This window comes from Cygnus olor, chromosome W, assembly GCF_009769625.2.
Source record: "Cygnus olor isolate bCygOlo1 chromosome W, bCygOlo1.pri.v2, whole genome shotgun sequence".
Taxonomy (NCBI): Eukaryota; Metazoa; Chordata; class Aves; order Anseriformes; family Anatidae; genus Cygnus; species Cygnus olor.
In genome coordinates this window covers 3966716-4038804 of record NC_049199.1, presented here as the reverse complement: position 1 = coordinate 4038804, position 72089 = coordinate 3966716, and the positions used below count along the sequence as shown (strand labels likewise).

General features: G+C 44.7%; 1 protein-coding gene and 1 long non-coding RNA gene across 2 annotated transcripts; both read right to left on the bottom strand.

The window, feature by feature from the left end:
* Positions 1 to 32818: 32818 nt before the first annotated feature.
* Positions 32819 to 40721, bottom strand: LOC121062430. Its single transcript, XR_005815548.1, has 2 exons — positions 40454 to 40721; positions 32819 to 32919 (listed from the first exon to the last, which is right to left on the bottom strand). It is a non-coding gene; the product is annotated as an uncharacterized LOC121062430 (long non-coding RNA).
* Positions 40722 to 44398: 3677 nt separating this feature from the next.
* Positions 44399 to 69760, bottom strand: LOC121062424 (zinc finger protein 131-like). Its single transcript, XM_040542421.1, has 7 exons — positions 69236 to 69760; positions 62871 to 63009; positions 61182 to 61283; positions 60752 to 60896; positions 54980 to 55668; positions 50520 to 50650; positions 44399 to 45425 (listed from the first exon to the last, which is right to left on the bottom strand). The coding sequence occupies exons 2-7, from the start codon at positions 62992 to 62994 to the stop codon at positions 44868 to 44870; spliced, it is 1749 nt and encodes a 582-aa protein (XP_040398355.1). The 5' UTR covers positions 62995 to 63009; positions 69236 to 69760; the 3' UTR covers positions 44399 to 44867.
* Positions 69761 to 72089: the final 2329 nt, after the last annotated feature.

The following is a 72089-nucleotide window of genomic DNA, read 5'->3' as shown; positions in this document are numbered from 1 at the left end:
AGGCTCAGACACTCCCTGCACCCAGAGACCTGAACTGCCGCATTGTTGAGCAGGTGGTCAGTCTGGGTGGCCACAGACTTTCTAGAGAGAGCAGTCTGCCTGGCGTAGACCATTGCAGCCTAGTTAGCAGTCGACAGCCGTTAAAGGTGTTGTTCTTATGGGCGGGGGGAAACTCTGCCCTCTCCGCCCTCCCTGCTCGCCCTGCCTGCGCAAACTGCCGCGCCCCGCCCTTCTGACGCGCCACGCCCTGTTTGCCCGTCCTGTTCGCCGCGCTCCTGGTCGCTCGCGCTCCCTAGGGGCTCCTTTTGAACGGCCGGGGAGGGGGCGCTGCTGGCTCCGCCTACGCCTCGTCAGCCGCCTCGTCAGCCTCCCTCACGAGGGCTGCCGGGTCCTGGCGGCTCCCTCGAGCGGCCTCGATGTCGGAAAAAAAGCCCTGCCTGTCCCGATCCCCCGCTCCGCTGCAGAACGCGTCTGCCCCGGAGCCGATCGCCTCGGCAAGTGGAGTGCTCCCCAATGAAGTTTGCTCCCCAAATGAAGTGCTTACCTTTGGCACTTCTCCGAATTCAAACTGCACCAAGAGAAGATGTGGGAGTTTCACCATATGAAATATTATTTGTATTACCGTACCTGGGCAAAGGGAATGTATTAACTGTCAATTCAAAACAAAAGATGCTTTTCTTAAGAACTGTATACTCGAGCTGTCGTCCTCTTTGTCATCTCTCAGGACCCGTGGATTGTAAGCTCAAACCCCACCCTTGGAAGCCCTGATCCATCCATTCCGAGCAGGAGGCTGGGTTCTGATGCGAACATGGAGAGAATCGAGGCTGCAACCTGAGCGGAACGGACTGTTCCAAGTGCTCCTGACTACTGAGATGACAGTAAGAATGGCTGAGAAAGGGCGGACTCATTATGCCCGGGTAAAAGCATCAGTTAACCCTGATACCTGAGAGACTGCATTAACAAAGACTTTTAAGGTTAAAACTGTTAAAACTATCTATTGTAAACCTTTAACTTCTCCTTAGAAGAATTCTTAATGAATTAATGAGTAAAAGGGATTGAATTACACAGAACTGGAGTGTTTCCAGGGAACACTCTCTGGAAGTGGGAGAAAAAGAAGGGGGGGAGGAGTATTGGTATTGTTGTGGTTTAACCCGGCCGGCAGCTAAACACCACACAGCCGTTCGCTCACCCTCCCCCCTCCCTCTCTGGGATGAGGGAGAGAAACGGGAAAGTGAAGCCTGTGAGTTGAGATAAAGACAGTTTATTAAGACAGGAAAATAATAATAACAATAATAATGATAATAGTATTACTAATAATAATGTGTACGAAACAAGTGATGCACAATGCAATTGCTCACCACCCGTTGACCGATGCCCAGCCTATCCCCGAGCAGCCGGCCCCCCCCTCCACCCCGGCTAGCCACCCCTATATATTGTTCAGCATGACGTCAGATGGTATGGAATACCCCTTTGGCCAGTTTGGGTCAGCTGTCCTGGGTCTGTCCCCTCCCAGCTCCTGCTGCATCCCTAGCCTGCTCGCTGGCAGGGCAGAGAGAGGCTGAAAAGTCCTTGGCTTGGTGTAAGCACTGCTCTACAACAATTAAAACATCAGCATGTTATCAGCGCTCTTCTCATCCTAATCCAAAACATAGCACCCTGCCAGCTACTAGGAGGAAAATTAACTCTGTCCTAACTGAAACCAGGACAGGTATTTAATCCCCACCAGAAGAATCCTTATTAGCTATGATTTTTATTGTTTTTCTTAATTATTATTTCTTAATTATTATAGGGGTATATATATAGAGAGAGATGATGTATTTTAAACTTTTCTTAGTAATACCTATTCTCATTGGACTAGTGATAGGATGGAGGGAAAAATCAGCATTTCCAATTAATCCAGAACATCTCTGGAGTTCTATCTCGAAATAATTGTTGGATTTGGTCCCAGATGCCTAGAAACACTGAAAAGGTCTTGTCCCTGATTGCTATGCCTATTTCAGCAGCAACTGTGTCTGGATTCTCTAGGTTTCTAAAAACAATGGGTCATACTCAGTCCCGGGAAGGAATAGATTTTGAAGCTGAGCTCCCTATACATAATCCTGGCTATAATATAACGTGTTATCGAAGGCGCCCTGTAAACAGCATTGATAGAAACTCAGGGGGCAATAGTACTGACCCTGGGTGTGAAAATATTATCCATGAAGTAGGGAATCATCCATGCTCTACCGAATATGGTAGCTACGGGAATGCTAATATACATAATGCACACCAGACACACAAAGTGGAGAAAGTTTCCCCCCCTTTATCTCCTCCCGTCTATTGGCTTCCTGAGGAGAAAAGGTTAAAGGTGTCAATATTAACAGTTTCTGAGATATGGTTTCCGAAGTATGGAAGTGATGGCAATGCTGAGTACAAATACCAGATTAGTCTCATGACCAGTAATTTTATCATATCATAAGCCAGTGTTACACAGTACAGCAAAATAATAACCTTAAACCAGCCCCCAGAAACAATGAACAACATGACAGGGAACACATATAGTAATAACACATATAGTAATAATGTACTATGTAACTCAATTTGGGAAACAAACAATTGAGATTAAAAAAAATCAACATTGTGATTAGCAACTATTAAACTGGTCTATAACAATTTTGTTTTACATAATCTCATCATATCTGTCGTTATCTCAACCCTTCAAGCCCCATGTTGGGCATCAAAAGGACTGTTGTGGTTTAATCCGGCTGGCAGCTAAGCACCACACAGCCATTCATTCACACACAAACACACACACACAGAAGGGGAAGAGAACTGGGGGAAAAAAGCAAGTGAAAGCTCATGAGTTGAGATGAATACAGTTTAATAAGACAGAAAAGGAAGAGAAATAATAATAATAATATGTACAAAGCAATTGATGCACAATGCAATTGATCACCACCTGCTGACCCCCGCTCTACTCTGCGCTGGTGCGGCCTCACCTCGAGTACTGTGTGCAGTTCTGGGTACCACAGTACAAAAAGGATGTGAAACTGTTGGAGAGTGTCCAGAGGAGGGCGACGAAGATGGTGAAGGGCCTAGAGGGGAAGACATATGAGGAGCGGCTGAGGTCACTTGGCCTGTTCAGCCTGGAGAAGAGGAGGCTGAGGGGGGACCTCATCGCAGTCTACAGCTTCCTCACAAGGGGGAGTGGAGGGGCAGGCGCCGACCTATTCTCCTTAATCACCAGTGATAAGACCCGCAGGAATGGTGTCAAGCTGAGGCAGGGGAGGTTTAGGCTAGACATCAGGAAGAAGTTCTTCACCGAGATGGTGGTCGCACACTGGAACAGGCTCCCCAGGGAAGTAGTCACTGCACCAAGCCTGTCTGAATTTAAGAAGCATTTGGACTGTGCACTTAGTCACATGGTCTAAAATTTTGGGTAGACCTGTGTGGTGCCAGGAGTTGGACTCTATGATCCTTGATCTATCACTGATCTATGACAGGCTGCGCACCTGTGTATTTCATGCATGCTAGCTTGCTTTTGCAGACAGTAAATTATCACCAGCAATCCAAAGAACTTGTGTACCTGTTGCCGTAATAAATTGCACTTAACTGCATTGTTTCTAGCCGTGATAGTTCTCATTGAACATGACTAGAGTAAGGGCGTGATACGTTATTGGCAAATCCGTGATCATGATAGTTCAGTGCTCTGAATCCGACCAGACCCATATCGGTTAATGCATTATTGGTGAATCTGTGATTGTGATAGTTGAGTACCCTGAATACGACCAGACCCGTAACGGTTAATCGGCTACACCCCTTAACGCGACAATGACCCAGTCTGTCCCCAAGAAGGAGTTCCTCCCCCCACTCCAGCCAACCACCCCATATTATTGCTCAGCATGACATCAGATGGTATGGAATAGCATCCCTTGGTCCCTTTGACTAAGTTGTGTCAGCTGTCCTGGTTATGTCCCCTCTCAGTTTCTGATGCACCCCCCCCAGCCTGCTCACTGGCAGGACAGTATGAGAAGCTAAAAAGTCGTTGGCTTAGGGTAAGCACTGCTCGGCAACAATTAAAACATCAGTGTGTTATCAGCATTATTCTCATCTTAAATCCAAAACACAGCACCATATCTACTACTAGGAAGAAAATTCTATCCAAGCCTAAACCAGGACACACAGATAAGCACAATCTTCCTGTAGTGTTTTTCTATGGTTACAGAACACTTGTCTCTTTGCTGCCTAGCTATAAGTACTGCCATATTGCGATTGTGGAAGAAGATGCGTAAGGTCAGTGACATATATATAAGGGATTAAAGCCTTTCTATCCAGAAGTGATGACCTTACATGACACACTAAGAGGTTTCTGGAGAGCGTGGAAGATAGCTTCCTGATGCAGCTGGTTAGAGAGCCTACCGGGGAGGTGCCCCGCTAGGCCTTCTGTTCACAGTGATGGACTGGTGGGAGATGTGGTGGTCGGGAGCTGTCTTGGGCAGAGTGACCACAAAATGGTAGAGTTCTCTATTCTTGGCGAAGTCAGGAAGGGGACCAGTAAAACCGCTGTCTTGGACTTCCGGAGGGCTGACTTTGAGCTGTTCAGGACACTGGTTGGCAGAGTCCCTTGGGAGGAGGTTCTGAAGGGCAGAGGAGTCCAGGAAGGCTGGGCACTCTTCAAGAAGGAAATCTTAATGGCTCAGGAGCGGTCTGTCCCCACGTGCCCAAAGACGAGCCGGCGTGGAAGAAGACCGGCCTGGCTGAACAGAGAGTTGTGGCTCGAGCTTAGGAGAAAAAGGAGGGTTTATAATCTTTGGAAAAGAGGGCGGGCTACTCAAGAGGACTATAAGGATGTTGCGAGGCTGTGCAGGGACAAAATTAGAAAGGCCAAAGCTCATCTGGAGCTCAATCTGGCTACTCCTGTTAAAGATAACAAAAAATGTTTTTACAAATACATCAACACAAAAAGGAGGACTAAGGAGAATCTCCATCCTTTACTGGATGCGGGGGGAAACTTAGTTACAAGAGATGAGGAAAAGGCTGAGGTGCTTAATGCCTTCTTTGCCTCAGTCTTTAGCAGCAAGACCAGTTGTTCTCTGGATACCCAGTACCCTGAGCTGGTGGAAGGGGATGGGGAGCAGAATGTGCCCCTCATAATCCACGAGGAAATGGTTGGCGACCTGCTACAGCACGTGGATGTGCGCAAGTCGATGGGGCCGGATGGGATCCACCCGAGGGTACTGAGAGAACTGGCGGAGGAGCTGGCCAAGCCGCTTTCCATCATTTATTGGCAGTCCTGGCTATCAGGAGAGGTCCCAGTCGACTGGCGGCTAGCAAATGTGACGCCCATCTACAAGAAGGGCCGGAGGGTAGACCCGGGGAACTATAGGCCTGTTAGTTTGACCTCAGTGCCAGGGAAGCTCATGGAGCAGATTATCTTGAATGTCGTCACGCAGCACTTGCAGGGCAACCAGGTGATCAGGCCCAGTCAGCATGGGTTTATGAAAGGTAGGTCCTGCTTGACGAACCTGATCTCCTTCTATGACCAAGTGACGCGCCTGGTGGATGAGGGGAAGGCTGTGGATGTGATCTACCTTGACTTCAGTAAGGCTTTTGACACTGTTTCCCACAACATTCTCCTCAAGAAACTGGCTGCTCGCGGCTTGGACTGGCGTACGCTTCGTTGGGTTAAAAACTGGCTGGATGGCCGGGCCCAAAGAGTTGTGGTGAATGGAGTCAAATCCAGTTGGAGGCCGGTTACTAGTAGAGTCCCCCAGGGCTCAGTGCTGGGGCCGGTCCTCTTTAATATCTTTATCGATGACCTGGACGAGGGGATCGAGTGCACCCTCAGTAAGTTTGCAGATGACACCAAGTTAGGTGCGTGTGTCGATCTGCCCGAGGGAAGGAAGGCTCTGCAGGAGGATCTGGATAGGCTGGACCGATGGGCTGAGGTCAACTGTATGAAGTTCAACAAGGCCAAGTGCCGGGTCCTGCACCTGGGGCGCAACAACCCCAAGCAGCGCTACAGGCTGGGACATGAGTGGTTGGAAAGCTGCCTGGCAGAGAAGGACCTGGGAATACTGGTTGATAGGCAGCTGAATATGAGCCAGCAGTGTGCTCAGGTGGCCAAGAAGGCCAACAGCATCCTGGCTTGTATAAGAAGCAGCGTGGCCAGCAGGTCTAGGGAGGTGATTGTCCCCCTGTACTCGGCTCTGGTGAGGCCGCACCTCGAGTACTGTGTTCAGTTTTGGGCCCCTCGCTACAAGAAGGAAATGGAGGTGCTCGAGAGAGTCCAGAGAAGGGCGACGAAGCTGGTGAGGGGTCTGGAGAACAAGTCTTACGAGGAGTGGCTGAGGGAGCTGGGGTTGTTCAGCCTGGAGAAGAGGAGGCTCAGGGGAGACCTCATCGCTCTCTATAGGTACCTTAAAGGAGGCTGTAGAGAGGTGGGGGTTGGTCTATTCTCCCACGTGCCTGGTGGCAGGACGAGGGGGAATGGGCTAAAGTTGCGCCAGGGGAGGTTTAGGTTGGATATTAGGAAGAACTTCTTTACTGAAAGGGTTGTTAGGCATTGGAATGGACTGCCCAGGGAAGTGGTTGAGTCGCCATCCCTGGAGGTCTTTAAAAGACGTTTAGATGTAGTCCTTAGTGATATGGTTTAGTGGAGGTCTTGTTGGTGTTAGGACAGAGGTTGGACTAGATGATCTTGGAGGTCTCTTCCAACCTAGACGATTCTGTGATTCTGTGATTCTGTGATATTAAGACAAATGCTAGGAAAACACTAAAAATGCCTTCTTGTGTTATTTGTGCAGTGGATGTCTTACATAAGATATAAAACAAGAACACTTGGCTTGCCATTCATTTTGATTGCCTCTAATAAGGTTTCACACCTACTTATGATACACCTAAAATAATCCCATTTTTAAGTATTATGTTTGCAGTATTTATTCATATTAAAATGTGTAAACTGGAGAAGAGGTTTATTTAAACCTAATTACTGAAGTGCTCTGCAATAGCCCTACAGTGCTTCACCTCAAGATTTCAAGCAAGAAAACAAGCTCTGTGCTGTTCGCATACCCAGCATGGGCATGCCCTCCTGCACCCAGTCACCCAAGAAACCAGTGCCCAGGGATGCTCTGCTGCACTGCTAAGATAAGCAGTTAATTGGGGATCCTGGTTCCTAATCCTCACTGTTCAAAGAGACCCGCCACAGCTGCCAAGATGAATACCGCCCACTGATGCCAACTCCCATCCCCAGCTGGCAGCATGATGTGCCCCACATGGTGATGGGTCAAGTGGGGGCACCCAGAGTGGCCAGGGAGCACTCCACTCCTTCCCCCCACACCCGGGGGTTCCTGCCGTGCCCTACGCGCTCCCCTACAGGCGGGCTCAAAGCATGCTGAGCAAGGCATGGCAAACATGGCTGCGGGCAACAACAGTGCCCCACATGGGATCGTCCTGTGCTGCTGCAGTTACAGCTGCCATTCCTGACAACCCCAACAGCAACTGCATGGAGGTAAAGGCAATAGCCTGGAGTTCTTTTTGGCAATCCCTCACCAGCTAGCTCATCCTGCAGACATTCACAATAAAATTCTAATAGAATTTATAAGTTTCTCTAATGCCTTTAAGTTGCATTTTTTGCATGCCTAAACCATTGCAGTGATGACAAGCAGTATGATCTCTAGTTTTGACTTAACTGGACTGAAAAGAAAGAAAGAAAGAAAAAAAAAGAAGACAGAATAGCCTGTCTCCAGGAAGCCAACCCCAGTGGGCAGGATTAAGAATTTGTCCTCCTGTATCAAGAAGATTACGTTTGAGAAACAGAAGTCACAGCACACACTGCACCACAGCAAGGAACTGCAGAGGCAGGTTCACATCTGCTCCCATGAGAAGGGCGCAAGGTGATGTGCAGCAGGAGTTGGCTGCTAAGGGCTGCTTCAGTAGAAATCTCCACATACATTTGCAGATCTATGTTACTGTCCAGAAAGAGAAAGACTTATTGGGCTGGACAGCAACTAGCAAGCTGCATGACCACAGTTTACAAGGAGCGCTGGTCTCCAGATCCTGCTCCAAGAGCTGCACAGGCACTGGCAAAGAGAACAAGGGTGAATGAATGCAGATACTATTGACCACAAGCTCCCAAGGTACACAGCTGGGAAAAGCACTTTTAAGTCCAGCACCCTTGTGGCACAAAACACTACCTTCCTCTGGAAGGTGCCAGAGGGGACATACAGACAGCTGCAGGCTAGCTCCAGGCATGCTGTTTGGATGCCATCCCAAGGCCAAGCCTTGCACCCAGAGCAGGGCACGATTCTGCTCCAAGAGCCAGGAGGCTGGAAGTTAGAGGCTGCAGAAATTCACAGATGCTTAGTTTTAGAACAGTTCAGTTGGAAGGGACCTACAGAGATCATCTAGCCCAACTGCCTGACCAATCCTGGGCTAACCAAGAGTTAAAACATATTAAGGGCATTGTCCAAATGGCACTTACAGGCATGGGCCATCAACCACCTTGCTATGAAGCCTGATCCACCTTCATGGTAAAGAAATTTCCTAATATCCAGTCTGAACCACCACCGGCACAGCTTTGTGCCATTCCTACACATCCTATCAGTGGTTACCAGGAAAAGAGATCTTACTTAAAATTAAATTGCATATTAATAGTCAAGACGAAAATAACAGCATGTAATGGACTTGACACGTCACAGCCATAGAACAATGGCTTTTAACCAGGCAGTTATTCTTAGGAAATTCAATATACTAAAAAGGATTTGCATTACTGGTGGGAGTGGAAGAACGCTGTTTCTGTGTTCACCAGTTACAGAACTTAGACATCAGAACTGGCATTTAATTCCATATTACTTGCTGCAGTTCTCTCATCTGAAAGCTTTTTTGCAGAAGACAACTAAAGAGAGGCTATTTCCATTGTATTCTCATTAGCAGCACACCAAATGTAGCATCAGCCAGGGCTATCAAGATATACAACAATGTAAAATGTTGCTTTATATGCTTGCTCTGATTGCTTAAGAAAGTGGGACATATGACATCTTAAGCAAGTTGGTCATTATGGAAAAAAATTGTTTACTTGATGCAAGACAAACAGCCTTTTGTCTTCCTGGTCAAGCTGCAAACAAAATCCCAGTCATTGATGTTTATTGAAAGTGAAAGAGTACCCAAAAATATTATTTCTTTTAAAAACTGAGAACCCCAAATGCTTTAATACAAAGAAATAAGAAACTTGCTTTGTTTTGCGTCCCCTTAAGATTCTGTAGGGCATGAATGAGTAGCATAGAACAGCCACAACTTTCTGCTAGCATTGCCAGATACAGAAATACATTTTTCCACAACAATTGGTGGCTTTCATTGTCTCATTAATAATATTCTGTCAATAGCTTGACAAGTCTCCTTTCTATAAGCAATATACTTAGCAATTTCCTTTTAACTTTTATCTCTGGAGTACTGGTAGAATAGACTTTGCTCATGAAAGCAAAGCCCCTTCAGGACATTTTTCCCCCACAAATAAAGCAGTGATGATCTGGTAGCTTCAGCTGCACATCATTTGATCACATTTAGTTCCTCCATGCAGCTGAAGTGTACTCCATGTTGGTGAATATGCAAAACACTTATCACACCGCAAAAGGTCATTACTTTTACCCCAGTGGCTGCTCCCCAGTTCTAGGCATTCACTGGTACAGCATGGACCATGCATCAGCACAGCATGGGCATCCAAGGCTAGGTGGTTGTTAACACCACGGGGAGAGTTGGTAGGAAACTTACCCCTGCGCAGCTTGACAGATACAACGTTGGAAGGCAGGGGGCGATTCTTGCCCCAGCACCAGCTTTTGCCCAGTGACAGAAGGTGCCACCGGCGCGGGCGACTGGGGCATGCCGCATTTCTGGCTACAGCCCAGGTGGGCACCACCACTGCGCCGGGATGTGGCTGAGGACACGTCTAAGGTGCGCTCGCTGCCGGCCAGCCACCAGGACACCGCGTAGCCTGGCAGGAACTCCAGGAACCCGCTGAGGAAATCCCTGCCAAGCCGCAGAGCTTCGCGATCGCCCAGCACACAGAGCAACTGAGTAGGAGCATCCACCAGGTAGGGACACGTGAAGCAACCCTGCAGGCTGAGGTGGTGTCGGGGCTGTCGCGGCAGTGCCACGCAGCCGAGACGCTGCGCAGGCTACCTGCAATGAATGCACTACCACAGGCAGAAACCACGTCGGTGGCTGATGGCATCAAAAGATACCCAGAGCCAGGTGGGCTCTACTTCAAATGCACTGAAAGCCGGTGGACAACACCTCTCCCTGATATGCCAACCCCCTGGAACTCCCGTGGAGCAGCGCCGAGAAGAAAGCAGCCCCTACCCAACCCCGGTCTCTCTGCCAAGCTCCGCACCGCCGCGCTCACCGAGCAGCCCAGCTGAGTGGAGAAACGGAGGCCAGTGCTGAGGTGACAGTACACGCCACCTTGCCGAATGGCCCCCTCACCTGTGCAAAATAAGGCTCCTGCTGTCACTCGCCACTTAGCGCCCTCACTCGCACACACACCTTTAAACTACCCCTCGACCTGGACTCCTGCCCACATTCTGAGCAGCAGCCCTCTGGACCGCAACTGTCGGAGAAGGCGAGGGGAATGTGGCGTGGCCAGAGGGCAGCGCGCCAATGAGGACATGGCAGAGGCAGTAGGCACTCAATGGGAGCCAAGCGCAGCGTGGCGACAGCCAATGGAAGCGCGTTGCTGACTGCAGGTGAGAGTAGGAGGTTTACCAGTTCCTGGAGAGGCGAGGAGGTGGTTGCCTGGCAATGGGAGGTGAGACCCGCCTGGCCTGGCACGAGCCAAGTGTCCTCTTGTGTCGTGTTGACTTGGCTCCAGCCTCGAACCCGGCCTCGTGGGGGTGCCGAGGCCATGAGGCGCAGGCCAGAGCGGACAGGCATCTATGAAGGCAGTCAGGGTGCCACCCCCATGGTTGGCATGGAAGAGGCACTTGGGGCTTGCACAGGGATCCTGCCTGTGACACTGATTCACAGAGGGTGTGATGTTCAGTCCTATTTGCCCAGAATCCTGCTGTAACAGTCTCTTCCCAGCTTGTTAAGTACAGAGTATGTCAAGCCATATCTCATGGCATTAGTTGGCGAATACACAATTAGCTAATGTATGGGTTTCAGATGCCAGCCTCTGTAGCCTTTAGGCTTTGTGATGGTTTATATCCAGCTGATTTTTTGCTGTACAGGTTCCAGAGCATCCCCACAAGATTCCTTTCTGACAGTACCACAAGTACGAGCCTTCGTTGCAAACGGGAAACTGCTCAATAAAAATCACATATTGACTTGCGGAAAACAGACTCCACAATCAGTAAGATTGTAAAGTAGGTATGCTTATTCAGCACTGAGCAGCACAGGGGGTAGTCCCACCAAAGTCATGCGCATGCGACGCAGCAACTTGCCATGGTTATATGCAGTAAAGAGTTACATATGCATGAAGTTTCCCAATGCACCTATACATATTCATAACGTGTCCCCACTTCATATTAAAATTAGTTCCAAGAAGTCATTTCCATAAGCTCCTCCCATCTGCGCTTGTGCAGTGTCTCCTGGTAGTGGTCACTGGGGGTCGTGGGGGTGAAGGCTGATAACTCTTCCTCATCACCGCTAGTTGACCTCTTGTCTTCGCGCAGACTCAGTTGCTCCGTGGCTCTTGTCCATCCGCAGGACCAGTTTCTGCCAGTTTCTTAAGATAGGCTCTCACTCTTATTAAGAGACTGACCTTCATAAGGGGCCCAAGGCTTCTTGCTTTAGTTAATTTGCACAATGCACAATAGGTAGAAAAGACATTAAGCAGCGTCCACTAGTTTAATACTGTCAGTGCTCTATCTCTATTTGCTAAGATTCTCCTAACTTCCCTCTCTCAATATAAATTTTAAAGCCTGGATAAACTGGTTGTAAAACAGCACTTAAGCCAAAGAAATACACTCCCTTAGCAGCTGATGTCAGCTTCTGTGGCATCTGATTGCTACAGCTAGCAGAAGACAACGCCTTGCTCACCTCACACAGTATCAGGGCATCACAAACAGGTTATTTCCACCATCTCAGGGGCAGGTAAAATAATGCAAAAGGAAGGGAAAAACTCTCATTGAAAGCCTTAACTTCTATCTTGTTTGTTCAACCTGTTTTGAACGTGTTACCATTCTGCAAAAATCACAGATTTGTCATATAACTCTTCATAGTGCAAGAATTGAGAAATACTGCTGAGAAATTCAGAGAAGCTTTGTTTGCACTTGTTACTTTGCAGTCTTCTGATAAGCTTACATCAGTCTGTGTACAAGCAAGTTCCATTTGTAAATCTGAAAAAAACATGGTGACAAAATGCAAACTCAATAGGCCATGGCATAGCTACATCATATAGACATACCGTATCTTCCATGCCCACAGACCAAACAGTCTTCTCATTAGAAAGATTAACTTTTTCTGCTCTGTTGGAGAAGTTGAATGTCTATGGGTATCTAAAACTTCTATTCCTCCTTCTTTTCCCTTCCTACTAGAAAAACAAAACAAAACAAACAAAAAAAAACACAAAATAAAACAAAAACAAACAAAAACAAAAAAAAAGAAAAAAAACCACAACTTTCCTTGTTCCAGACTTCAAAATGGGTTCCTAATGCCAGCCTCTCATTATATACTTCAGTGGCATATTTCTTCACATTGTGGTACTTTGACTGTTCTGGCTTTAAAGAAAAGCAGCCATTCAGGAAGAGATTAAACAAGCCATCTCATTGAATTTGCGGGATCTAATGTCAGGGCTGCAAGCACACCGTGTGTCTTTGCAACCCTTTCCCCACGCCCTGGAGGCTTAGCTGTCTCTGTGCAAGGCCAACTCTAATACAGTGTGCTCTTGTAACCCGGGATTGGACTGCAGTGAGAAGAGCTGTGTGACTTGGAGTTGTTAGAAGCCTCCTCAGTGTCCTCTTCCCCTTAACTCAGAGCTGCATTCAAACTCGGGCTGTTGTCCTGAGGGACAATGCAGATGTGTGTGTCTAGCTGCCCCTGACCCACTGACTTGACTTCCCAGCTTCACTTCAGACCTGCCTCATCGCTGCAGACTCATCTAGAAATCTGGACTCTTGGCTGACCCCAGCTGCTATCACTGGACCTTCTCTGCTTTTTTGTTTGGGCACTGTGAGTGTGCTCTTGTCAGCAAGGTCACTGCCCTGCATGCCTTTTCATATTCAGCTTCTGGCTTGCCTTCCCTTGCAGAGCAGCCTGCCCTTGCTGCTCCCTGACAGCTTAACTGTGCTTGCCTGCAAGCCTGTAGTTACATGAGACTTTTTTTATATATATATAAAAGTCATATCTGCTTTCAAAATAGTAAAAGCAGAACTGTGTTTTTTGTTTATTTGTTTGTTTTGTTTTTGGTGTGTAGTCAGCAATATATGCAGATGTAAATAGCAGTCTTCTGTTTTTTATAATAGTTTCACATAACTGATCAAGAAAAGGTAGCAAAATGACTAAGATTAGCTTGGGGAGATTTAAAAGAATAAAGCAGAATACTGCTTTATTTTCTGTGGTACAGCATTATGAATGACTTTCCACACTATCACATTAACTTTCCGTGTTGTAGAAGAGAGTATGACATAGACATGCACGAAATCGTTGCTATTAATCTAAAATAATGTATTTGCAGGAAAAAAAATAACCACCTATAGCCAATAGAATTATAACCATGTTCTCCTACTGTGCCTGTACCAAAGCATATTTAAAAATTACACCCTGCAAATGATGAATGAAAGCTAAAAGGTAAAATGTAATAGCCAGTTGCTGGATTTTCAGAATTTTAAAACCGAGTCTAAAAACGCAATGCAGTCATACTTTCTTAAAAATTATTTGAAGTTAAATTCAGGGACCAGGTATCTAATCTATGCTGGTAAAAGCAAAGTATCTGCCTCCTAAGGATGTTTCTGGATCCAGGTGCTAATTTAAATCTACATCAAGTTCAAATGACCTCCTCTTGCAGACTGGTTCAATGACTAATTTAGTGGCCTTTAGTAGCCTAAGATTTACTTCTTCTAATTAATCAGTACAATTTCTTTTGAATTTGTTGTCAATAGCATTATTCTTTTTATTCAGCTTACCACACAATAACTCCCCCCAGTTTTATTGTTCAGCACGATGTCATATGTTATGGAATATCCCTTTGTCCAGTTTGGGTGTTGTGGTTTAACCCAGCAGGCAGCTAAATGCCACACAGCTGCTCTCTCACTCTCCCCAGTGGGATGGGGAAAAGAATCAGAAAGGTAATTGCAAGAAATCATGGTCTGATATAAAGACAGTTTACTAGGTAAAGGAAAAGCTACGCGTACAAGCAAAGCAAAGCAAAGCAAGGAATTCATTCACAACTTCCCATCAGCAGGCAGGTGTTCAGCCACTTCCAGGAAAGCAGGGCTCATCACGCGTAATGGTTTCTTTGGAAGACAAATGCCATCACTCTGAATGTCCCCCCCTTCCTCTTTCTTTACCCCAGCTTTTATTGCTGAGCATGATGTTATATGGCATGGAATATCTCTTTGGTCAGTCTGGGTCAGCTGTCCTGCTTACGTCCCCTCAGAGACTCTGGTGCACCTCCAGCCTCCTCACTGGGCAGCCTAAGACAAACAGAAAAGTCCATGGCTCTGTGTAAGCACTGTAAGCACTGCTCTGCAACAACTAAAAACATTGTTGTGTTATCACCACTATTTTCATCCTAAATCCAAAACACAGTTTCATATGAGCCTCTATGAAGAAAATTAACTCCAACAGCCAAAAACATGAGACTGAGTCAGCTGTTCTGGTTCTGTCCCCTCCCAGCTTCTTGCGCACCCTCAGCCTCCTCACTAGCAGGGCAGTATGAGAAGCTGTAAGGTCCTTGACTCATCCTAAATCCAAAACAGCACCATATCAGCTACTAGGAGGAAAATTAACTCTATCCCAGCCAAAGCCAAGACAATTGATTTCTCAGAAAGATTGCAATAATAACATTTAATAACATAAATGATAATAAATAAACACTGCAATAATAACATTTAATAACATCAACAAGCTGCTGGGCAAGGTCACCATCGTGCAGGTCTCCCCAACATCCAGGCTGTGCTGCTGCCCAAGAAGACCGACAACCACAAGGCTTAAAGCAAATAAAAACCTGGGGACTGTTCCCACCTCAAAAGTAAATTTTGCAGGGAGATCTGGACAGATTGGAGAGCTGGGCGATCACCAACCACATGAAGTTTAACAAAAGCAAGTGCCGGGTCCTGCGCCTGGGACAGGGCAACCCTGGCTATTCGTACAGACTGGGAGATGAGACGCTGGAGAGCAGCCCCGCAGAGAGGGATCTGGGGGTTGTGGCTGATAGCAAGCTGAATATGAGCCAGCAGTGTGCCCTGGCAGCCAGGAGGGCCAACCGTATCCTGGGGTGCATCAAGCACGGCATTGCTAGCCAGTCAAGGGAAGTGATTGTCCCGCTCTACTCTGCACTGCTGCGGCCTCACCTCGAGTACTGTGTGCAGTTCTGGGCACCACAGTACAAAAAGGATGTGAAACTGTTGGAGAGTGTCCAGAGGAGGGCGACGAAGATGGTGAAGGGCCTAGAGGGGAAGACATATGAGGAGCGGCTGAGGTCACTTGGCCTGTTCAGCCTGGAAAAGAGGAGGCTGAGGGGGGACCTCATCGCAGTCTACAGCTTCCTCACAAGGGGGAGTGGAGGGGCAGGCGCCGATCTCCTCTCTTTAGCGACCAGTGATAGGACCCGAGGGAATGGAGTCATGCTGTGACGGGGGGGGTTCAGGTTGGATATCATGAAAAGGTTCTTCACTGAGGGGGTGGTCATGCACTGGAACAGGCTCCCCAGGGACACAGTCATGGCACCGAGTCTGTCAGAGTTAAAGAAGCATTTGGACTATGCTCTTAGTCATATGCTCTGAATTCTGATTTTTGGGTAGACCTGTGTGGAGCCAGGAGCTGGACTTGATGATCCTTGTGGGTCCCTTCCAACTCGGGAAAAGCAGGGGAGGTTCAGGCTGGACATCAGGAAGAAATTCTTCACCGAGAGGGTAGTCGCACACTGGAACAGGTTCCCCAGGGAAGTATTCACGGCACCAAGCCTGTCGGAGTTTAAGGAGCGTTTGGACTGTGCACTTAGTCATATGGTCTGAATTTTTGGGTAGACCTGTGTGGTGCCAGGAGCTGGACTCGATGATCGTTATGGGTTCCTTCCAACTCAGGATATTCTATGATTCTATGATTCTATGATGCATTGAAGTTGTTGGTGCTTGTTCCAGATCTCTTAGGTAAGTAATTATAATCCTCCAACCAAATTATGCTCCAGATTTGTGATTGCCACAATTTACACCCCAGTCTGTGAGAATGCAGGTCATTCTCCTTTCATGGCTGAAGAACAATCTGCCCAGTGATATTTTCAATAGAGATTGTAATAGAGACTACATTTGGTATATCTAGACTAACGTGCCAAAATGAATGCTGCACCTTGGTAAACACAGAACTGGAAACCTGAGAAAGGAGAGGTTCATTTACTAAAGATGCTATTATCAAAGAAACCCAGAATAACTCAGAATAACCTTGTAGCAACAACATGTTTGGATGTTGATAGTGGGAGGACAAACACTTCCTTTTCCTCCCTTAAAACCCATTCGTCATTTAAGTCCATTTTGGCAGGAGTTTGAAGTCTTTCTTAACATTTTTCACTTATGTAAAAGTGGGTGGAATCTCCTAAAACAGTAGTGTTTTGAAAGAAAAATGTTTGCTGTCTGATGACTCTCCTTTACTTCTGGTTTTAAGTCACCGTATCAAATTTAGGGCACTGGTTTTGTCTCAATAGACGTGAGAGATTCTTTGCTTCTGTTTGGTAATTCTTAGGCAATCCTATCTGTGAAAATTTTTTCCTAAAGTCTCCTAGAGAGATAGAGGCTATCATGTTAGGGGGGTGTTGGTCGATGCTTGCCTGAACATGAGCCAGCAGTGTACCCAGGTGTCCAAGATGGCCAATGGCATAATGGCTTGTATCAGGAATAGTGTAGCCAGCAGGACCACGAAGGTGATTGTCCCCCTGTACTCGGCTCTGGTGAGGCTGCACCTCGAGTACTGTGTTCAGTTTTGGGCCCCTCGCTACAAGAAGGACATGGAGGTGCTCAAGAGAGTCCAGAGAAGGGCGACGAAGCTGGTGAGGGGTCTGGAGAACAAGTCTTCTGAGGAGGGGCTGAGGGAGCTGGGGTTGTTTAGCCTGGAGAAGAGGAGGCTCAGGGGAGACCTCATCGCTCTCTATAGGTACCTTAAAGGAGGCTGTAGAGAGGTGGGGGTTGGTCTATTCTCCCACGTGCCTGGTGGCAGGACGAGGGGGAATGGGCTAAAGTTGCGCCAGGGGAGGTTTAGGTTGGATATTAGGAAGAACTTCTTTACTGAAAGGGTTGTTAGGCATTGGAATGGGCTGCCCAGGGAAGCGGTTGAGTCGCCATCCCTGGAGGTCTTTAAGAGACGTTTAGATGTTGAGCTTAGTAATATGGTTTAGTGGAGGACTTGTTAGTGTTAGGTCAGAGGTTGGACTAGGTGATCTTGGAGGTCTCTTCCAACCTAGATGATTCTGTGATTCTGTAAACACTCCCTGGAAGTGGGAGAAGGGGGAGCATTTAATACCCACCAGAAGAATCCTTATTAGTTTGTGATTTTTATTGATTTTTCTTAATTATTATTTCTTAATAATGGCATGGGGTGGTACTGGCTGTTTGGCCATAAAGCCAGGAAGGTGTTGCCCCTAGGATGGAAGGGAGCTTGCACCCTGCAGGCAATAATTCCAAATGTGACTATTATTGAAGATCCACAAAGCCCACTTGAGACCACACGCAAAATTAAGTGGACTCCAAATAAACCTCTAGTAAAATTCTCTAGCATTTCACAGTCTTGCAAGGTGGTTTTTACCTTGGTCAGGGGTGATTGAATTAGAAAAAGCTATTGTAAATATCGCAGCTATAATTGAAGAACTAGAAAATAACAGTCTAGATGCAAGAAAAAGGAGATAAGTTTGCAAAAATAGTACTCTAGAGTCGAATGCTATTAAATTTATTAATAACCTCATAAGGGGAGCTTGCACTGTAATTAATACTAGTTGCTGTATATATGTAGATCAAATGGGACAAATTTGACTCATCTCAAAAATATTTTGGGGAAAAAAAAAACAAGAAAAAAAAACAAGATCCTACATAGTATAACTCAAGATGACACTTCTTGGGGATTTAGAATCATTTGGTAGTGTTGTGGTGTTGTGGTTTAACCCGGCCAGCAGCTAAACACCACACAGCCGTTCGCTCACCCTCCCCCCTCCCTCTCCGGGATGGGGGAGAGAAACGGGAAAGTGAAGCCTGTGAGTTGAGATAAAGACAGTTTATTAAGACAGGAAAATAATAATAACAATAATAATAATAATAATAATAGTATTAATAATAATAATGTGTACGAAACAAGTGATGCACAATGCAATTGCTCACCACCCGTTGACCGATGCCCAGCCTATCCCCGAGCAGCCGGCCCCCCCACCCCGGCTAGCCACCCCTATATTAATTGTTTAGCATGACATCGGATGGTATGGAATACCCCTTTGGCCAGTTTGGGTCAGCTGTCCTGGGTCTGTCCCCTCCCAGCTCCTGCTGCATCCCTAGCCTGCTCGCTAGCAGGACAGAGTGAGAAGCTGAAAAGTCCTTGGCTTGGTGTAAGCACTGCTCTACAACAATTAAAACATCAGCATGTTATCAGCGCTCTTCTCATCCTAATCCAAAACATAGCACCCTGCCAGCTACTAGGAGGAAAATTAACTCTGTCCTACCTGAAACCACGACAGATATCCACCCCTTATTCCATACCATTTATGTCATGCTCAGGTTACACTCTTTCCAATACCTTCTAATTAATCACCATTTTCATCTATGATATATAGCAACCATGGTAGTGATGACATACAGTGTTATATGATAATTAACATACTACAATTCAACTCATGGGCTATTCTCACCCAATATTAGGTCCCCTTGAGGTACACACCGGACCTCCCCATTCTTTTGCATTACCCACCAAGTGCATCCAGGTCCCTGAGCAAAAGCAATCCCACGAATGGGTTTGCCTTTTCCTGAGGCAGGAGTAGCCCAGACTGTCTTCCCCAGCATGTTTCTTACGTGCACTACAGGAACTTTATCCCCTTCTACAGTGCGTAACAGGTTTGATTGGGCAGGTCCAGCTCGGTTGGCAGATCCTCTAGTATTGACTAACCAGGTGGCCTTTGCCAAATGTGTATCCCAATTTTTGAATGTCCCAGCACCCATTGCTTTCAGTGTAGTCTTTAACAGTCCATTGTATCGTTCAACTTTCCCGGAGGCTGGTGCATGATAGGGGATATTGATACACCCACTCAATACCATGTTCTTTGGCCCAAGTGTCTATAAGGTTGTTTCGGAAATGAGTCCCATTGTCTGACTCAGTTCTTTCTGGGGTGCCATGTCGCCATAGGACTTGCTTTTCAAGGCCCAGGATAGTGTTCCGGGCGGTGGCATGGGGCACAGGCTATGTTTCCAGCCATCCGGTGGTTGCTTCCACCATTGTAAGTACGTGGCGCTTGCCGTTGCGGGTTTGAGGGAGTGTGATGTAATCAATCTGCCAGGCCTCTCCATATTTGTATTTCAGCCATCGTCCTCCATACCAGAGAGGCTTTGACTGTTTGGCTTGCTTGATTGCAGCACATGTTTCACAATCATGAATAACCTGTGCTATAGTGTCCATGGTCAGGTCCACCCCTCGGTCACGAGCCCATCTGTATGTTGCATCTCTACCTTGATGGCCTGAGGTGTCATGGGCCCATCGGGCTATAAATAATTCACCTTTATGTTGCCAGTCCAGGTCCACCTGAGCCACTTCAATCTTAGCAGCCTGATCCACCTGCTGGTTGTCTTGATGTTCTTCAGTAGCCCGATTCTTGGGCACATGAGCATCTACATGACGTACCTTTACAACCAGGTTCTCTACCCGGGCAGCAATATCTTGCCACAATGCAGCAGCCCAGATGGGTTTGCCCCTGCGCTGCCAGTTGTTCTGCTTCCATTGCTGTAACCACCCCCACAGGGCATTTGCTACCATCCATGAATCAGTATAGAGATAGAGAACTGGCCACTTTTCTCGTTCAGCAATATCCAAGGCCAGCTGAATGGCTTTCACTTCTGGAAACTGACTCGATTCACCTTCTCCCTCAGCAGCTTCTGCAACTCGTCGTGTAGGATTCCATACAGCAGCTTTCCATCTCCGATGCTTTCCCACAATATGACAGGACCCATCAGTGAACAGGGCATATTTCTTCTCATTTTCTGGTAGCTTGTTGTACAGTGGGGCTTCTTCAGCACGGACCACCTCCTCCTCTGATGATATCCCAAAGTACTTGCCTTCTGGCCAGTCCATAATCACTTCCAAGATTCCTGGGCGACTGGGGTTTCCTATTCGAGCCCGCTGAGTAATCAGTGCAACCCACTTGCTCCATGTAGCATCAGTTGCATGATGTGTAGAGGGGACCCTTCCTTTGAACATCCAGCCCAGTACTGGCAGTCGGGGTGCCAGGAGGAGCTGCGCTTCAGTACCGACCACTTCCAAAGCAGATCGAACTCCTTCATATGCTGCCAATATCTCCTTTTCGGTTGGAGTATAGCGGGCCTCAGATCCTCTGTATCCCCGACTCCAATACCCTAGGGGTCGACCTCGAGTTTCCCCAGGTTCTTTCTGCCAGAGGCTCCAGGTGGGACCATTCTCCCCGGCTGCGGTGTAGAGCACATTCTTTACATCTGGTCCTGTTCGGACTGGCCCAAGGGCTACTGCATGAACTATTTCCTGCTTAATTTGTTCAAAGGCTTGTCGTTGCTCAGGGCCCCATTCAAAAGCATTCTTCTTACGGGTTACTTGGTAGAGCGGGTTTACAATCAGACTGTAATTTGGAATATGCATTCTCCAAAACCCCACGACACCTAGGAAAGCTTGTGTTTCCTTTTTGCTAGTTGGTGGAGACATAGCTGTTATTTTGTTGATCACATCCATTGGGATTTGACGACGTCCATCTTGCCATTTTATTCCTAAAAACTGGATCTCTCGTGCAGGTCCTTTAACTTTATTTTGTTTTATGGCAAAACCGGCCTTCAGAGGGATTTGGACTATTTTCTTCCCTTTCTCAAAAACTTCCTCTGCAGTGTCACCCCACACAATGATGTCATCGATGTACTGCAGGTGTTCAGGAGCCTCCCCCTCCTCCAGCGCAGACTGGATCAGTCCATGGCAAATGGTAGGGCTATGTTTCCACCCCTGGGGCAGCCGATTCCAAGTATATTGGACTCCCCTCCAAGTGAAAGCAAACTGTGGCCTGCACTCTGCTGCTAGAGGGATGGAGAAAAATATTGCATTAGCAATATCAATTGTGGCATACCACTTGGCTGCCTTTGATTCCAGTTCATACTGGAGTTCTAGCATGTCCGGCACTGCAGCACTCAGTGGTGGCGTGACTTCGTTCAGGCCACGATAGTCCACTGTTAGTCTCCACTCACCATTAGACTTTCGCACTGGCCATATGGGACTATTAAAAGGTGAATGAGTCTTGCTGATCGCTCCTTGGCTCTCCAGTTGACGAATTAGCTCGTGGATGGGAATCAGGGAGTCTCGGTTGGTGCGATATTGCACTGTTGTGGTAGCGATTGGCACTTGCTGTTCTTCAACCCTCAGCAACCCCACAACAGAAGGGTCCTCCGATAGATCGGGCAAGGTAGACAACTCTTTAATGTCCTCCATCTCCAAGGCAGCTATGCCAAAAGCCCAGCGGAACTCTTTTGGGTCCTTGAAATATCCTCTTCTAAGATAGTCTATGCCAAGGATGCACAGAGCATCCGGGCCAGTCACAATACGGTGCTTTTGCCACTCATTTCCGGTTAGACTCACTTCAGCCTCCAATACAGTTAACTGCTGGGATCCCCCTGTCACACCATGAATACAGATGGGCTCTGGCCCTTTATAGCTTGATGGCATTAGAGTACATTGTGCACCGGTGTCTACTAAAGCCTTATACTTCTGTGCGTCAGACGTGCCAGGCCATCGAATCCACACAGTCCAATAAACTCGATTGTCCCTTTCCTCCCCCTGGCTGGAGGCAGGGCCCCTCTAGTCCTGGTCAGAATCTTCGTTTCTGTGTTTAAAGGACTGCCTGCTGGAAGTTGGAGCAGCAAACTTTTCAGAGAACCCCTTTCTCCCGATTGTTTTCTTTTGCAACTCACGTACCCGTGCCTCTAGGGTCGCGGTAGATTTTCCATCCCATTTTCTCATGTCCTCTCCATGGTCACGAAGGTGAAACCACAGGGTGGCGCGGGGTGTGTACCCACCATATTGTCTTCTTTGCACGGATGCACGTTTACCCCTAATAGCCGAGACACTGGTTTGTACAGGTGGGGAAGAAAATAAACTCTCTTTAAGTTGGTGGAACTCTTCAGAGAGTTTCTCCACAGCCGAGACGCAGGCCTGTAGGGAAGAGGAGAGACTTTCTTCATACTGCCGGAGTTGTTTAGCCGCTTCATCCACTGTGGGTTCGTCACCATCTTTCCAGGTTATTATTGCCAATGAGCTGGCCCATGATGATGGTGCAGTCCATATAAACTTCCGCCACATGGGTCGAGTACACTGGACTTCATCTGGATCTGTGGATATTTGTGCGTCGTCTAGGTCCTTATAAATTACTTCCCGTACGGCTAATTCCCTCAGGTACTGAATTCCCTTCTCCATGGTGGTCCACTTGCCTGGTAGACATACAAGTTCTTCCTTGAAGGGATACCTTTCCTTCACAGCTGACAGGAGACGCCTCCAGAGGCTGTGAGATCGTGCTCCATCTCCAATTGCTTTGTCAATGTCTGCGTCTCTAGCAAGGGATCCCAGCCGCCTGGCTTCCCTGCCCTCTAATTCCACACAATTGGCTCCAGTGTCCCAGCACCAGAGCAGCCAGGTGACAAGCTGCTCACCTATACAGCGACCAAAATCTTTTCGCACATCTCGTAGCTCACGCTGGTATAGGGTTCGGATAGTTACTGTTGATTTTTCGACATCCTCATCTTCATCCTCCTGCACATTTGATGGCCCAGCCCCGTCTTCTCTATACCTAGACCTAGCAGAAGACTGTCTGCGTTCTAAACGACCTGAGTCTCTATACCATTTTTTCACCTTGTCTACAGGGGCAACTTGCACTGCTACAGCTCGTTTCTCTGACCCAGCCACAGGGCCTGCCACAGGGGTTGGAATACCCTCTGCAGGGACAACTTGCACTGCTACAGTTTGTTTCTCTGACCCAGCCACAGGAGTGGGAGCGGCTGCAGGGGCTGGAGTGGCTGCGGGAGCTGGAACTGGAACGGCTGCGGGAGCTGGAGCTGGAACGGCTGCAGGAGCTGGAATGGCTGCAGGGTCTGTCAGTAGGTTGATAGTAGCATCAATTGCAGCTCGATAGGCACAAGCCAGACCCCAGCATGCCACAGTGATTTGTGTCACTTTGGAACTGCCAGAGTCATGACACCTTTTTTCAAGCATTCTACCAGTTTTTTAGGATTTTGCAGTTGTTCAGGGGTGAATGTCCAAAACACTGGAGGTGCCCACTGCTCTAGAAACCTGCCCATATCCTCCTACACTCCATGCCACTCGCAACTATCCCGCCTCAAGACAGATCTCCGGATGAGATTCCTAAGTAGTCGTTTAACCTTAAACAAAACCTGAAGCGCATTCAGGAGACATAACAACAAGAACATGCTGGTCTGAGTATCCCAAGGATATTCAACATCTTGGAGAACTATCCTAACTAGCTCGGGGGATAAGAGGGTGGTGAAGGAGGAAGGGAGAGTGAACAGGTAGGAAAAAATATCTTCCCCTGTCCCCTCCACAGATTGACTCCCTGATGAAAAAAGGCAATAGGTGTAATTGCTAATAGTTTCTGAGATATGGTTTCCAAAGTATATTGTCGACGACAGTGCTGAGTACAAATACCAGGTTAGAGTCATGACCAGAAATCTCATCATTTCATAAGCCATCGTTACACCACACAGTACCATAACAATCTTAAATCAGGGCCCGGAAAGGATAAACAGCGCGACAGGGAGCACATTCAGAAAGTAACATGCTATAAAACTCAATTTGGGAAACAGGCACAGCAGACTTGAGATTAAGGCAATCAACATTGTGACTAGCAACTATTAAGCAGGTCGAATACTTATACCAATTTTAGTTTAACACACTCTGGTCAAATCTGTCGATATCTCAACCCTTCGGGCCCCACGTTGGGCGCCAAATGGACTGTTGTGGTTTAGCCCGGCTGGCAGTCAAACACCACACAGCCGTTCGCTCACCCTCCCCCCTCCCTCTCCGGGATGGGGGAGAGAAACGGGAAAGTGAAGCCTGTGAGTTGAGATAAAGACAGTTTATTAAGACAGGGAAAATAATAACAACAATAATAATAATAATAGTATTAATTATAATAATGTGTACGAAACAAGTGATGCACAATGCAATTGCTCACCACCCGTTGACTGATGCCCAGCCTATCCCCGAGCAGCCGGCACCCCCCACCCCGGCTAGCCACCCCTATATATTGTTCAGCATGACGTCAGATGGTATGGAGTACCCCTTTGGCCAGTTTGGGTCAGCTGTCCTGGGTCTGTCCCCTCCCAGCTCCTGCTGCACCCCTAGCCTGCTCGCTGGCAGGACAGAGTGAGAAGCTGAAAAGTCCTTGGCTTGGTGTAAGCACTGATCTGCAACAATTAAAACATCAGCATGTTATCAGCACTCTTCTCATCCTAATCCAAAACATAGCACCCTACCAGCTACTAGGAGGAAAATTAACTCTGTCCTAGCTGAAACCGGGACAGATATAAACTAACTTTGTGGTTATCTGAATAGAATTGGCTCAAACAACTATTTGTTGATATTGTAATAATAATGGCATTGTATATCTGTCATCCCCCGTGACATCCGAAGAAGAATATTGCGCCTTAATGTTGGAAAAACTCAAGAGTGCGGTATGTGAAGAGGTGCAAAAACAACAATAGGAGGAAGAAAAGAAGAGGGGGGGAATTGTGAGAAACTAAGTTGTGTTTTTGCAGTAGAAAACTAACCTTCTGTATTCAAAGGTAGTTGTGTAGTCACAATAAGGAGAAATGCCAAGTAGATAAGTGGACAGTAGAAGGCCTCACGGTTCCAAACTAAGGTAGAAGCTTGAGAAAAACAGGATGAGCAGTGTGAGAACAGTAAAACAAAGATCACAAGTTCTCAAAACATAAGAAAGGAAAAAAAATAAACTAAAGAGGAGAAATTAAAGGGTTGATCAAAAAACAATGTACATATATGGTATAGAGGAGCATCGAGTAGCTTGTGAACCTGTAGTACTCAGCCAATGAGGAAACAGGGGAGGTGATCAATGTTATAAATTACTCTCAGTCAGAAAAAATTGAATTAAGTCAATCAATTTATTGAGTAAGCGATCAGCAAGCAAAACAGCGCTGGGCGGCCGGGGGAACTCGTGCTCCTCCAAGCGGCGCGCAACTTCCCCCCCTTGCAGTCCCCTTTTATCATCAAGCTCTTCCGGGTTCTGTGGCAGCTGCGTCAGTTGTTGCTAGGGGGTCGTCTCGTCCCTGTCGTCTCTGTCCCTCTGGTGGTCGCACGGATGAAGACAGCCATCCTTCTCTCTTCCTTATTCGGTTATATTAGTCCTTGAGACAGGGGAGTACGTTACCGATTTAGCAACCCACTATTTACACAATGTTCTCTCAGCCATGGACCTGAGATATCCTGTCTCTGGGGGATGTCTCAGCATTCCAGCCACTGTTTGAACAACTCCCTTTGTTCCCTTAATGTAGCAAAATAATGAACAAACATTCTTGTCGTCTATCACAATCCCTCCTTTTTCTTTTAGTTACTTATTTTGTTCATTAATTCTATGTATGCCTGGTGGCTAAGCATTAAAGCTTCCGCGTCCTCATCTGTATTTACAAGCTCATATTTAGTACGTATAAGCATCAAATGCGCTGACTCTAAACGGCTTTTTACAAGTGCGATTACCTTATTAAAAATACATGGTCCAAAGGTTAACCCTAGCACTAACATCAGTAGAGGTCCTGCTATTGTTGATAGTAAGGTTGTAAGCCAAGGTGAATAATTAAACCAAGACTCATACCAATTCTGTCCAGCTTCATTTTCTCGTTTTCTCTTTTCCAGTCCTTCCCTAAGTTTTGCCATTGTATCTCGTACTGCCCCAGTGTGATCTGCATATACACAACACTCTTCTTTTAAGGCTGCACACAGCCCACCTTGTTGTAAAAATACCAGATCTATCCCTCTGCGATTTTGTAAAACAACCTCCGATAATGACCTTACAGATTTTTCTAAGGCAGTAATGGATCGTTCAATCCGAGTTAAATCCTCATCTACAGCCACACGTAGGGAGGTAAACTCTTGGCTTTGTTTAACTAAAGAGGCAACTCCAGTACCTACCCCGGTACCTCCTAAAATTATCAACATAGCCAGGGTTACAGCCGTAATTGGTTCTCTTTTTTTTTTTTTTAAGTGGTAATCCGTTACCTTATGTTGTATATATACATATTCCTCAGAATGGTACAGAATTCTTGGTACAATTATTACCTATACACAGAAATTTTTAGATATATTAAAAAGCTTAAGTGATAAGCAAGGAGTAACACCCATCGACGAACAGACCCATCTAGTGTTATTCGCTGGTATTAACCATTCCCCTTTGTCTAATTGTGTAACATCGATCGATTAGAACACATGCTTGTCCCGTCATGGCCCCACGTCACCAGATCACATAGTGAGACATTGAAGCTAGGGCCTCCAGTAGTGGTTATCTGCTGAATAACGTGGTGATCTTCCCATCTAATCAGGCTCCATTTAAAGGGTTTGTGAGGGTGCGCAGACCCAGAGACAGTGGAGACTATCGCACCCATTACTATGTATCGCAAAAAGTGGCTAGGGCCCATCTTTCGGAGTTCTTTACCTGACCACGTAATTCCCCACCGTTTCACTCTCTGCCCTGCTTGTCAGTTCGGTTGCAGCGAACTACAAGGTGCAGGTTCTTCTCGGCAGCAGTAGTGTTCTTCAGGGGATTTTTCCCTGTAACCGCAACCTTTCTCCGATCAAGGTCCCCACTCCCTCTTTTTACGATACATAGACAGTCAAATTATACTTATTGGGTTCGTTTCAACGTGAGCTTTAAGTCATCAGGGCCTGCGACCACTTTCCATTCGCTTTTCCGGATCGGTCCTTTCACACGACTGGCACGCGTCCACCCCCTCTCAGCTGTCCGGATAGCCATCTCTGTAGTAAGTAAAACAACATAGGGGCCTTCCCATTGTGGCGTTAAAGACGTTTCCTTCCATGTTTTAATTGGAACCCTGTCATAATCTTGCAGAATTCGTTCTAACGTTTGTCCAAATAAATTGGGGGATTCGGTAAACCCCTGGGGAAGTACTGTCCACCGCAATTGTTGTTTTCGGTGGGTATCCGGATCTTCCCATTCGAAAGCAAAATAGTCTCTGCTCATTTCTTCCAAGGGACACGCCCAAAACGCATCCTTCAAATCTATCACACTATACCATTGATCATCTGGATGTAAATAACTTAACAGGGTATGGGGATTAGCTACCACCGGAAATCTAGTTACTGTTCTCTTATTAATTTCTCTTAAATCATGAACCAATCGATATTTACCATCTTTTTTCTTCACTGGCAAAATCGGAGTATTAAAGGGGGACATACAGGGTTCTAACAACCCCTGCTGTAGCAATCTTTCGATCTCAGGTTTTTAACCCTCGTCTGCCTTCCTCAGACAGGAGGTATTGTTTAATTCGTATTGGCACACCTGGATTGGTTATAGTTACCTTGAAAGGTGTAATATCTAATCTCCCTACACTTTCTGAGGTATACCAAACTTCCAGATTTATATCTTGCTCATCCTCTACTCTCAGAGGGCACAATTTAACCTTCAATTCCTTATCTACTACTTCCAGACTTGTACCTAATTCTATTATCAAGTCCTGTTCTGGTTTCAGTTAGGACAGAGTTAATTTTCCTCCTAGTAGCTGGTAGGGTGCTATGTTTTGGATTAGGATGAGAAGAGCGCTGATAACACGCTGATGTTTTAATTGTTGTAGAGCAGTGCTTACACCAAGCCAAGGACTTTTCAGATTCTCACTCTGTCCTGCCAGCGAGCAGGCTAGGGGTGCAGCAGGAGCTGGGAGGGGACAGACCCAGGACAGCTGACCCAAACTGGCCAAAGGGGTATTCCATACCATCTGACGGGGGGGGCCGGCTGGGCATCAGTCAACGGGTGGTGAGCAATTGCATTGTACATCACTTATTTCGTACACATTATTATTATTAATACTACTACTATTATTATTATTATTGTTATTATTTTTCCTGTCTTAATAAACTGTCTTTATCTCAACTCACAGGCTTCACTTTCCCGTTTCTCTCCCCCCATCCCAGAGAGGGAGGGGGGAGGGTGAGCGAACGGCTGTGTGGTGTTTGGCTGCCAGCCGGGCTAAACCACAACAAGTCCCTACCTAGCAAATTATAATCTGCCTCAGGTACTAAAAGTAAAGACCCTATTCCCAGTTTCGAATGTGATTCAATTAGCACTTCTTTTATAACGGGGACCCCGAACGGTTCCCCTTTTGCTCCAATTACCTGTACCTTCTCTTTCAATATTTTACAACCCCGAGGCAGAACTTGTACCGTAGATCTTTCAGCGCCTGTATCTATAAGAAATTCCACCTCCTCTCGCTGGGGACCTACTTTCAATTTTATCAAGGGCTCACTCTTTTTCTGGGTCCCCAGCAAATAGAGCCCCTGACACCCCTAATCTTCCTTAAACATCCTTTCGTCTTCCAGCCTCTGTCGGCATTCCCTTTTCATGTGACCTTTCTTATTACAATAAAAACAGGTCATATCCCTCAGTCTCCGGTCAGTCGGTCTGTCTTCTCCCACCAGCCTCCGATTACTGCCTCCTGACCCCGATCCTGCCAACCTTCTATCTTCTCTAATTTCTTCCCAATATCCATCCAGGATTTCCACCCCTGAATATAGCTGCAGGCTTTTACGCAGCCTCTCTAGCTATTCCGTTGGGGTTTCATCCTTTTTCTGTTGTTCGCTAAAAGCTTTGTTGATGTTCTGACCTCTCGGGACTGATTCCCTAATTCCTTGTATAATGATAGTTCTTAAATCTTGCATGTGACCACGGTGTACGAGGTCCTGATTATTCCAATTAGGTCTCTGCAGCTGGACCTTGTTGGTGCTGTTGATCCCAGATTCACATCCCTGCTCTCCTAATCATTCCCCTCTCTTCCAAGGTAAATAAAATCCCCAATATGGATTGCACCTCCTCCCAAGTATACACGTTGGGCCCCAGGAATTGATCTACTCGTTCTGCCACCCCAAGGGGTCTTCCAATAAATTCCCCATTTCTTTTTTTAAAATCGCGGACATCCCCGGAATTAATGGGGACCGCCACATATCCCATTTCAGGTTGCGGGCCTCCCATAGATATTTCTCTCAACGGATAAAGCCCCCCCCACACTCTCAGATTTTTGTCTTCTCGTTCGGCTTCTAGTTACTGGTCCCTGAATAACTGGATCAGCCTCACTGTCCGATTCCCCTGAGGACTGTGAGCTAGAGGGCCCTGGAGGGGCTGTGGGCAAAATATAAGGAGGTGGTGATGTCGGTACCTCCAATTCCCGGTTCTTTTCCTTATGTTTTTCCTCCCCTCCTTTTTCTTTTAAAGGATACAGATTAACTCTATCTCCGGAGCCAATCCAAAAGCTCGCATATTCGCTCTCCTCCTGACAGAAAGGTTCCTTTGTGTTTACATAAATGTTTAAGGCTTGGCAAACCCAGTCTTCAAATGATCCAAATATGGGCCAATAAAGGTTGTCACCTCCAGACTTCAACACAGTAATGAATCATTTTTACTTTATTCTTTCCCCGCCTAGAAGGGGAATCGCTCCAATTCTTAACCATTAACCCCAGCGGGCTTTCCAGGGGAATAGGGGGCAATCTAACACTAAGCATTCCCCCACCCATGGGACCAGAAGGCTTACTCTTCTTCTGTCCCATCTTCCGGAACACCTTCACACACACACACAACCGCTTCCCCCTGGTCGTGGCCCAGTCCCTCGCGGGATGTGGGAACCGCACTACTGAGGGGTCCGCACTCGCTTCGTCCGCAATTGGACGTCTCACACAGGCGCACTCCGGGATCACCAACCCCAACCGAACGGATCACTGGCCTATACTTACCCACCCCGTGGGTCTTCGTTCAGCCTTCGTGCACAAAGATTACCTAGGGGTTTTGCCGGCTTTATTTGCTTGCTGCCCAAATTTAGGGATCGCTGGTAAAGGTTTTGAATGGGAATAATCCCGGCGAAGGCCACCGAAATCAGCGGGGCGCCCCCTTCAACGAGTCCTCCCAGTCAAATTGCCTTTATCCGAGTCACGGCACCAAATTGTTATAAATTACAAGTGTGGGTTGATCGAAAGTAAGGGGAAGGATTTGGTCTACGAAGAACTTGTAAAGCAAGTCCTAGATAATTTATTATTACCTACTGGAATTGCAATGGTGCATATAAAAGGGCACCAGAAACGGAATTCACTCACTGCCCAAGGGAAGTATGTGGCAGATGAAAAAGCCCGAGAGGCGGCCTTGCAATCAGAAATCACCATAAATTATCTTATACCTCAAGTACCCTCCCCACCGGAAAAGCAGATATTTAGTGAAAAAGAGAAAGAGGTTTTTAAGGAATTAGAAGTCACGAAGTCCAAAGGAAAACAGATACTCCCTGAGGGGAGAGAAATGCTGAATAAAGTGCTAATGAGGCAAATATTAACTGTTTTACATCAAGAGTGTCATTGGGGAATTCAAGCAATGTGTGACGCTGTGCTGTGGAAATATGTATGTGTAGGAATACATATACTTTGGCTAAACAAGTATGCAGGAGTTGTGTAGTATGTTGAAAGGTAAATAGGAAAATTATCTGCAGCCAGCACAAAGGGGGGAGAACGCCAGGAATTCAACCCTTCCAAAGCGTACAGGCAGATTTTACAGAACTCCTTAGAGTAGGTAGATTTAAATACTTATTAGTCTTGGTCAATCACTTGTCAGGGTGGGTGGAAGCTTTCCCTTCAGTACCTGCTACCACAAACATAGTAATTAAAGTAATTCTAGAACAAATAACTCCCAGGTATGGAATTGTTGAAAATATTGACTCTGATCAGGGAAGTCACTTTATGTCAGAAATATTGCAAGGGCTAATGTGGACTCTAGGAATCAAGTGGAAATTTCACACTCCTTGGCATCCTTCCTCTTCTGGAAGGGTGAAGCGGATGAATCAGTCAGTAAAGAAGCAGTTGACTAAGTTAGGTCTGGAAACTCAGCTCCCCTGGACGAAGTGCTTACCTTTGGCACTTCTCTGAATTCAAATGACAGATAATTTCCAGGTATGGAATTGTTGAAAATATTGACTCTGATCAACGAAGTCACTTTACATTACAAATATTGGCACTTCTCTGACTTCAAACAGTGCCAAGAAAAGATGTGGGAGTTTCACCATATGAAATATTATTTGGATTGCTGTACATGGACAAAGGGAATGAATTACCTCTCAATTCAAGAAAAAAAATGCTTTTTTTGAAAACTATATACTTGGGCTGTCGTCCTCTTTGTCATATCTCAGGACCTGTGGACTGTTAGCCCAGACCCCACCCTTGGAAGTCCTGATCCATCCATTCTGAGTAGGAGACTGGGTTCTGATATGAACATGGAGGGAATCGAAGCTACAACCTGAGTGGGACTGACCGTTCCAAGTACTCCTGACTACTGAGATGACAGTAAGAACAGCTGAGAAATGGTGGACTCATTACACCTGGGTGAAGGCATCAGTTGACTCTGAGACCTGAGAGACTGAACCTATAAGAGAACCTTTAAAATTAAAAATTAGGAGGAGGTGTGAATCATAGCTGTAAAATAACCTTTAACTTCTCCTGAGGAAAAAATAATGAATAGCACATGTAATTGGGGAAAAGGGTTGGATTACACAGAATTAGAGTGTCCCCAGGGGATTCTGGTTTTTATACTAGTATGTATATCATTCTTCATACTGATGGAAATTCAGGGGGTAATAATACTGACCCGGTGTGTGGAAATAGTACCTGTGAGGTAGGGAATTATCCATAACCTACCAAATATGATAATTATGGGAGTGCTAATTTATATAATGCACACCAAACACGGCTCGGGAAGCATTCGGTAACCAGATGGCTGGTCCCGTATGGCAAAAGGTGGTATTAGCTATGTGGCAATAGGGCCAGGAAACGTTGCCCCTAGGATGGAAGTGAGCTTGCACCTTGGGGGCAATCATTCCAAACATAACTGTGAGAAACAATTCTCCCCAGAAGGCGACTGGATCCCGGACGAGCCCCCAGTTTGTGGGAAACAATCTGTAGCCAATAACAAAGGCTCAGGCAAGGATCTCAGTGAAGTAACATTTTTATTCCCGATTGCAATGGCGGGTGTCCTGCAAGCAGGAGTGCACAGCAAAAGTATATCATAACCTTATATCCTCTATTACCTGACGCTTGATTTCTCCCCTGCTTCCTCATTGGCTGAGTACTACAGGTTCACAACCTATTCGATGCTTATTACTGTACCATATATGTACAATTTTATTTGACCAACCTTTAATTTCTCCTTTTCCTTTTTTCCCTTCTTCTCTCATGACTAGAGAGCCCGTGATTTTTGTTTTTACTGATTTGGCACTGCTCATCCTGTTTTTCTTAGCTATCCTCCTTATTTTGGGACAGTGGGACCTTCCCCTTATACGCTTAACACACTCCCCACTGTTATGCCTACAGAATTACTTTTGAATAAGCAAGGTCAGTGAAATTTTCCATTGTAAAAACACAAGTTTGTTTCTCACAATTCCCCCCTCTTCTATTCTTACTCCTATTGTTGTTTTTGCACCTCTTCACACCCTCCACTCTTGAGATTTTTCCAACATTAGGGCACAGTATTTTTCTTCAGATATCATGGGGGATGACAGATATACAATGCCATTAATACTAGAATACTAACAAATAGTTGCTTGAGCCAATCCCATCCAGGCAACCACGAGGTCAATTTTTCCCAAATGACTCTAAATCCCCTGGAAGTGTCGTCTTGGGCCACCTCATGTAAGATCTTGTTTTTTTCCCAAATATTTTTGACATCAGTCTCAATTCACCCCGTTTGGCCTACATACATACAGCAACTGGCATTAATTATAGTGCAAACCCCTCCTTGCAAGGCCAGTAATAAATCCAGTACCATTAGATTCTGGAATACTATCTTTGACAGACTTGTCACCTTTTCTTGCAGTGCCCAGATCACATCTAGAGTGTTATTTTCTAATTCTTCAATTATGGCTAAGATAGCTTTTCAGAATAGCTTTTTCTAATTCACTCACCTCTAACGAAGGGATAAACCACCTTGCAAAACTGAAACACCATTCCTCTCTCCACTAGAGGATTAATTCAAGTCCTCTTGATTCTGCGTAGGTAGGTCCCAAGGAGGCCTGTGCTTTGGATTTACATATCCTCAGTAATGGTTATGTTCAGAATTATTGCCCCCAAGGTGCAAGCTCACTTTCATCCTGGGGGCAACGTTTCCTGGCCCTATTGCCACATAGCTAATACCACCTTTTGCCATTTGGGACTGGCCATCCGGTTACTGAATGCTTCCCGAGCCGTGTTTGGTGTGCATTATATAAATTAGCACTCCCATAATTATCATATTCGGTAGGTTTAGGCTTTTCCCCAATTACACGTGGTATTCATTAATTTTTCTGTCAGCTTTCCTTACTGACAGGATAGGAGTGTTAAACAGAGACATGCATGGCTCCAATAACCCATTTTTAATCAGCCCGTTTATCACTGGTTTAAGACTAATTTGTCCTTCAATTGAGATAGGGTATTGCTTCTGCTTTATTGCCTCATATCCTTCCCACGTACCTGTCTTCAGGGGAGTGATATTAAACCCTCCTCCATTTTCCTTCCCTGACTCATACCATGGGGTCTCTCTCTTTTTCATCAACCTCTCTCAATAACTTAATTGACACCATTATTTCAGTCTAACAACTTACTATTCAAATGCCTAATTTCATCATCAAATCCCTTCCCAACAAGTTAGTCCCTGCCTCGGGTACATACAATAATTGCCCCGTGATCATTTTATCCCCTGGTCTCAGCTCGGTGCCCCCAAAAGTGGCACTCTTATCCCAGTCCCTTCTATCCCCATTACCTTTATGGTTTCATTAGTTAATTTAAGCCCTGATACTTTATGGGCCAGCATTGACCTAGCCATCAGAGTGTACTGGGTTTACGTAGCAAGGTTCTGGCAGCAGGGGGGCTGCAGGAGTGGCCTCTGTGAGAAGAAACCAGCAGCTGCCCCATGTTAGATAAGGGCCAGTTTCAGCCGGCTCCAAAGGGACCCACTGTTGCCCAGAGCTGAGCCATAAGTGACGCTGTTTGTGCCTCTGTGAGAGCAAATCCAAGAAACGGAAAACAAACAAACAAACAAAAACAACAACAAAAAATGCTGCACAACAGCAGCTGGGAGAGTGAGGAGTGAGAAACAGCCCTGCAGACACCAAGGTCAGTGAAGAAGGATGGGGAGGAGGTGCTCCAGGTGCCGGAGCTGAAGTTCCCCTGCAGCCTGTGGAGAGGCCCATGGTGGAGCAGGCTGTCCCCCTGCAGCCCATGGGCTCCATGGAAGAGCAGATCTCCATGCTGCAGCCCATGGAGGAGTCCACGGTAGAGCAGGTAGATGTGTCCTGAAAGAGGCCGCAGCCCATGGAGAGAAACCACAGGAGAAGACTCAGGGCCAGAACTGCAGACCACTGAGAGGAGCCCACACAGGAGCAGGTGATCTGGAGGGATTTGTCACCTGTGGGGGACCCAAGCCAGAGCAGCCCGCTCCCAATGGATGGACCCCACGACACGAACCCAAACCTGGAGCAGCTCCCAAAGAGACACCACCCGTGGAGAAGCCCATGCAGGACCAGCCCAGGAAGGATGGAACCCCACAGGAGGGACCTCATGCCAAAACAGGGGATAAGAGTGACCATGAAGAAGCAGAGGAAACGAAGCACCGTGGACCCACTCAGCCCCCACTCCCTGTCCCCCCACGCCGCTCGGAGTGGGGAGGAGGTGGAAGAGAGTGGATGGGGGAAGGTGCCCCCAGCTTGTTTCTTTGTTTCTCACTGCTCCAGACCGTCAGCCATCAGTAATAAATTTTATTAATCTCCCTATGCTAAGTCGGTTATGCCTGTGATGATAATTATAGTGATCTGTCCTTATCTCAGCCCTTGCGCTCTTTTCATCATATTTTCTTCCCCTTTCCCTTTGAAGAGGGGGAGTGAGAGAGAGGCTGTGGTGGAGCTCAGCTGCCCAGCTGGGTAAAACCATCATACCCAGTATCTACTAGAAATACAACTTCTTCATTAGGTCCCACCACTATATTTATCAAAGGCTCTCAGTGAGACTAGCATTCTGAGAAGCACTGACTCCACTATTCTGATTTAATAACAGCAATCTCCCCTCCTTCTTCCACTTCGGACACTCCTGTTTGAAGTGGCTGTCCCGGCCACACTTAAAACATCTTCTCAAAGCCTGTCCTTGCTAGGATTTAGGCTGCAACATAGGTAGCTTCCCTTGCCTGCCCCTCCTTCATCTCTCTTCCTCTCCCTTCCATCCATGGCCCAACTTCCCCTGAAAGTTTTCCTCCTCTATCTCCAACCCTCTGCCTCACTACATGGTCCACTGTGAATACCATTAGTTTCGCTCTCTGCTTTTCCTTCTCAACTCCCCTCCTGACATACACCTTCTGGGCCTCCTGCAGGAGGGTCTCCAGTGACTGTTCACCCCATCCTCCCACCTTCTGGATCTTCTTCCATGTATCTGGCCAGGCTTTAGTCACAAAATGAACTTTCAAGAGCCCTTGCATTACTAGGTCCTCAGGAATCATCAACAAGTACTTTCTCAGTCTGACCTCAAGTCTCTCATATGATTTCTATGTTGTGGGCTGTTATTATCCCAGTTGGGGTCGGCAAGTGGATATTTCTGCTCTATAGGAATTACTCCCGGTCCCTGGGGGGGGGATTGGTTCTTTCCCATTCCTGCATAGCTGCCCGCCTAATCATTCCCCACTCTTCTCCAGTGAATAACATACTCAAGATTGATATCATTTCCCCCCCCCCCCAGGAATATCAATTAGGCCCTAGAAACTGATCTGACTGTTCTCCTAGTCCTATAGGTTCCTCAATTAAAGAGTTCCATTTCTTTCTGAAAACTCCTAACTTCCCCACCGGTAGGGGGGGGCAGTCCACATAACATATTTGTTCTTGTCCCACTGGGACCTCCCTAAGAGGATACACAGTTAGTGTTAGTACTGTTAGTATCAGGGAAGGCAAAATTCTCAGTATCTCTTCTACCTTGTTCTAACTCTTGCCAGAGCCTAGAGTGCGCTCCTTCTCTACGGACAGTGTTAATTGCAGTCCCTGTCTCCCTTCCTGGAGCAGTTGCTGCTGCCACCGGTGCAGTATTGGGATTACAGGGAGGGGGTAAATTACCCAAGGGTTCCCATCGACCTGTCCTTCCCTCTGACTCCTCTTTCTCCTGGTCCTGACCCTTTTTCAATAAAAACTGACTTACCCCCTGCACCCAGCAAGCAGCACAAATTAACTCCTCCTCCAAAAAAGGAGTCTTATTGTTTACGTATAAATTTAAAGCCTGAATTTCCATCAGACATGCATTTTAGCCAAAATGCTGTTGTTCCCTTAATTGGTTCCTTTGTCCAGATTAAAACACAGTATTTAATCATTTTCTTTTTATCATTTCCTCTAATTTTGGGATTATTTTTCCAATTTCTTATCATTCTCCCTAAAGGACTGTTGGTAGACACTGCCCCAGGTATAGAATCATAGAATTTCCCGAGTTGGAAGGGACCCACAAGGATCATCAAGTCCAGCTCCTGGCTCCACACAGGTCTACCCAAAAATCAGAATTCAGAGCATATGACTAAGAGCATAGTCCAAATGCTTCTTTAACTCTGACAGACTCGGTGCCATGACTGTGTCCCTGGGGAGCCTGTTCCAGTGCATGACCACCCCCTCAGCGAAGAACCTTTTCATGATATCCAACCTGAACCCCCCCCCGTCACAGCATGACTCCATTCCCTCGGGTCCTATCACTGGTCGCTAAAGAGAGGAGATCGGCGCCTGCCCCTCCACTCCCCCTTGTGAGGAAGCTGTAGACTGCGACGAGGTCCCCCCTCAGCCTCCTCTTTTCCAGGCTGAACAGGCCAAGTGACCTCAGCCGCTCCTCATATGTCTTCCCCCTCTAGGCCCTTCACCATCTTCGTCGCCCTCCTCTGGACACTCTCCAACAGTTTCACATCCTTTTTGTACTGTGGTGCCCAGAACTGCACACAGTACTCGAGGTGAGGCCGCAGCAGTGCAGAGTAGAGCGGGACAATCACTTCCCTTGACTGGCTAGCAATGCCGTGCTTGATGCACCCCAGGATACGGTTGGCCCTCCTGGCTGCCAGGGCACACTGCTGGCTCATATTCAGCTTGCTGTCAACCACAACCCCCAGATCCCTCTCTGCGGGGCTGCTCTCCAGCGTCTCATCTCCCAGTCTGTATGTATAGCAAGGGTTGCCCCGTCCCAGGTGCAGGACCCGGCACTTGCTTTTGTTAAACTTCATGTGGTTGGTGATCGCCCAGCTCTCCAATCTGTCCAGATCTCTCTACAAGGCCTTTCCACCCTCGACAGAGTCAACAGCTCCTCCCAGTTTAGTATCATCAGCAAATTTGCTCAAAACACCTTCTAGTCCTACATCCAAATCATTTATGAGAACACTGGCCCTAAATGGAGAAGAACTGGCCCTAAAATGGAGCCCTGGGGGACCCCACTGGTGACTGGCTGCCAGCCTGATGTAAACCTATTTACCATAACCCTTTGAGCCCTACCCATCAGCCAATTGTTCACCCATCAGATGATGTTTTTATCTAGCTGTATGCTGGACATTTTGTCCACTAGGATCCTATGAGAAACCATATCAAAAGCTTTACTGGAATCCAAAAAGATTACATCAACTGGCTATCCTTGATCGACTACATGGCACTGCCCCAGGGATCTCCCCCTTTCCCCTGGAACCCTTTTTTCCCATTTTTCCTAGCCCTTGTCAGTGTGCTGCTACAGAAATTTTTCCTCCTGCAGGGTATCACACACTAACGTTCCAGTTCTAGAAAATGGGGGTGTACTGCCGAGCACTTTACCATATACCGGGTACCGTACACCTATGGGTTAACAAGATTCCCTGGCATACTGCCAAGCACTTCACCATGCAAGGGGGTACCATACACCAGATTTTCCCAAGACTCTTCCTTTCTCCCTTCTACCTATTGCTTTGTTTGTCTCTGGCCATGCCCCTCACGGAGCTACTCAACTGTGGATTGGGACTCCACAGTCGCTTCGCACGAAAGTATGTCTCAATCACACATTACACAGGTCTTACCCAAACCCCAAGGCTATTCTTAATATTTCTTACCTTAGTCTATGCACAGTTACCAGGTCAATTCTCAAAATTGTAGTTCCTACCTTCCTTTCTTCTCTAATTCTTTACCAATCCAGCCTTCTTAACCAGTCTCGGTTCCTTCATCAGCTCTCTGCAGAACCACCGTCACCAAGGCACAGGACCGCTGAAATCAGTGGGGCATGCCTTCCGGCTGCAGGGATAACAGGGCTCCCCAGAAGGTGACTGGAACCCGGACGAGCTCCCAGTTTGTGAGAAACAATCTGTAGCCAATAACACAGGCTAAGGCAAGGATCTCAGTGAAGTATCACACAGAATCACAGAATGTTAGGGATTGGAAGGGACCCTGAAAGATCATCTAGTCCAATCCTCCTGCCGGAGCAGGAACACCTAAATCACATCACACAGGAACGCGTCTAGGTACGTTTTGAATGTCTCCAGAGAAGGAGACTCCACAACCCCTCTGGGAAGCCTGTTCCAGTGTTCTGTCACCCCCACCGTAAAAAAGTTTTGTCTCGTATTTAAGCGGAACTTCCTATGTTCCAGCTTGCACCCATTGCCCCTTGTCCTATCATTAGATGTCACTGAGAAGAGCCTGGCTCCATCCTCCTGACACTCACCCTTTACATATTTATAAACATTAATAAGGTCACCCCTCAGTCTCCTCTGCTCCAAGCTAAAGAGACCCAGCTCCCTCAGCCTTTCCTCATAAGGGAGATGCGCCACTCCCTTAATCGTCCTTGTGGCTCTGCACTGGACTCTCTCAAGCAGTTCCCTGTCCTTCTTGAACTGAGGGGCCCAGAACTGGACGCAATATTCCAGATGCGGTCTCACCAGGGCAGAGTAGAGGGGGAGAACCTCTCTCGACCTACTAACCACACCCCTTCTAGTACACCCCAGGATGCCATTGGCCTTCTTGGCCACAAGGGCACACTGTTGGCTCATGGTCATCCTGCTGTCCACCAGGACCCCCAGGTTCCTTTCCCCTTCACTGCTCTCCAGCAGGGCAGTCCCCAACTTATATTAGTGTCTGGGGTTGTTCTTGCCCAGATGCAGGACTCTACACTTGCCCTTGTTATATTTCATTAAGTTTCTCCCCGCCCAATTCTCCAACCTGTCGAGGTCCCGCTGGATGGCAGCACAGCCTTCTGGCGTATCAGCCACTCCTCCCAGTTTAGTGTCATCAGCAAACTTGCTGATGGTGCACTCCATTCCCTCATCCAAGTCATTGATGAATATATTGAACAACACTGGTCCCAGTACCGACCCTTGAGGGACTCCACTAGATACAGGACTCCAACTGCACTCCATCCCATTAACCACAACCCTCTGGCTTCTTCCCTTCAGCCAGTTTACAGTCCACCTCACTACCCAATCGTCCAGACTGCACTTCCTCAGTTTAGCTGCAAGGATGCTGTGGGAGACGGTGTCAAAGGCTTTAAAGTAGCATTTTTATTTGCAATTGCAATGGTGGGCATCCTGCAAGCAGAAGCACAGAGCAAAAGTGTATCATAACCTTATATCCCCTATTACCAATACTTGATTCCTCCCATTTCCTCATTGGAGGAGTACTACAGGATCACAACCTATTCGATGCTTATTACTATACCGTATATGTACAATTTTATTTGACCAACTGTTAATTTCTCCTTTTCATTTTTTTTCCTTCTTCTCTCATGACTAGAGGGCCCTTGATTTTTTGTTTTTACTGATTTGGCATTGCTTGTCTTGTTTTTCTTAGCTATCCTCCTTATTTTGGGACAGTGGGACCTTCCTCTTATGTGCTTAACATACTCCCCACTGTTATGCCACTGTTATGCCTGCACAATCACTTTTGAATATGCAAGGTTACTGGAGTTTTCCACTGCAAAAACACAACGTAATTCTCACAATTTGAGCTGGTGAATCAGAAAAAGGTTCCATCGTCTGTGAGAACTGCCTGAGCTGGCAACTGGTTGACAAAAACAATTGCTACAAAAAAAGTGTAGCTCCAAAGTTACAAAATATTTGTACGTATAGCAGCAAACACAAGTCTAAGAACAAAGCTGTTAGAAACAGCAACAACAAAAATCCAACTGCATATTACATTTTCATATGATAGTCCCTGTTGAGGAGATGCTTCAATCCTTAAAAATAAACAGCCAAATTAAACATCTATTATAAATGTAATATAAAAAATCATTTAACATAATAATCAGTTACAGAATCTCTGTAACAGTACCATATCCCCCACCATTAGCTAAGTAAAAGTTCTACTGCAGATTCACAAACAAAAGCAGAGGCTGCAAGATCCTCTTCTAGTGACTGTTTTGCACAAGAATGACATCTGATTTCATCCTCATAAGTCTGCAGATTAAGCTTTCTTTGGTTCAAGAAAACTGTTTTCCAAAAAAGCAACCAATCCTTTCTTATATTGTCTGAATAATTCAGCAGCTCTCAAACTGTTGATCAGCTCCCTTTCCCTTCCTTGCCCTACTTTCAGAAATAGTTTTTGGCTTTTCATGAGTATCACATATAAATCCTGAAGTCTACCCGTAACCTCAGTCTGAATTTAATGCTCACATTTTATAACAAAACACACCTCTGCCTCATTAAAAAGGGACTTTTCAGAGTCCAGTGCTTGCCTGTTCCAAAGCCCTGCCAAGGACTTTCACTGAGACAGTTTCACAAAGTTGAACATATTTAATAAGGTGACATATAACAGATTTGGAATTGCTGTTGATAAACACACTTGCTGCAATAGCGCTAATATATGGTAATAGTGCTAGCAGAATGCTATCCCAGGTATTTCTCACCAAATGGTGAAGGCACAGAGCTTACCAAGACATCCCTGTTTTGGTGGAGAAAGGGCACAGCCTCTTTTAGTTTTCCAATTTCTTCTTTCTCCCCCCCCCCAGCTCTTTTTTTTTTCCTCACTAAATTCATCTTCTTCTCTTTCTACTTTTTTTTTCCTTTCTTCTTCCCCTATTTTTAACACTGACTCCTAATAGTCTTTTATATCCTAACAACTAACAAGTCACACTAACAGGTCTATTCTCCACAACCTCACGTGTTTCTGTTCATTCCGTCTTTTCCATTTCTCACTGCCTGAACCCCATTGCTTTATCTGATTAGTTTCATTCTGCATAAATTCAACTATTGACTCTATATGCCAAGACATACTGCAGACTGCAAGCATCAAGTGCTGCTGTATGCTGCCCCATTGCAAGCTATAGAACAATATAGGTCTCTGAGGATCAACAGTATATACGTATTTAGAGGGAAGAACACCTATGGTGCTAGGTAGTTCAGAGAGGTCTGTGTCTATACAGACATTTGGGGTAGAAAGACCATAGCAAAGAGACCACTAGAGAGAGCAGCCACTTCTGATTCTCAGAAACTCCCCCCCCAGTATCAGTTGCAGCATGGAGACATAGGGGCCTCCACTGGACTGACTCATGAGGTAGGATCAATTTGGGCTTCAGACATTTGGGAATGAAATTATAGGTAGGGAATTGGGGTTTGCAAAGGGAAAAACTTTCCAGTGGAGTTATTACTTGAAGAAAGCCTTTCACCCTGTCCCTAAGGCCTTCCCCCACATTGAACCCAAACCCTTAACCCAGCATAGCCTCCACTCACACAGACAGGCACTGAAAGGCAACCTCTGCCTTGCTCAACACCTGGGAAAGGAACTCTATGGGTACAAATCCCAGTTAGAGTCTGAGATTGCTTTCATCCTGTGCAGAGGAGGAGCAAAACAGTCAGCATCCTTCTCCTTCCTCCACTGAAGGTAGAGATAATATGTCCCCTGCATGTTATCAAAAACTGGGCTTCTTATCAAAAGCCAAGTATAAATACAATTACCAACTTTCACTTGCATGATTAACATTGGGCCACATTCTTCCCTTAGCACAGAATTTCATCACATACTACTTGAATCTCAGGAAACACAACACATCATTAAAAAAGAATGCAAGTTACATTAATCACATTGTTAAAATTTTTAATTGAGATCCATGTTTGTTTTGCAACAATTTCTCAAAGGGTAAGATGAAACACAAGAATCATTTTGAATGAGACTAAATAGAAGCACAGATTTGAGGAAATATTTCTACCTTAGGAGAAGACTGAATAGAAAAGCTTGATTTTAACTAAGATCTACAGGATTACTAAGTGCATTAGGGAACTTCCTTGCAAGAATTCCTCCCTTCAGTTAAGGCTTTGAAAAGAAAGTTTTTCATAAGAATGGAATGACTCTAATCTCAAGGTAATAATTGAGAATTAGAAGTTCTTAGCATGGCTGAACACAGAGCCAGACCAATATTTTCTAAACAAACTTCATACTAACGAACTATTTATCTTATTAAAATGAGATTGACTCTTAACACTGGGATCTGGCACTGTAATTGCCAGTCACTCAATTGTTCCTAGTTTATTGGATGAAGCAAATAATGAACATTTCATGGTTGGTATTGACTTACTGTCTAATATCGATTAAAATATTTACTCCTACTTTTAATCCACAGTTTAGCACTCATACCTATGGCTTTTACTTCTATTTTTAGCATGTCATCTTTGTGTCAAGTGTCAGAACTTAATTTCAAAAAAACAGGAACCTGATACCAGAGAGATGAGTCTTCTCAATTTGTTTAAACGTATTCATTTTCAAAAATGAAGATTTATAAAAGAGTATGCTGATAGCTTTCTTCCAGCTCATGTTTAGCACAGATTCTACTGAGCTTTTCCTATTTTAATGTGTTCCTTTTATAATGTCCCATTGCCTCCATATGGAATGTTTCCTCCTTCAACCTGCCCCATTCTAAATTTAATGCAAAAAAAAAAATCAGTAGTTGACAACTAATTTTAAGCAAAAATATAAAGCATTATAACATTACTTACATTGCCTTTTACTGAACTAGGTTCTTGAACACACTAGGACCTTTGTGGAAATTTAACACGTCAGTGTTGAAAAGGCACAGGATTTTTGTGCTCCGAGACCTCCAGCAAAAATGGTTTTCTCCCACCCTGAAAGTTCAGAAGTTCCAGCTTGATATAAAGCTTCTCAGATTAAAGAAATGCAGGGACTGCTGTTAGATACAACACTGCAGTTGGATGGCAAACAGTCTGCCCAGAAAACTCACAGGTACCCCATTGGTCATTTTGTCCTGGTTTCAGTTAGGACAGAGTTAATTTTCCTCCTAGTAGCTGGCAGGGTGCTATGTTTTGGATTAGAATGAGAAGAGCGCTGATAACATGCTGATGTTTTAATTGTTGCAGATCAGTGCTTACACCAAGCCAAGGACTTTTCAGCTTCTCACTCTGCCCTGCCAGCGAGCAGGCTAGGGATGCAGCAGGAGCTGGGAGGGGACAGACCCAGGACAGCTGACCCAAACTGGCCAAAGGGGTATTCCATACCATCTGACGTCATGCTGAACAATATATAGGGGTGGCTAGCCGGGGTGGAGGGGGGGCCGGCTGCTCGGGGATAGGCTGGGCATCGGTCAACGGGTGGTGAGCAATTGCATCGTGCATCACTTGTTTCGTACACATTATTACTATTAATACTATTATTATTATTATTATTGTTGTTATTCTTTTCCCTGTCTTAATAAACTGTCTTAACTCACAGACTTCACTTTCCCGTTTCTCTCCCCCATCCCGGAGAGGGAGGGGGGAGGGTGAGCGAACAGCTGTGTGGTGTTTGGCTGCCAGCCGGGCTAAACCACAACACATTTATATTATAACCCACCAGATTTTACTAATTCTTCTGCCACAGACACTCTGCAAATCTATAACAAGAGTTTGCTTCTATGGCAAGAAGAAAAGAGGTTACTCTTACATATACCCAAGAATGATATAACAGTGATTTGTGAGGATTATCAAAATCCTCACAAAGCTGTCCATCTCTATGGTAGTTTGCTCTGTGTTATTACATGAATGAATTATTTTTCACATGAGAGAAATTTAGTTGTACACAAAGAAAACTAACTTTGGTCCACTTGTCCGGATTTCTAAGGAAATAATATTGGAAAGATGACCACTGATGGTTCAAAAGCCAATATAAAAGTTCACAAATATAATTTGGCATTTCATTTGTAAACCTGCACAGCGTGGTTAATTGTCCTAGTCATCCACTTTTTCATTCAGTGTCCACTAATTGTCTTCAGCTTGTTCATGATCTTCCTTATCTACATCATCTATGTGACTAGGTTTCTTTTTTTTCTGCTTCTCCTTGATCAACACTTTCATATTCTGCTTGTTCAAGGTTTGTTCCATCTATAAGTTCTGCCCGTACTTCTTCCATCTGTATTTGATTTACATGCTCAACATGCAACTGCTCCGCATGAACTTGTTCAGTCTGAATGTGCTCGACTTCCAAGTAACTAATTTGCACCTGTTCTTGCAGTTCATCCATCTGCATGCCTTTCACTTGATTGTCCTGTATGAGATCCTGGTGCATCTGTTCCACAGTTACCTGCGCAGGATCCACTTGTACCTGGATTACTGGTAGGACGTGGACTTGCTCCACCTGTTCTATTATAGTCATTGATGTTACTGGTTCAATGTCCACAGCTTCCACTGGAAGAACCTCTTCTGTCACTAGTCGTTCTGAAATATCGTGCATGTCTTTGAGATGTCTTCTCAGTTCACTGCCTTGCATAAACCATAAATCACATAAGGTACAGTGGTTGGGTTTGTCACCAGTGTGTATTACCAAGTGATCTTTAAATTGATCCCAGCTGTTAAACACGCTGTTACAAACCTAAAACAAAAGATACAGTATGTTAAACAGTGCCAATAGAAATATGACAAAGCATAGTGTCTATTTAAGACCATGGCTTCACATAGTGTAGCTTCTTGCTACTTAAATTAAAAACAAAAACAAACAAGCAAACAAAACCAACAACAACAAAACAAACATGTTAGAGGTAAAAGTTCAGATGTCAGTGCAGTGTCCTGCACTTGGGTTGGGGCAATCCTAAACACGAATACAGGCTAGGTGATGAGTGGATAGAGAGCAGCCCTGTGGGAACTTGGGGGTGTTGATGGATGAAAAACTCAACATGAGCTGGCAATGTGTGCTTGCAGCCCAGAAAGTCAACCATATCCTGCGTTGCATCAAAACCTCTAGCGAGAACACACCTTAAATACTGTGTTCAGTTTTGGGCCCCTCACTACAAGGACATTGAGGTGCTACAGTGCATCCAAAGAAGGGCAATGAAACTGGTGAAGGGTCTAGAGAACAAGTTTTATGAAGAGCAGCCAAGGAAGCCGGGGTTATTTAGTCTAGAGAAAAAGATGCTCAGGGAGACCTCTCTACAACTACCTCAAAGGAGGTTATAGCAGGGTGGGGGTTGGTCTCTTCTCCTAAGCAAGAAGCGACAGGACAAGAGCAAATGGCCTTAAGTTGTGCCAGGGGAGGTTTAGGTTGGATATTAGGAAAAATTTCTTCACCGAAAGGGTTGTGAGGCATTGAAACAATCTGTACAGGGAAGTTGAGTCACTATCCCTGGAGGTATTTAAAAGACATGTAGATGTGGTGCTTAGGGACATGGTTTAGTGGTAGACTTGGCAGTACTACGTTAATGGTTGGACTTGATGATCTTGGAAGTTTTTTTTCCAACCTAAGTGATTCTATGAAAAGATGCGTGACCAGCAGGTTGAGAGAGGTTATTCTCCACCTCTGAGGTGCTAAGTCACTGTCCATCATATTTGAGAAGTCATGGCAGTCCAGTGAAGCTCCCACTGACTGGAAGAGGGGAAACATAACCCGCATTTTTAAAAAGGGAAAAAAAGGAAGACCCAGGGAACTACAGGCCAGTCAGTCTCACCTCTGTGCCTAGCAAGATTATGGAGCAGATACTCCTGGGAACTATGCTAAAGCATGGAAAATAAGGTGACGATCAGTGACGGCTAACATAACTTCAGTAAGGGCAGATCACACCTGACAAATCTGGTGTCTTTCTACAATGGGGTTACAGCATTGGTGTATAGGGGAAGAGCAACTGACATCACCTACCTGGACCTATGCAAAGCATTTGACACCGTCCCACTTGATATCCTTGTCTCTAAATTGGAGAGACATGGATTTGATGTGAATAGGCCACTCAGTGGACAAGGAATCGGCTGAACGGTCACGCTCCAAGAGCTGTGATCAACTGCTCGACATCCAAGTGGAGATCAGTAAAGAGCGGTGTTCCTTAGGGGTCGATATTGGGGCCAGTGCTCTTTAACATCTTTGACGCTGACACGGACAGTGGGATTGAGCGCACCCTCAGCAAGTTGGTTGATGACACCAAGCTCTATGGTGTCATGTGCAGTAGACATGTTGGAAGGAAGGGATGCCATGCAGAGGGACCTAGACAGGCTTGAGAGGAGGGCCTGTGCAAACCTCACAAAGTTCAAAAAGGCCAAGTACAAGGTCCTGCATCTGGGTTGGGGCAATCCCCCAAGCACAAATACAGGCTGGGTGGAAAATGGACTGAGAGCAGCTCCGAGGAGAAGGACTTGGGGGTGTTAATTAACGAGAAGCTCAACATGAATCAGCAACGTGAGCTTGCAGCCCAGAAAGCGAACTGCATCCTGGGCTGCATCAAAAGAACCATGACCAGCAGGTTGAGGGAGGTGATTCCCTCTACTCTGCTCTCATGAGACCCGACCCCACCTGGAGTACTACATTCAACTCTGGGGCCCCACAACATAAGGTTGATCAGAGGTCTGGAACATTTCTCCTGTGAAGACAGGCTGAGGGAGTTGGGGTTGTTCAGCCTGGAGAAGAGAAGGCTCCAGGGAGACCTTAGAGCAACCTTCCAGTACCTAAAGGGAGCCTACAAGAAAGCTGGGGAGGGTCTCTTTAAAAGGCAGTATAGCAATAGGACAAGGGTTAATGGTTTTAAACTAAAAGAGGGTAGATTTAGATCAGACATTAGGAGGAAATTCTTTACTATGAGGTTGGTGAGGCACTGGAACTGGTTGCTGGTTGCCCAGAGAAGTTGTGGATGAACTCTTCCAGGGATGAGGCAAGACCAGGTCGGATGGGGCTTTGAGCAACCTGGTCTAGTGGGAGGTGTCCCTGCCCATGGAATTAGATGATCTTTAAGGTCCCTTCCAACCCAAACCATTCTATGATTCAGATGAACAGAGCGTCTGTTATTACTATTTAAGAAACCGTGCCATTTCATAGAATCATTAAGGTTGGACCAGATGATCTTGAAGGTCTCTTCCAACCATCACCCTACTACAAATGTCACCCACTAAACTATGTCCCTAAGCACCAGGTCCAACCTTTCCTTGAACACACCAGGGACAGTGATGCCAACACCTCCCTGGGCAAACCGTTCCGATGCCTGACCACTCTTTCTGAGAAGAAATGTCTCAGAATTTTCAACCTAAATCTCACCTGGCGCAACTTGAGACCATTGCCTCTAGTTCTATCACTAGTTACCTGTGAGAAGAGACCAACCCCCAGCTCCCCACAACTGCCTTTCAGATAGTTGTAGAGAGCAATAAGGTCTCCCCTGAGCCTCCTCTTCTCCAGACTAAACAACCCCCATTCCCTCAGCCACTCCTCATAGGACGTGTGTTCCAAGCCCTTCACCAGCTTTGTAGCCCTTCTATTTATACATAAACAGGATACTTACTGAATTTATGAGTCAGTACAGATTTTGAAATTTTTCTTATTTCAACCTTATGTGAAATTCACATACAGAAGCATGCCCCAATAAAGATCTGGTACTAGAATTTTGAGCAGAAAACTATATTTGTGCAATAATATTGCATGATGAAAGTGTGATACAAATTGTCCTGTTACTGAAGTTCTAGATGCAGTACTACTAGCCCCCTTTTCCTCATTATCTTTATTTTGTTCACAGCAATGTGAGGTTTAACCAGCTAGAGTAAACTCTCCCATTTTGCTATTAAAAAAAAAAATCTCAGTAGATAAAAATATCTTAAAAACTCCATCCCTTTAAGTCTTCTCCACCTAGAAGTACTGCCTAGACTGCAGAGGCACTATTTTCACAAAGCACTTGAGCACACTTTCATTTCTTCCCTTCAGCTGACACTGACTGAGGTGAGTAGCCTGAAAATAATACACAGAAACACTGCAGAAACGAATAAGGTGCCAGAGAGAGAAGAGTGGGGTAGAGTCGCACTTGGAGTAAAGAAACAGGCTCAGGAGTCTTTTTCCATAGAACTGTTCTCAGTTGCAGAAAGAAGCAAAGAACATGTTTCAACACTCCTTCACTGTCAGCAAGCATTTTTGAAACAGTGTTCTATCTCCTCTTAATTTTTGACAACAGCACAGAAGGATGATGGAGTAACTGACAGGAATTAACTCAAGGAACAGGTATTGTAATGGGTCTGAATATCCCCATTTTACTGTTGAAGTCTGTTAAAAACAGGTTTATGATACTAGTGCCAGGCTTTCTTCCGCCCAAACTCATGCTTTAGAAAGATGTTGTACAAGCGTTTAAAATATTAACCTTATAAATAAACACACAAAATTACTTAGTCATATATAAAGGTAATAACTATTAGTAATGCCCAAGCACATAATTACCGCTCTTGCCACATGTAGCCTAATTCAGTCCTCAAGACATACACTGAAAAGCAACAGAAGTGCTCATCGAGCAAGTACAATTTTGTTTTCTCCTCGTTCTGCAGTGAGCCAAGATTTTATTTATTGAATACTATTCAAATTTAGTTCTAAAGACAAAAAAAATCAAGAAAAAAATATCCAGGAATTACTGCTGTTGCTGTGGGCTGAAGTAACACTAATCCACATTCACAACAGCTGTAAGAGAACATGGTATCAATTTAGAAAGAGAAAGCTATGACACAATGCAATTAAACCAAAGGGTTGCAAAGACAAAACAGTATATTGAGTCTGATGCTACTAGATACAACTTTGTTAACAGCAGTTCTCATGCTCAAAACAAACATCTTTAAAACATAGCTATGCCCACAGAAATTAACTTCAGACTAGCATAAAAACTAAATGATGCAACAGCATCAGTGAAACTTCCAATTAAAGTGCGATTAGCAACACACAGAATTCATTCATTCATCTCCTGCAGTATTTGCTGCTTTCTGTAAGTAAAAAATGTTCTCTTTTGGAACAAACAAAACCCATGTCCAGCAGTTTTCTTCACTACACAAGCCAAATTAACTTCAAACCACAGCCTATCTATCAACTGAATAGGATGAGAGCCTTGGGGGGTGGGGGGTGGAGAGAGAAGTGTATTTGAGACTGTTGCAGAACTGAAGCAGCAAAATGGCAAATAAAAAAAAATGCTACAGCCAACCTTAGTTCTCATATTATTTAGCTTTTAAAAGCTGATTCTTAAAAGTTAAGTAACTTTCTTCTGAACAGCTTTTTGAACCTCAGTTACATATAGTGACCAAGTACCTTATATGTCTATCTACAGCATTTTTATTTGCTTAAAAGATATGGATTGTCATCATAAGATAGAAAGACTTTATAGATCAAGTCAATATATTGGGTATCAAACAGAAGAAAAACAAAATAGGAAAATAAAATAGTACTTTGTAATTTGGACTTTAGTGAACCATGCTCACAAGAGGGAAAGGCCTAGGTCAGTGCATCATGAAAAGGAAGCAGAAAGATTAATGAAGTATTATGAAGATCCATATCAGTAATTCCATGTTTTAAATGGAACTACTTGGACAAAATAATTTATCTGCATGTTGCGGTTGAATGTGATCCTTATATTTGTTTTACTAAAAGTAGTTCTTGGAGATATGAGCCCACTCTTGTTGTCTTTCCTGCTTAGTATTCATTCCCTCAACACAGGAAGGAGGTGTCTAACCTCAGACTGCAACTTCCATTACCCACCTGACATTCATATAGCTTCTTTCTTCCCTTTTTAGCTCCAACTCCAGACTGACAGGCTGTCAAGTGACACTTCAGTGTGCTATTCCTAGCAAAACGTTCGCGGCAGTTTGGACATTCAAATGGTTTTTCACCTATTAAGACAAACACAGGGATTTAAGTGTATAAAAAATGGTTTTCTGTCAGCTCTTCCTTTGTCCTCTCTCCATTTTGCATAGATTGATAGATATACTGTAAAAACTTGGCTAACTGGATTATTCTACAGAAGAGAAAGACATTGCATGCGAACTTCATTTATGTAAATAGATTATGTAAATTTAAATTATGTAAATTTAGGAAATGACAACCTAATATAATTGCTAGTGCTGTTTAAAGTACATTTATTTTTCTATGGAAGTTAGATTGCTATCCTGTCAAAATATCTTAATGAAATAGCAGCTATATAGTCTTTTCACCTGATAATATTTATAGTTAAAGACTCAACATTAGAAATTATACAAAGTCACACATTAAAGAAAGTATTAAAAAAATACAAAGTTTTATTTTCAAGAACAAGAACAGCTTATGCTCAAGAGCTGAAATTGAGCTCCAGACAAAGAAGCTGGCACAGAATGACCTGACCATGAAGTAACAATGCATCAGCATTTAAAAAAAATGCGAAGAGAAAGCACGGAGGGACATAGATGGGCACAAGCAAGATGATAATTCTTTCTATTTAGTCACTTTCTTTCAAACCTGGTACCAAAAAGAAGAACATTTTCCACTGGGAAGCCAGCTAAGGACAACAGCAGGGAAGACTGAAAATAGGTCCTGTTTTCTTTTTTCATCCAGAGTAGCATATTGTTATTACTGCCATCAAGTAGTAGCCAAGTACAACTGGTGTCTGTTTACTAATTTAATCACGTACAAACACAATGAAATTCAAGGAAATTAAAGTACAAAAACCAGTATGTTTCTTCTAAAAGTCTGATAATTAATCTGTGAAGGTACTGGCATCAGTGTAACTACTGAAACAAACTGCTTAATGAATTCCAAAAGAGGATGAATTCCAAATGAGGATTATTTCAGTGAATAATGTAAGAATATATTCTAGCTAGATAAAGTTTAAAAGCCTACATTTTTAGGAAGATGGTAGTTACCAACTGGGATGGAAAGCCAATAAATCTATATTTTCAGAAATACCCAACTAGCTTTTCAACAGAAATCCACAAGTAGCCTATAATTCTGGCTTACACACCTAAAGGCTACCAAAAAAAGTTAAATGGTATGAATATTCCCCTTAATGATTACAGAAGGCTATGTTTTCAGAGACTGTTGTAAGGTAATACAGAGGATAGTGAACTGCCACCGGTCTCTAATGTCAAAAATTACAGACTTTGCATGAGCAACCACATACAATGGCAAGCCAAGAAGATAAAGCAGCACAAAACTCACACCACAGACCTTCACCTGCCCTGTGATTTGGCCACATTTAAATAGTTACTTGAAGTAAGCCACCACACAGTAAGGGACAGATTTATTCTGTTCTTACTGAAATTCTTCAGTAATCTTCACCATATTCTGACAAAAGTAACTGAAAGTGACAATTCAATGATAATGCTAGCAATATCCAAGGGCCAAAAGAAGTCACGCGACTTCTTGCACAGCACAAATCAGCACTGTGACCCAAGTTGTACAGCTCACAAGGGGGATGGAAAGCATGCACGGCATGCCAGGCCGCCGTTACCTTGAGAGAGGCATTGGCAATGTGAGCAGGGGGCTGAACGCCTCTACTAAAGATGACAGCCTGTTTCTCTTCTCCTGCGTATGATTCAGCTGCAAGTTTAGCCTCATCTAACTGAGATTTTCTAAAGAGGGAGGTTTTTGACTGGATCTAGTGTTGATCTTTTTTTCACTGTATGAAAAAGAATGAGATTTCCCTCACCAATCGTGAGTAACTCACAGGACAGAAATTCTGACAGAAGACAGTCTGATATTGTGCTGGTCCCTTTGTAATCCTATAGCCACAGGAAGGAGATGGTCCAAAATAAATATTGTTAACCCAAATAAATGTCTAACACTGTGATTTTTATTTGCCTAATGTGTAAGAAATACAAAGGAATACATCCCTAACTATAAAGCTACCACATCATTATTTAAGTTGTGTTTAGAAAGAAAGAATAAACCCAGCTTTTTATTGTTTTTCCCCCCACAAGTACCCCAAAGGCAGGCATTTATCAAACGAACTCTTTGCAATTATTTATTCAAGGTATTCAGAGTCCACTTATTCACAACTATGGAAGATGTTATTTAAAGTACACTTCCTGTAAAATCATATTTTAGATTTACCACACAATGGAAAAGCCCTTGATTATTTTTTTTCCTAACAAGTTCGTATAATCTGTATACAAATTACTTCACTTACAGAGTTTTCAGACGTTTAGCTGCTTGGAGCACATCAAAACTCCCTCACTTCCATCTTCACTCATGTGAGCAAACTCACACTCCGTAAAAGTTAAAATAAATAAATAAATTTGAGAAATATTTAGCAGTCAAAAATCCCAGTAAAATCAGAGGAAATCAAAGCTGTTCAGTGTCTCTTTCTGCTAGGGGATATAAGCTTTGCAAAATACCAGGATTAGACAAGCATATTGAGAGCAATAGCTTCCTTCTAAGATTGACTTCTGTATGAGGAAGTTGCTCTTCTTGTGCAAGACAAATTAGAACTACTGACTTCAAAGGATATACATTAAGCCTGGCAGAATTTCTGTCCTGTGAGTTACCTACAATTGGCAAGCAAATTTGCATTGATTCTCATGCAGTAAAAAAAGAATCATTACATCATGCAAAAACACTCCGTTTATAAATTCTGGAGATGACTTTGTTAGTATGTTCACGGGCACATGACATGCAAGACAATTTTGAGTTTTTTTGTTTTTTTTTTTTAGTTTCTTAATAGATTCAGAGGATTCTTAAGGCACTGTATAAGTGTGCGAGAAAGAAGCTCCAAGGTTACCCTTCCTAATTTCTTTTCTTGAAACAAGAGAACAGCTTTTGCTGATATCAAATTCCTACATCAAAAAGAATTACCAAAATTAATAAGGTGTCTATTTCTTCTGCACTTGCTACTTGAATGTTATTGCTGGTGTTGTGATTAAACAGCAACAGGATGAGATAGTTTGTAGGAAGTTTTCTTCTTGGACTCTTCATTTTAGTATTCAACTAATGCTATACAGAAATCAGAGTTTAGAAAGCCTTTGGGCTCAATGGGAGTTTTTCCACTGATCTTAGGAGACCACAGTGAAATGGTAGTATCAGGTCTGACTTAAGCTTAAGGCTTTCAAAATGCTAAACCAAAAGTAATTACATTCCATGTGTTATACTTGTATCAATAAATATTGATAAAGTACTACGCATCGTCTGTGATATGCTAAGTTGCTTGGTCCCCAAAGTTCTTTGTCACAACAAACCACCACCACCATATGGTGATATTTGGGTTAATCTGCCATAAACTTTTCTCTGAAAACACTTTCATTACATAGCTCATAGTTGGCTTAGCTATATTGAAGAAACACTTCCTACTTTATAGGGAATAAGGATTTGCCATAGACTTTTTACAAATGCAACTTTTAAGGGGCTACTGGGATTAGACTGGATACAGTGTCATATATCAATAATCAGGAGTCCCATACACAGATGCAAAGAAGTTCAAATAAAAGACTTTAACAACAAGCTGAGAAAGAAGAGGGCTACTACCCTCCATTAAATTCTTACTGATGACTCATGACTGACATATTAAACAAAAACATATAGAAGGATCAGGACCATATATTTTACATTCAAAGAGTTAGCTATATAACACTCAGTATCTGTACAGACAGTAAAGACTTTTCAATGAGATGAAGTAGCATGTTAACCTTCCATATTATATGGGATAATTTTGTACTCAGAAGATGCTATTGTAAAATCTGCCTTTATGAAAACTGGATAACAAGAGTCTACTATAGTCAATAGAAATACTTTGCTGTGTCAGTTAACAAACAAAATCAAATCATGAGATGAGATGTCAAGAGCAAGGATAGGGGTAGTATTTCACCCTGACAAAATCACAGTTGTGAAAATAAAAGTAGCTACTCAGTTTGGCACTTTTGAAGAAGTAAACGTGCCTTACAAAGTATTTTTTAGAAAACAGTTTAACACACTTGAGAGAAGCTTCATTAGGATTTTCTGGTTTTAGGTGCCTGTTTTTAACCACTTAAAAAAAAAAAAACCTCGATTCCTCACAGTTTATATCAATGGGAAAAAAAAATCAGCATAGAATCAACAAGATTCTATGATTTTAGTTGTAACTGGAAGCCAAGTATTTCTAGCACTTGGGACTTGTGTGCTCTCTTTAGCATATTCTCTACTTCCCCAAAACATGCAGAAATCCAAAGTGCTAGAGTCAAAGCGCCACATGTACGTGCCTATAGTAGTACTCTTACCTGTGTGCTTCCGGAGGTGCTCTTTAAAATGTCCAAAGTGGTCAAACTGTTTTTCACAGTACTGGCATATATGTATTTTTTTGCCAGGTCTTTGCTTCTTGCTGGCACCACCTTCATCAACGTGGTAACAGGTGAGGTGCTGTTTCAAAGCACTCTCTCGTAGGTACCTTTTATTGCATATGTCACACTTGTAACTCTCAGTAGAGTGTATTTTCATGTGTTCCTTAAAATGGTAAAACAATTTAAATGAACGGTTACATTTCTCACAATAGAATAAATTGTTCATGTGTGATAGCTGAAGTTCCACAATTTCAATACCTTCTACCTGTTTGCATAAGGGATCAGTTGCACTGTCACCTTCTTCTTGGATCTGGCATTTTCGTTCTCCCTGACGATACTTGCTGGTAATATCTGCCAAAAGAGCCAAAGCAGATTCATCTGATGTACCCGTTGTCTGTACATACTTTATGGATTGCTCTGCAGAAGCTACTTCTTCAAGTGTCTCGACGCTATCATCTTCCATTTCAATTGTCCCTTCAGCAATCTCAACCTCAATTTCAATAGGCTCCGATTCTGCAGATGGCAGTGTTTCTGTTATAACATTAGAGGTTTCAGCTATCTTCCTCTTTTTCAGTTTATCTTTACCTTGTATTTGATTTGATTCTAAGGGTGATGAATTTTCTTTGTTCCTGTAAAGCATTTGCATAAATATGGTTAAGATCCACAAGCACTTACATAATAATTCCTGCCTGATACTGAGCTTCTGCATTAAACATTTTCTAGGTATTTCTCAAAGAAACTGAATAATGAATGACCACATAACCTGTGTGCATTTCAGAAGCTAATCTGTCCTTAATTGATACTCCTTAGAGCTGTAAAATAGTAAGGTTAAAGCTGTAGAGCCTTTTACATAAGGTTACTGAAGTGTTTTAAAGTGCTGTGTCATGATTTTGGCTGGGATGGAGTTAATTTTCTCCATAGAGGCTCACACAATGCTGTGTTTTGGATTTCGGATGAAAATAGTGGTGATAACACACCAATATTTTTAGTTGTTGAAGAGCAGTGCTTACACAGAGCCAAGGACGTTTCTGCTTCTTATGCTGCCCTGCTAGCAAGAAGACTGGGGTGTACCAGAATGGCAGAGGGGACACAGCCAGGACAACTGACCCAGACTGACAAAATAGATATTCTATGCCATATGACATCATGCTCAGTAATAAAAGCTGGAACAAAGGAGGAAGGGGGGGGAGGGGGTTGTAGTTGAAGTGATGGCATTTGTCTTCCCAAGAAGCCGTTATGTGTGATGAGCTCTGCTTTTCTGGAAGCGTCTGAACACCTGCCTGCCAATGAGAAGTAACAAATGAATTCCTTGTTTTGCTTGTGTGCGTGGCTTTTGCTTTACTTAGTAAGCTGTCTTTTATCTCAACCTATAAGTTCTTCCACTTTTACCTTCCCAATTCTCTCCCCCATCCTACCTGGGGAGAGCAAAAAAGCAGCTGTATGGTACTTATCTGCCTGCCAGCATTAAACCACAACACTCTTGCTTGAATGACGCAAAACACATCAATAAGAAAGACCAGTTTAGGCTAATGGTATAGGTTTATCTAAGAAACTTGTGAAATTATATACTTGGGAAAAAAATTTCCCCAAAGGGAGGAGTTCCAACTCAAAAATAAGATTAAGACTTAGACTGAGGCACTGTATTACAATTCCTCCCCTTTATACTTTGGAGAAGAGACTGACAGTGATACTCAAGTTTGCTTTTCTACCAAAAATCTCTCCTATGTTTCCTCCAGCTCTGTTCCTTTTGCCCCTGCACCAGGCACACACAACCCTCTTCCTCCAAGATGTCAGGGATAGGCAGAGCTGAACGAGCCAGTGCTTTCAAGTCAGACCCTCAAGATTATTCACAGCACTTCCATTTTAGTATTCAGTTTCAGTTTCAAAAACGGGCAGATGATCTTCCCCTCAAATCAGACTGAGGAGAGTATGCTTTTACTTTCCTCTGCAGCCTGATGAATCCTTTCATGTAATCTAGTCCCTATCACTTCTGGGTCATCTAGTAATAGGCAAATATGGCTTCAAGTATTTGTATGTCATATGCCAGAAATATGTGGCTAATGACCTAATGCAGGATACAGCTTATCAAATTACACCTTACAATATTCAGATACAGGAAGACAGAACAGTTAAACTTGTAGTTTCATATACCCTGTATTTCTGAAGTCTAGAAAGTGACAAGTTACTTTGCGCATTACCACAAGTAGCTCCAGAATTATATACCAAAATAATCAGCTGCTCAGGAAAGAGGAAACTACTATTCTTGAGCACATTGTGTGGTTCAGGTGCGAAGCTCTGTATAAGGATACACACCATACAACTGCATTTTAAGGAATAACAGATAGTTGTTTTCTTTCTAGTCTAGGTCGTGATGTCCAACTCTTGGATACATTATACAAGAGATTAGTGCCCTGGTTTTGGCCGGGATTTAATTTTCTTCCTAGTAGCTGGTGTGGTGCTGTGTTTTAGATTTAGGATGAGAATAATGCTGATAACGCACTGATGTTTTAGTGTAAGCACTGCTCTGCAACAACTAAGTCAAGGGCTTTTCAGCTTCTCATATTACCCTGCCAAGGAGGAGGCTTGGGGTACACAAGAAGCTGGGAGGGGACACAGCTAAGACCACTGCTTGGGGTCTGGCTAGGCATCAGTCAGCAGGTGGCAAACAATTGCATTGAGCATCACTTGCTTTGTATATTCCTTTATCATAATTTATCAACGTTATTTTCCCTTGCTTCTCCCCCACAGATTCTCTCCCCCATCCCGCTGCTGGGGCTGGAGAGTGAGCAAATAGCTGTGTGGTACTCAGATGCCTGCTGGGTTAAATCAAAATGGTTAGTTCAATTATCATTTCTACTTCAGCTGGTTTCTGAAGCTTATCCTTTTCAGTCAGAGTTTAGACCAAGACACTGTATTGCAATCCCCCCCCCTTTCTACTGTGGAAGAGACTGACAGTGATACTCAAGTTTGTTTTTCTACCAAAACAACAACAAACAAACAAAAAACAACCCCCACAAACTTTGCAGTCTATGAACAATGGAAATAACTAAGCGTATACTGGCTTGCATGTGTCTGTTAAGCAAAACATTTAATTCTTATGTTAGAAGGAAATACAATGTTTACTAGAGACAGATAACCAATAAACTACATAACATTATATAGTAGTGTGGAATAATTGCAGGCTGGACAGTTTAGCTTGATGGGTTGATCCGAACCTTGTTTCAACAGCTCTATTGGTACATACCAACTCAAAGCAATACCAATTAGAACACACTTTTTCAGTTTCAAGTTTCTTTTCAATTTCTCAAGCAGACTGCAAAGGTCTGCTTTTTTAATCAAATATGGAAAAAAAAAAAAGGTTCTTTTGATTCTACCATGCTTAATCTTAACGTCAAAAAGATGTGTTGGTGTTGTTGGAGGGTAGGACCAGAAATGCACAATCCCACCTCTCACCTATTAAAAAAATTACCCATTTTCAGCTCAGCTCCATTGCCAATCCCCAGAATAAGCACAGAATAAGTTCATTCAAAAAATCAAAAAAAACCAACACTGATGTTGAAAACCAAGTTTCCCGTATCATGTCACGGAGGTGGGTTGTGGGGTTTTTTTGCTTATTTTTAAAAACAAAATGCTAACTGGCTACTATGAGAACTCTGGGCCAATGCCACTCCCCTTGGCTAACGCATTTATGGGAAGATAAAGAGGAATCTTAGCCTTGATGCAAAGACCAGTAGGTCAGGAGGTCTAGAAGAGAAAGCAAGGATAACCATAAGACCAGGAGGCATTTATTGCCCCTCCCTCTGCTTCATGATGAAAGAACAGAGGAGAATACAGAAGGAATGACAACATAACAGCACTCTGTGAAAGTAAAAGGGAAAGAAGGGCAAGAAAAAAAAAGCATGATGGGAATGGCACCTACTTTTCTCAGGCTGGAGTTCTGTGATGGCATAGTTACAGGTACTGGATAAAAGGTACCACAGCAACACCTGATTAAGTACTAATTCAGTATAAAACTTGTTATAACAATTATATTTCAGTTGACAAGGCAAGACCAACTGATGTCATCTACCTGGACTTCTGTAAGGCTTTTGACACTGTCCCACATGACATCCTGATTTCTACAGTGAAGAGATATGGATTTGAAGGGTGGACCATCTGGTGGATAAGGAATTGGCTCGATGACCGCACCCAGAGAGTAGTGGTCAATGGTTCTATGTCCAGGTGGAAGCTGGTGATGAGTGGTGTCCCTCAGGGGTCTGTCTTGGGACTGGTGCTTTTCAATATCTTCATGAATGACACAGATGAAGGGATCAAGTGCACCCTCAGCAAGTTTGCAGATGACACCAGGATGAGTGGTGCAGTTGATATAACAGAAGGAAGGGATGCCATCCAAAGGGACCTGGATAAGCTTGAGAAGTGGGCCCACATGAACCAAAATGAGGTTCAACAAGTCCAAGTGCAAAGTGCTGCACCTAGATCGGAGCAATCCCAGACATGAGTACAGACTGGGAGAAGAACTCCTTGAGAGCAGCCCCACGGAGAGGGATTTGTGGGTTCTGGTGGATGAGAAGCTCGACACGAGCCAGCAGCGTGCGCTTGCAGCCAGCCCAGAAGGCCAACTGCATCCTGGGCTGCATCAAGAGAGGCGTGGCCAGTAGGTCAAGGGGGGCGATTGTCCCCCTCTACTCTTCCCTTGTGAGGCCCCACTTGGAGTACCGCGTCCAGGTCTGGGGCCCCCAGCACAAGAAGGATGTGGACCTGTTAGAACGGGTCCAGAGGAGGGCCATGAAGATGATCAGAGGGCTGGAAAAACCTCTCCTATGAAGAAAGGCTGAGAGAGCTGGAGAGCTGGGGATGTTCAGCCTGGAGAAGAGAAGGCTCCAGGGAGACCTCATTGTGGCCTTTCAGTACTTAAAGGGGACTTCTAAAAAAGATGGAGAGGGACTCTTTACTTGTGTAGATAATGATAGGACAAGGGGGAATGTTTTTAAACTGAAAGAGGGGAGATTTAGATTGGATGTTAAGAAGAAGTTCTTTACTCAGAGGGTGGTGAGGCACTGGAACAGGTTGCCCAGAGAGGCTGTGGATGCCCCATCCCTGGAGGTGTTCAAGGCCAGGCTGGATGGGACCCTGGCAAACCTGATCTAGTGGGTGGCATCCCTGCCTATGGCAGGGGGGTTGGAACTAGATGATCTTTAAGGTCCCTTCCAACCCAAGCCATTCTATGATATGATTTACTCAAGAGGTTTGATATTTTGTACTTTCTACTGGGAAGCTTCAAAATCACTGCCTATTCTCTCAGCAGCAGCATAAAGCTGCATGAAATCAAATACTAGCCCATACTTGTTAATGTGGTCTAATTACCTAAGGCACCTTGTCACCTGTACATCCAGCTTTCAATCAGGTGCGGGCAGTCAGATAGCACAGACCTGGTATTAGTTACCGCAGACATTATAGGGCTGTGAATTTGTGGTGTTTACCAGCCATGTCACTTGCCACCAAGTTCCAGCCCAAAGAATGTGACTTTTTTTTTTTTTTTAGCCTTTATACTCTTCTACTATAAGATATGGATCAGAATTATACGGCCCCCCACAAGTTCAGGAGGTTCCAGGATAAGGAACAGCACTGCAAAATACTTGCAGCCAGCTCTGCTAAAAGGATTCTTAAGACTACATTTAAGTGTTGGGAAGAAAAAGAGGCTTATGTGTTTACCTGATTTCAAGTGCTTTGATTGCTTCTAACATCTGTAAATACTCAGCTGCTTTCCAAACATCATTTGCTTCCTCCTCACCTTGGACCATTAGTTTTGCTGTATAGGTGAACTCTATTAGGTGACGAAATGCCATATTACTTACACCTGTTTATAAGCAAGGAAAGCAAGTTAGCACCCCAGAAACCTCAGAACCTCACACTCTCCCTTCTAAAAGGCTTAATTCAAGACTTATTTTTCTTTTTGATTTTATTTCAAGGGAAGCTTTTTCCAGTAGCAACAGCTGCCTCAGAACAATTCAAGAGCTGAGACCTAAAAAATTATCTGATATGACCAAGCATGCATGTCAGCCTGTACCAAGGATACCACATTCATTTCAAGCTTTGATATACAATTTTTTTTTTATTTTTTAACTGCATCAATCATATTTACCTTCAATCTCCACCAAGGGCTCCTGAGTGAAATCTTGGAAGAATTTGTAGAAGAACTGGCTACAGGCAGCAAGAACAGCCTTATGAGCTTTGAAATGGTGACCTGCAAAGACAGAGAAAAAACTTTGGTTTAGGATAACACTTTCCTTACTTATACTGCAGAATAAGTGCCAATGCACAAAAGAAAACAGCTGTAAAACCCAGTCTACAAATCTACTCTAGCAGCATACAGTCACTTAATGTCTCCCTGTAACATGGGATGCTACTGCAGCTAGCCTATCTCATTCTCATACAGATCCTTGCTGACATCACTGACCTTGCTGAACTCCCAGGAAGAATGTCTGGAACTGACAATTAGACTACTAAATTTCCTTAGACCCAATGGGTATCGAATATCAAAGTAGAAGGCTCAAATTGCACAAGAAGTGGTAACATATTAAGGTTTTGAAATTCTAAAGGGGCAGACAGTTAAGTACTGAAAGGAAGGAAGCTATTTGCCAACTCCCAGAACCTCTGAATGTTCGTGAATTAAGGTCTTTCCTGGGAATGGTACTGCATGTGGATTTCCTCTGCAACTCAATCAGCTGGAGAACTCATTCACTCCGGAGTGTCTCTCTTTTCAGATATTTAAGTTATGGCAAATCTTTGCATGAACTTTTTTCCTGTATGTCTTGAACTCAACTGCTAGGTTTTATCCAAGTTAGCTGTGCTTTTTGCCACTCTTAAAGACTGATCTATTTTATCACCACTTCAGCTAGCATAAACATCCCAGCAGAACAAAAGTAGTTCTGCTCTGCTCTTCCTGTTTTCCAGGCTGTGTATTCCCCATAACTGCATTGCCTTCTCCTTGGCACAGGCATGAACATTCATAAGTCTCCACGGGATAGAAACATTCAGGCTATGTTTTGTGCAAGCACTGTCAGTGAAACTATGGCAATTCCAGAAGAGCAGTCTTCTCTTCATTTGCTTCCTTTTTTCTAATCCAGACTCTATATGACTCTTTTCCTTCAAATGAGTTACTGCTATCCTTTCAAGGGTCGGGTGGTATTCCTTTAGCTAAGTCTGTCCTACTAGACACTGCCTATCTTCCTTGAAGCGCTCATTCATTGTAAGACACATTTGAGATAAGAAGCAATCTTAGGCAATCAGACACACCCTTTTCTAATGGGATAATAAGCACTTATCTCTGTCTTCCTTTTAAACTAATACTTATATCTCTAGAACACAGAAAAAGAAAAGTGAGTTCTTCTACCTTGTTTTAACTATGTATACTATGTATTAAAAATAGTAAGTAGATACTACAGAAGCAAGGAAGCAAGCTTTTGCTTTTTAAATAATATGTATACAAGTTCTCTGCATGCAAACAGGTTAAGTTAGAAAAAAACATTTTTTGCAGTGTTTTGGAAATACTTAGATAACATTAAATAAGTACAGCAGTTACAAAGTGGTATACTATCTGAAAACATTTAGCCACTTGTTTGGAAAAGCAGAAGCACAATTATTAATAACTGCTGGAGACTGTTTATCCCAAGACTTTAAAAGAAAATCTGCAAGCAACTCACAGACCAGTACAGAACAAAGAACTCGTTAGCAGCCCAGTTTGACAGCTGACCCGTGACAAACCCAACATCTTCCCAGCACAGCTTTCAGAATTCTCTGTATACCAACTGGTCCACAGGCCTATACATACCATCCACGATCAGAGTGATGTCTGTGAACTGGTCCTGCTCACGTTGTTCATTCAGTCTATCCAAAATAACTTTATAGTGTTCTGGGAATTCCTGGATGCATTCCATCATTTCTTCAGCTTCCATGGTCGAAGCAGTAGTCTGGGAAAGATGCATTAGCAAAGTCAAAATACTGAGTCACTCAGTAAACACTATGCACAGTCAAGTTAGCATACAAACACAAATTAAGTGGCACTTTTCAGGAAGTGCAAAAACCAATAGAAGCACCAAAACGTCATGGTAACTGGTTTATCTAATTTTAGCTAACAGGTAGGAAACATCAGGGTTAATGAAGTAGAGTATGACCTTCTATATGTACGCATCAAAGAACAGTCAAGCTGTGTATTTCTTTATTCTACAGATTCAGCAAGGACCTACCTGCCTCAAAGTAAATAAAGTAGGGATGTAACATCTGCACAGCTAACTATTTAACAGCATCTCATCAGCATAACATCAAAATCTTTATGCAGTCACTTCCTACAATTCTACCAATCCACTTAGTGGAAGAACAGTTCTTAAAATTTCCTCCTTATTTAACTCACATTTTGTATCTAGCGAACACAAGATGTTTACTTTAAGTAAGGACTGTGAGAATCAAAGTTGTGTTTTTGCAGTAGAAAACTAACCATGTATATTTAAAAGTAATTGTACAATCATAACAAAGGGGAACGTTAAGCAGATAAGGGGACAGTAGAAGGTCCCATTATTCCAAAATAAGGAGGATAGCTAAGAAAAACAGGATGAGCACTGCAAAAACAGTAAAAACAAAATTCATGGGCTCTCTAGTCACGAGAGAAGAAGGGGAAAAAAAAAAAAGGAGAAATTAAAGGTTGGTCAAATAAAATTGTACATATATGGTATAGAAAAGCGTTGAATAGTTTGTGAGCCTGTAGTACTCAGCCAATGAAGAAATGGGGGAGGAATTAAGTGTCAGGTAACAGGGAATATAAGGTTATGATATACTTTTACTGTGCACTCCTGTTTGCAGGATGCCCGCCATTGCAATTGTGAATAAATTCGCTTCACAGAAGACCCTGTCTGAGAAAATTATTGAAATATTTCTCACAGGATGTAATAAGGCAGTACTGTTCAGCTTCTGAATACATATAAGTTGCCAGGGATTTAAAGTGTTACTACACCCAACAGCAAGAAGCTTCTTATTCACCCAGCCTACTTACACTTCTCCCCTGCAAGGTGGAATATTTGTTGCCAACCTTTTGAAAGAGACACATAGGCTTGTAATTTTATGGCCCTTCCTCCCTTACTAATATAATAAAAATAGCTAGGGGTGGGAGTTGCAGAGGTTCTCAGACCTGAAGAGGTTACGTAAAACTGTGCCCATGGAGACGATGCAGATGTTAGTCTGCTGCTTATGCAGAACCACCTCTTGCTCCCTGACTCCTGGTACAGATTTTTGTGTGTGATTGTAATTGGAAAGTCCTGAGTATAAACCTGTCTTGACGTGTATTAACTACATCTGAGCTGATGCCACCATGTGTACTAACTCCCCTGTGTGACTACATGAATTCTACCTTACTTCCAACAAATGCACATACTGGTATATGGTGTTTGACAGAAGCAGAGAGGAAAAGAATGACCTGGTTATGATGAAGGCAAAAATTTTCTTATGACTAATATATCAAGTAAGGAAAATTGTGATTAAAATACAAATTCGACAAAACACACTCTTCCTTGCATGTCAGAAAAACTGTCCCATGAAAAGGGAAAGGAAAAAAACAACTGCTTATGAAAGTCTAGTTCTACCTGCTACTACCCGTGCTTTGCCAAGTGGATGCTGAAATACATATCAGGCTCTTAAAGGGGACAGAGGAGACCAGTCTGTTGGGGTCAGGGGGAAGGACACTGCTGCTACCTTCACTTCACTTCACCTCATCTGTAATGAGTCTTAGAACAAATGCAGCAGATAAGAGATGACTAGCAGTTCCTATTTCACATTATATTTTATCAGCTATTTACTTCACTGTTTAATTCTTCCTACCCACTTTTGACAAGTCGTACGAGGATAGATGACTTACAGTTAAATATATTTTGGGGGGTCAAAATTGGTTTGGTTTAATTTTTAGGGAATTATATTTTTAAAAAAAAAAAAACACACATGGAAAACATACAACTTACAATAGGTAAATCATTGTCCTGAATTAACATGAAACTCAGTGATATTGCAAAAAAAAAAAAAAAAAAAAGCCCAACATAACAGCATATGTTCATTGAGAGCACGAATACTCTTGAGCAAGAAGTGAAAGGCACAGTACTCAAAGAAAAAAAAAAAACAGAAAACACTAAGAAAACAAGAAGCCAAAGAAGGCAGGCAGAAGCGATCCAAGCTGATGGTTACATGCAAGCTCATAGATCAACGAGGGAAAACTGACTGCTTAAGCTGTTTACCTGGATTTTCTTGGAAGACTCGGTCAACTATTGACTTAACCTAACCAACTTGTGAAACGATATGCATCTCACATGATAAGCATACAAATGGCAGATCTATCCTTATAAACGTACCTCAATGAAACTATGTGATCCATAGAGTCATAGAAATGTTAGTTTGTAAGGGACACCTTAAAAACCATCTAATTCCAGGCCCCGCTATAAGCAGGAACACCTTCCACTAGACCAGGTTGCTCAAAGCCCCATCCAACTTGGCCTTAATCACTTCCAGAGATGGGGCATCCACACTTTCTCTGAGCAACCTGTTCCAGTGCCTCATCAACTGTAGCGGGTTTTCATAGCAAGGTTTTGGTAGCTGCGGGGGGGGGCTGAAGGGGTAGCTTCTGTGAGAAGAATCCAGAAGCTGCCACATGTTAGAGAAAGGACAGTTGCTGCCCAATGCTGGGCCAATAAGTGATTTTGTTTGCATCTCTGTGAGAGCATATTAAAGAAAGGGAAAAAAACAACAGCAGCTGGGGAGTGAGAAACAGCCTTGCAGGCGCCAAGGTCAGTGAAGGAGGAGGGGGAGGAGGTGCTCCAGGTACTAAAGCAAAAGTTCCCCTGCAGCCTGTGGTGAAGACCATGGTGAAGCAGGTTGTCCCCCTGCAGCCCATGGTCTACCACGGCAGAGTAGGTTTCCCCGCTGCAGCCCGTGAAGGAGACCACAGTAGAGCAGGTGGACCTGCACTGAAGGAGGCTATGGCCTGTGGAGGACCCCCACCGGAGCAGATTCTGTGCCAGACGTGTAGCCCATGAAAAGGAGACCACACAGGAGCAGGTGACCTGGCAAGAGCTGCTGCCCATGGGGGACTGTGGTGGTTTTACCGTGCTAGGCAGCTGAACACCACAACTGCTCTCTCACTCCCCCTCCTTAGAAGAGGAGGGGAAGAAGTAAAGGAAAGAACAACTCATGGGTTGAGATAAGGATGATTTCATTAAAGGAAAAAAAAGAAATATAATTATTAAGGAAAGATTATTATTAATTAAACAATTTAACTAAACAATTAACAATTTAACTAAAGGGGGAAAAAAAGGAAAGGGGAAAAGGGAGGGGGAAAGGGAAAACTAAACAAAACAAGTAAAGGCTATGTGGAAGTGCAGAGGAAAGAAATTACTCTCTACTTCCCACAAATGAGTGATGCTTGACCACGTCCTTGAAGCAGGGCCTCAACGCACGTAGCCGGTGTTCGGGAGGAGGACAGACGTTTTCACAACGAGAGCCCACCCCTCCCCTCTTCCTCCTTTCTCCACCTTTTATTGCTGAGTGTGATATCACATGGTATGGAATATTCCTTTGGCTGGTTTAGGTCAGCTGCCCTGGTGATGTTTCTTTTCTCACATCTTTGCCCACCCCTAGGGGGGTTAGAGAGAGTCCTGATGCTGTGCCAGCACTGCTCAGCAGCAGACACAACACTGGTGTGATACCATTGCTGTTCTAGCTACGAGTGCAGAGCACAGCACTGTATGGGCTGCTGCAGGGAAAGTTAAAATCCCAGCCCGACCCAGTACAAGGACCCAGGTTGGAGCAGTGTGCTCCTGAGGGATGGACCCCATCTCCCTGAAGGATGTTAACTAATCGTCAACAGTTCTTATGAACGTTTTCTGAGAAAGACCTATAGAATGAAAAGACATACCTACCCATCGATCTGTTAAAGGACAAGGGACAACGGTGATGAGAATACTTATATGCTAAAGTATGGGGGACCTGAGAGTGACACAAATGTTATGGAATAAGGGGTGGAGGTTGTACTGGGTCGATACAGAGCTGCATCCAGCCTGGCCTTGAATGCCTCCAGGGACAGGGTATTCACAACCTCTCTGGGCTACCTGTTCCAGTGCCTCACCACCCTCTGAATGAAAAACATTCTCCCAATATTTAACCTAAATCTCCCTGTCTTACTTTAAAACCATTCCCCTTTGTCCTATCACTACCAACACATGTAAACAAGCGTTCCCCCTCCTGTTTATATGCTCCCTTCAAGTACTGGAAGGCTGCAATGAGGTCTCCCCAGAGCCTTCTCTTCTCCAAGCTAAACAAGTCCAGTTCCCTCAACCTTTCTTCATAGAGGCATTCCAGCCCTCTGATCATCTTAGCGGCCCTCCTCTGGACCCGTTCCAAGAGCTCCACATCCTTCTTGTGCTGGGGCCCCCAGGCCTGCACGCAGTATTCCAGGTGGGATCTCACAAGAGCAAAGTAGAGGGGGACGATCACCTCCCTCTCCCTGCTGGCCACCCCTTTTTTAATGCAGCCCAGGACATAGTTGGCCTTCGGGGCTGAAAGCGCACACTGCTAGCTCATGACCAGCTTCCCATCCAGCAGGACCCCCAAGTCCTTCTCCGCATTCATTTTGATTCACGTTGACCTTCTCATTAATTAACACCCCCAAGTCCTTCTCCTCGGAGTTGCTCTCAGTCCATTCTCCACCCAGCCTGTATTTGCGCTTGGGACTGCCCCAACCCAGATGCAGGACCTTGTACTTGGCGTTTTTGAACTTTGCGAGGTTTGCACAGGCCCCCCTCTTAAGCCTGTCCAGGTCCCTCTGCATGGCATCCCTTCTTTCCAGCGCGTCTACTGCACCACAGAGCTTGGTGTCATCAGCCAACTTGCTGAGGGTGCATTCAATCCCACCGTCCGTGTCAGCATCAAAGATGTTAAACAACACCGGTCCCAATACTGACGCCTAAGGAACATCACTCTTTATTGACCTCCACAACTTCTCTGGGCAACCTGTTCTAGTGTCTCAGCACCCTCATAGTAAAAGATTTAGATTGGTTGTACGGAGGAAATTCATCTTCTTTTAGCTTAAAGCCATTTTCCCTTGTCCTATCACTACACTCCCTGATAAACGGTCCCTCTCCAGCTTTCTTGTAGGCCCCCTTTAGGTACTGGAATACTGCTATAAGGTCTCCCTGGAGCCTTCTATTACTATAATATTATTATTACTATACTCCTGAACTACAGCAGCAATTCCTCTTAATTTGGTGCACCATTTTTCCCTTTACCTATATGATCAGGTAGGCATGCAGGCAGGCAGAGCCGTGGTACAGCAACTCAGATGAACCAGGTCAGCCAACCAAGCACTAACCCAACCACTGCCACCTCCTTGTTGCCCTCTCAATACAGGAGGCTTTGAGGGGTATTTGGGGCCTTCATGGGTAATAGCATGGGCTGCTTCAATACAACACAAAAAAAAAACACCTTTTTGTGCACTTTGTCGCATTCTTGTCTTTAAAAATAACAACACCAACCAACACATCCCCACTAAATCACAGGCAGTACCTTTCCCTTGCTGGAACAGAGACCCATACACCCCCTCCCGGTACCACATTTCAGCTCGCTGCCATGCCAAGCCACCCCAGCCCAGCCGACGCGCCGAGAAGTACCCCACAGGCGATCAACACCGCTCGCGGAGGCTCCACAAAACCAACTAGCAGCTGCGCCTGCCTCCTCTGAGCTTCAGTCCGCGCGCCCCGTGCCCAGCCACAGCCCCATTGGCGAACACTGATGGCAGTCAGCGCAAGCCCTGTCAATGGCAAGGCGGCGGCAGAGCCCGCCCCAGGCAGAAAAGCCAATGAGCGCCCGCCAAGTCCTAGGAACAGGAGAAAGCGGAAGGCCTACACGGCACCGAGCGCCTGCAAGGCACGGTCGCTCCGATAACAGTGCGGACGGCCACCGGTCAAGCGCGAGTATCTCATGGGGGCGCCCCTGAGGCGGAGACCCAACCGACCGGTGTCGGCCCGAACCATGCGCCTGGCAACATCACCACCTCGTTAGTCGTTATTACGTCATCAAAGCGCGCATTAAATCGATCCCTTTTCAGTTCCCAGCCAGGTTACACTCTAATAGCGCTCACGCGCTTCGCGCGGTCCTCTCGGTACTCACCACGAAGAACTTTCGCCCTGCCGTTCCTGCTCGTTACCACTTCGTGCTACTCGGCTCACTGGAAAGCGGGGCAGGCGCTGGCTAATCCTGACTCGTATTCCCAGCCTGCACCATGCGGTGGAAGTGACGGCATAATCACCTTTCACACAACAGAGGGCGAGGAGGTGGGGCTCGCTGGCCTGGTGCATTATTGTAGGTGTAGTCTGAGAGGGGCACTGCCATGAGTAGTCGCGGTCGGAACCTTTTGCGGAGCTTGCTGTCAGGGCTTATGTGGAATAATTGCCTAAGGTGACTTGGAAATTAAACTGATATTCACATTTTAAAGAAAACGTACAGCACTGAAGAAGCTTTAAGGGTGGAGTGTAGCCGTACTACCTAAGCGTTCCCTAGGCCTCCAACCTTAGATGCTATTGTGCTGGGGGAGCCTGGTGTGCTGACTCTAAGGAATAGTACGGAGTGCAGAGCGGAGTGGAGACACCGTGGCTAGGCTCTGTGACCGGCTGGGAACTTGATTGTTCTTGTGCACACTGAGACCGATAAGATGCACTTTTGCTACCCTGAGCCAACAACCTGTTATGTTTTTGACAAAATGCTGTACTCCAGTGAACTTCTGCTCATTATAATATCATTATAATACCAAAACACACCTCCATCCCAAAAGCTACCCGCCTCCAAGGTGCGACCACCCCTCACTGAGCACGCGCTCTGAATTTCTCGGAGCTTAGACCTTTAAACGAAAGCGAGAAAACTTTGCACCAATGGTAGTTGAAAAGTCCTTGGCTTGGTGTAAGCACTGCTCTGCAACAATTAAAACATCAGCGTGTTATCAACATTATTCTTATCCTAAATCCAAAACACAGCACAATACCAGCTAGTAGGAGGAAAATTAACTCTGTTCTAGCTGAAACCAGGACAATGTCCTATTAGTGGTATCACAGTAACAGTCATGCAGATAATGACGAATTAATTTTGATAGAACCGTACAAGCAGAGTGGTGTGATGGAATCAGAAGGGACTTCAGCATGCGACAATCCAACACCATCTGTTCTGCCCTGAAAGATTGTTACGAAAGATGGAGCCCAAAGTCAGTCACAGGGGATGTGATATACCCATTCAATGCCGTGCCTCTTGGCCTAGGAGGTGACAAGATTGTTTCGGAAGTGAATCCCATTGTTGGACTCAATTCCCTCTGGTATATCAAGACACCACAGAACTTGCCTTTCCAGGCCCAAGATGGTGTTTCCTGTAGTGGCATGTAACGCTTGCCTTGGAGTATCTGTGGGAGTGGTCCAGTATACTCAGTTTGCCAGGCCTCACCATACACCATATTGAAAAAATAGCCACCGGGCCCCACTCGAAATAGTTCGTCTTTCAAGTCACTCGATATAGAGGACTCGCAAGCTGACTATAGCCTGGAACATGCATTCTTCAGAATCCCACAAGGCCTAGGAAAGATTGTGTTTCCTTTTTGCTAGTTGGTGGAGACATAGCAGTTATTTTATTGATCACATCCATTGGGATGCGGTGATGTCCATCTTGCTATTTTACCCACAAGAACTGTATTTCCTGTGCAGGTCTCTTGACCTTACTCTGCTTAAAGGCAAAACCAGCTTTCAGGAGAATTTGGATTATTTTCTTCCCTTTCTCAAAAAACTTCCTCTGCTGTGTCATCCCACACAAGGATGTCGTCAGTATACTGCAGGTGTTCAGGAGCTTCACCCTCTTCCAGTGCTGCCTGGATCAGTCCGTCGCAAACGGTAGGGCTGTGTTTCCACCCCTGGGGCAGTTGATTCCAGGTGTATTGGATGCCCCTCCAAGTGAATGCAAACTGTGGCCTGCATCCTGCTGTCAAAGGGATGGAGAAAAATGCATTAGCAATATCAATTGTGGCATACTACTTGGCTGCCTTTGATTCCAGTTCATACTGGAGTTCTAGCATGTCCAGCACTGCAGCACTCAGCGCTGGCGTGACTTCGTTCAGGCCACGATAGTCCACCGTTAGCCTCCACTCGCCATTAGACTTTCACACTGTCCACATGGGACTATTAAAGGGCAAGTGATTCTTGCTGATCACTCCTTGGTTGTCCAGTTGACGAATTATCTTATGAATGAGAATCAGGGAGTCTTGGTTGGTGTGATATTCCTGCCGGTACACTCTTGTAGTAGCGATTGGCACCTGCTGTTCTTCGACCCTCAGCAACTGTACTGGGTCTGGCTGGGATGGAATTAACTTTCCCTGCAGCAGCCCATACAGTGCTGTGCTCTGCATGCGTAGCTAGAACAGCACTGGTATCACACCAATGTTTTGTCTACTGCTGAGCAATACTGGCACAGCATCAGAACTCCCTCTAACCACCCCCTCGCAAGAGCCAGCAGGCTGGGGGTGGCCAAGAGGTGGAGAGAGGACATCACCAGGGCAGCTGACCTAAACCAACCAAAGGGATATTCCATACCATATGATGTCACACAGCACTAAAAGGTGGAAAAAGGGAAGGAGAGGGGAGGGGTGGGCTCTCGTTATGAAAACGTCTGTCCTCCCAAACACCGGCTACGTGTATTTGTGGTGGTTTTACTCAGGTGGGCAGCCAAGCTCCAGCACAACCGCTCTCTCACTCCCCCTCCTCAAAGGGAAAGGGAGAAAAAATACGATACAAAGGGCTCAAGGGTTGAGATAAGGATGGGGAGATCACTCAACAATTATCGTGACGGGCAAAACAGACTCAGAGTAGGGAGATAGTAAGATTTATTGCCTAATACTAAGAGCTCGAGAAGTGAGAAACAAAGGAAAGAAACCAAAGACGCCTTCCCCCCATCCACCCTCTTCCACCTCCTCCCCCCGAGCGGTGCAGGGGAA

What these genes read in the sequence shown, in the direction of transcription:
- LOC121062424 (XM_040542421.1), bottom strand. Translation starts at nt 62,994, where the DNA reads ATGGAAGCTGAAGAAATGATGGAATGCATCCAGGAATTCCCAGAACAC. An exon ending in GCACCTCCGGAAGCACACAG is followed by an intron (nt 50,651 to 54,979) that starts GTAAGAGTACTA and finishes TTGTCTTAATAG; the next exon opens with GTGAAAAACCATTTGAATGT. An exon ending in AGAAGCTATATGAATGTCAG is followed by an intron (nt 45,426 to 50,519) that starts GTGGGTAATGGA and finishes CTTTTGTTTTAG; the next exon opens with GTTTGTAACAGCGTGTTTAA.